Source organism: Lepidochelys olivacea (genome assembly GCF_965140295.1).
Source record: "Lepidochelys olivacea isolate rLepOli2 genome assembly, chromosome: 24".
Classification (NCBI taxonomy): domain Eukaryota; kingdom Metazoa; phylum Chordata; order Testudines; family Cheloniidae; genus Lepidochelys; species Lepidochelys olivacea.
Window position 1 is genome coordinate 3031345 of NC_140434.1, and position 71529 is coordinate 3102873.

A 71529-nucleotide genomic window follows, 5' to 3' on the forward strand; every position below is an offset into this window, starting at 1 on the left:
AGACATTGGACAAACATCCGGTCTTGATTTAAAACTTCTCAGTGATGGAGAATCCACAACCACGGCTGGCAAATGGTTCCAATGCCTAATCACACTCCCTGTTAATATTTTACGCCTTATTTCCAGCCTGAATTTTTCGAGCTTCAGCTTCCAGCCATGGTCCAGTGACCTCCTCAACCAGCTCTTGTAAAACTCTTGCATTTGAGTTATCTGGACCTCCTTCTTTAAAAATGTCTAACTTTAATAGCTTCTCTTCAACATCCTCTATTTTAAGACCTTTGTGCTGGACAGGTGTCTATCCTTATACATATGGGATGTCAGTGCGCCCAGTGGTGAGAGCAAAATCTTGTTTATCTCCCTTATGTTAAAAATGTTTACATATCTAAGGTGCCCTCAGTCTGAGTTTGCAATTATAATTACCCCAATATGGACGGGAAAAGTCACCCATGTTATCCTCTTTATACAGCGTGATGAGCATTCTGAACAAGAATGACAGGAGTTTTAATTGATTTAAATCATGGAATGAGAACTTACCATACATGTGTCAGGAAGCTCATGTTCCCTTTTAACTGATCATAGGGTGGTTTTCTTTCTTGCTTGCTTGCTTGCTTTCTTTCAAAAGAGAGACTGTTGCAGAGATTTCCATAATTGTAAGCTACTTGAGACCAGAACCATAGTTTCCTTATGTGTTTGTACAGCCCCTAGCACAATGGGGTCCTGGACCACTAATGATGCTCCTTGGCCTTACCTCTATTCCAGGATTATGCCCCAGATTCTATCACCTTCAGGAGAAGGGACTGTTTCCTGTTGCATGTCTGCTCAGCCCTTGACGCACTGTGGCCCCGGTCTCAGGGGGGGCCTCGAAGAGCTAATGAAATTTGAAGTAATAATAACAGCTCACCTGTACTTCACCAGCACTGACAAACCCTTAGATGAAAGGCTGGCAAAGAGCTGGGAGGGCTTGGCTGATGCGAGTTGAATTATTTGTGGCACCCAGAGAACACTGCAGTGTAAGAAATGCTCCAATGGTTGTCAAGGTTCCTTCCCCACTCTGAATTCTAGGGTACAGATGTGGGGACCTGAATGAAAACCTCCTAAGCTTACTTTTAGCAGCTTAGGTTAAAACTTCCCCAAGGTACAAACTATTTTACCCTTTGCCCTTGGACTTCCACTGCCACCACCAAACGTTTATCTGGCTTTATTTATTAGGAAAGTGTTGTTTGGAAATGTCTTTCCCCGCAAAATCCTCCCAACCCTTGAACCCCACTTCCTGGGGAAGCTTTGGTAAAAATCCTCACCAATTTGCATAGGTGAACACAAACCCAAACCCTTGGGTCTTAAGAACAATGAAAAGCATTCAGTTTCTGAAAAGAAGGATTTTAAGAGAAGTAAAAAAGAATCAGCTCTGTAAAATCAGGATGGTAAGTACCTTACAGGGTAATTAGGTTCAAAACATAGAGAATCCCTCTAGGCAAAACCTTAAGTTACAAAAAGACACACAGACAGGAATCTTCATTCTATTCAGCACAGCTTAATTTCTCAGCCATTCAAAGAAATCATAATCTAACGCATCTCTAGCTAGATTACTTACTACATTCTAAGACTCCATTCCTGTTCTGTCCCCGGCAAAAGCATCACACAGACAGACACAGACCCTTTGTTTTTCTCCCTCCTCCCAGCTTTTGAAAGTACCTTCTCTCCTCATTGGTCATTTTGGTCAGGTGCGAGCGAGGTTATCCTAGCCTCTTAACCCTTTACAGGTGAAAGGGTTTTTCCTCTGGCCAGGAGGGATTTTAAAGGGGGTTACCCTTCCCTTTATATTTATGACAATGGTCTTTTCTCCTTTCTTTCTTTTTAGGTTTCTGCGTTTCTACGAAGTCACCCAGGCTTATCGCGGAAATTTTCTTTCCCCTCTTTTCATGCGATGTGGGTCTTTTAAAGCAAAACACAAGAGAGCTTGAAATGGGTGAGACAGGAGCCAAGCAGTGATTAAAGAGACAAAGAGAGGGCAAAGCAAACACCAGGAGGCAGATGATTCCAGGAAGAGCAAGTTACATTTCAACGCAACAATAATTCGAGGTTGGATGGAAGCTGGGGAATGAAATTATTCCAGTGCTGAAGACGTGACGGTGGATTTGTACAGAGTGAGTGTCTCGGATGTGAGCAATATCTGAGGGTTGACTACGCAGTCAGTTACATCCTACATGAGAAGGTCCTGATCCCATAAGAGAATTAACAGTCTGTGAAAGGATAAACCCCTGGAACCGTCAGTGAAATAAGGAACAAAGCTCAGGAGAACATGAGCTAAGCAAGAGGAGGAAAAATAACTTGCAAAGGGATGTGAGATGTGTGAATTTTTGACAGGGAGGTTGCTTAACCATTGGAAAAACATTGCAAGGGAAGGGGGAGGATCCTCCATCACTAAAAGTCTTCAGATCAAGACCTTTCTGGCAGAGACGCCTTAGAGAATCACAAGATATGGGGTATAAGTATACAGGGGTGACTGGGTGAAATTCTCTGTGCATTATCGTACAGGATGTCAGTCTAGATGGCAATGGTCTCTTCTCACCTTATGCAATTTAAAGGTGAAAATGTAGATAGGGGAATACAGCAATCGAGTTTCCAAGAAATGTGAAACAGAGGTGTACATTTTGAAAGGCAATGCCTGATTGCACGTGGTGCTTGCAAAAGTCTCCCCCATAATGTATAATCCATGGCTGTGCTTATGGATAGCATCAGTAACCCCCTATTGAAGGAGGCATGAATTCTGTGGAAGATTAAGATCTAGTCTCTTAAAAGAGGCCTTGTTTCCTTGACTTCCAATGGTTTTCTAGGACGGCCAAGTCCCCGTGGGGTCTACTCAGTATCTACCACAATAAAAAATAAATTGGAGGTAGGTTCAGCTGACCTAATAAGACCTCATTTCAGAGCTTTGGCCCACAGTATGGAGACTTCTGCAGCAGGTCCTTCTGCAAAGGAGAATGAAACACCAGGAGGCAGACGATGCCAGGAATCACAAATTTTATTGGAGCACGTCTCCATTAAAAGACATGATGGGATAAGAGAAAAAAGGAGGAAAATCTCCCACAGGAAAAAGAGTTGAAAGCACAAGTGTTACAGGATCTCTCCCAGGAACAGCTGACATCCCAGGGGCACAAAGACGGTCAGTTACTCGTTACAAGGGGAGGCATTGACCTTTGGAGAGGAAAAGCAGAAACGGTGCGCAGTGTGCGGATAGAGAGTGGAAACGTTCCTAGAAACACGTCCCACTGCGAGGGGAATGCCAGACCAGCGGAGCGAGGAGAGAGTTTCGGCGCGAGGGGCTGTAATTCATTCTCATTCTGTAGATGTCCGAGGTTCCATGGGTCCTAACAGAGCTTCTTTTCTTTGCAGCAGTGCTGCACGGGGGGGCATTTTTCAGGGCATGGAGGGCACGGAATGCACTTTTCAGGGCACGGAATGCACTTTTCAGGGCACGGGCATGGACATGGATGCACGCATGTAGTACACTTCTTCACGCAGACTTTACAGCAAGGATCCACGCATTTTGTCACACACTTGGTCACACAGACTTTGCAGCAGGGATCCAGGCATTTGGTAGTGCACTTGGTCACACAGCAAGGAGGAGGCAGGCAGGTCTGTTTGCATTGCTGCTGGTAAACCATCTTCCTGGACGTGGGCAAAACTGAAAGACAAAGTAGGCTTCAAGGTTTGCAAAATCAAAACAAACAGCATCATTTTCTCATTAGCCTCATGCACCAGAACATTCAGCAGAATCAGAGCCTGGTGCACTGGGAACACTTCTCCAGAGAGAGCATTACCATTGCCAACCGCTTCAGAAAGAACAAACATAGGGGAGGATGGACTGAAATCCCATTCTAAAGGTCTGCAATGGGATTCGTGAAATAACCTCAAGATACCTAAGCAAAACACTCTTCTGACCAGTAAAATATCTCTGCAGAAGAAAGCAAAACATTCGGTGCAAAATGTACTCTAAGATTGAAAGAGTTATCCTGAGATTAATGGCAGGGCGAGAGATACAGAATGGGTTGAGCAGTATTGGTAACCATTGATCATTACTGCATTCAAATATTTTTCTGCTAGAAGAGTTAAATAAACCACTCAGTGCTTCTGAACGTGCAGGTGGCAAATGGAAGAGCATTTGTGCAAATGTTCTCTTCCCAGGTCCTGAGGCTGCACGAATGTATCTGGAGTTGCATTTCCAGTACAGAGCAGCTTGATTTTTATGGGTGGTGATTCCTTGAATCTACTTACTGCCTTCCTTTCATTGGGAGGATGTGTGCGCAGGCAAGGCCTTTAGAGTCTCTTCTGTTCCCCTCCAGCTCTGCAGCTGGTGTAAATCAGTGGAGCTCCATTGACATCCACAGAATTGAGCAGGTTTTCGCTCGTGAGGAATCGGGCAGTGAGACTGCAGGGGCTATATCCCCTCCATATCGTGTCAGTCTGAGTTACTTGCAGACGCATCTTACTCCTTTGCCCTCAAATCTCCGACCGCTCCCTCCGCCTAGAGGTTTTCCTTTCCCACTTCTCTCTTCTGAAACTCTGAGCCCCGCCCTGTAATTCCCTGTCACACCCACTAATTGAATCTCCTGATTTAGAAAGGGCTGCGTAAATCATGGACGGAGAACATTCAGCACAAACAGAGCTTGGTGCCGTGGGAAACATTTCTGTCAAGAGAGCATTGCCATTGCAAACCACTTGAGAAAGAACAACCCTGACAGAGAATGGACTGAAATCCCTTCCTGCACCCTGCAATGGGATTAGAGAAATCACAGCAAGATACTTACGCAAAGTGCTCTTGTGAACAGCGAGGAAAGGAAAGCCTGAAATGAAGCCCAGCCATGAAGTTAGCTCTCAATAATAAGAACAAGACTTACCAAGTCACCAACTGGAGCAAATGAAGAAGCCGAGTGAATTGAGGAGCACTGGGTCATGAGCCTTTTTATATGGTTTCCATGGCCTGCTCCACGGAAATGAGGCACCCCACAGGTATGTCTCGCTCGAATCACACAGCCTTCAATTGCTCATTTGCATCACTAATGTTGCTAATTATTTTAAATAATTATTTTAAGCGGATGCACGTTCCATATTAGAGGAAATGCTGTTTGGAAGTTCTCTGCCTGATCCACAGAGTCGACATTAGAAAAAGGCAATTCAATTAACACCAGGATTCTTTGCTTTTCCATAAATTCCTTCTTCAGACTGTCTTCCATCTTCCTTTGAGGCATCTGGTACTGGTTGCTGTAGGAGACAGGACACTGGGTGGGATGGATCTTTGCTCTGAGCCATTATGGGTATTTCTTCGTTCCTGCTAATGTACAACTTCCCTTCATGATATACCACCCAGGCAGCTATAGACACAGAGGTGACCTTGGATTCATGGATTCTCAAGTCTTTTTAGCAGAAGGATACTTCAGATCCAGCCCACCCTGTTAATTCTGCTAGAATAAATATTTGTCAGGAGATTCCTACTGATATGGTGTTTGGCTCATTATTATCTGACATTGTGTCATCACTTAGGGGTGGCTTCTTGCCATTTTGCTCTCAAATTTTATTTCAGTTCTTGTATTTTCTAATACAGATGGCAAGCTGCTGTGGCAGGGTCCATCTTGATATATATGGGATGCCAGCGACCCCAGAGGGGAAAGCAATCACCTGTCCATGTCTCAAAAGAGTGGTAGACGATTTTTTTTATTTCATGATTTAAATGACTGAACCTCCTAGAAAAAAGAACAGGAGAACGTGTGGCACCTTAGAGATTAACAAATTTATTTGAGAATAAGCTTTTGTGGGAAGTGGGCTGTAGCTCATGCAACCTTATGCTCAATTTGTTAGGCTCAAAGGTGCCACAACTACTCCTGTTCTTTTTGCAGATACAGACTAATACGGGTGATACTGTGAAACCTGTACCTCCTAGAGGCCCCAACAACGAGAGCAAACTTATTGCTAGGTGCTGTACAAACATATGGCACTTGCCCCAAAGATTTCCATCTAGACGGATAAAAGGTTGGAAGGGAAAGAGGCGTAGGGAGGTGAAGTGACTTGACCAAGATCACACAGGTGGGCAGAGGCAGGGATATAGTCCCGTTCTCCTGTCTCCCCGTGCAATGCCATATCCAGGAGATCCCTCTGCCTCCTGTAAGGTATTGAATTATTGTGACTCACTAGGGGACAGATTCCTTTACTAGAAGAATCCAGAGATATTTTCCAGCCCTTACCTCTTCCAGGGAGGACCTCATTCTTGGAACCCTGTGGCCCAGCTGGTGAGAACAACACACGGGAATTCAAAGAGGAAGATACACCCGTCTCGTCAGCGTCAGAGCCTGAGTCACAGGGTATTGAATCAGCTGCTGCCATCTGAACCCACAGGAGAATCACACCCCCTCAGGGCCCTGCAGCATGAGACTCCACAGTGCCCGTTAATTGACTAAGCAGGAATAGCAAGTGACACCAAAGAAAGGGTCTGCAAGATGCCCTAGGATGGGCTCTTAATGACCCACAAGTGTTGGCTTTAAGGAGGAAAAGGGAACATGATCTTCCTGATACCTGCATAGAAAGCTCCTCATTTTCTGACTAAAAAAATTAAAACTTTCAACCCTTGTTTTTTTCTTCACAACAGTCACTGCCCTGTGTACACAGGATAAGCTGGGTATCTTTCCCTGCCCATATTAGCATAATGACAATTCCACACTCACGTTGATGGCCTCTTAGATCTGTAAATGTTTTGATGGAATGGAGATGGACAGGAGATAGTTCTCACCCGTGGGGGAACTGGCATCTCATACGTATAAAGACGCACCTCCATCACAAGAGTTTACAATCTATATTAGAAAATATTAGAATTAGGATGAAGTTTCAGTGCAAAATAGCAAGAAGGCAACACGAGGTAAAGACACAATGTCACATAACAAAGACCCAAGCTTCTTCTCAGGAAACACCTGACCAATATTCCCTCTAGCAGGAGTAACAGCGGCGAGTAGGCTGCATTTGGAGTCTCCTACTGCTCAAACTACCAAGGAATCCATGAGCCCAGCATCAGCTCTGTGCCCAGAGAGACATGCGTGGTGTATCATGGACGGGAGATGTACATTAGTAGGAGCAGAGGAATACCCCTAGTGGATCAGCTCAGAGATCCATCCAGGCCACTATCTTCTCTCTGCAAGTGAGCAGTACCAGATGCCTCAGAGGAAGATGCAAAAGCCTGCAGAAGGAAGGAATGGAAATCCATAAAGACCATTTTTAAGCAAACAATGCAGTTGTTCATTGAATTGTATTTCTAATATGAATTTTGTAGGTCAGGCGTTTCCTCAAAGATGACACGTGTGTCCACTTAAACTAATTATTAAAAATAATGATGCAAACAAATAGTTGAAGGATGTTTAATTGGAGCAAGTTACTTTATTCAAATCATATTTGCATACCTCTAGGATCTCTCGTTTCCGGATGCCAGGCCATGGAAACCACATAAAAAGGCTCGCATCACAATGCTTCTCAATCGACTCGAAATCTTTACTAGCTCCTGTAGGTGAATTGGGTAAGTCTCCTTCTGATGATTGGGAGCTAACTTTAAGGTTGGGCTTTATTTTTGGCTTTCCTGTCCTTGCTGCTCAGAAGAATGTTTTGCTAAACTATCTTGTGGCTATTTCACGAATCCCATTGCAGGCCATGGGAATGGGATATCAGTCCATCCTCCCCCATGTTTGTTCTTTCTGAAGTGGTTTGCAATGGGAATGCTCTCTGTGGAGAAGTTTTCCTTGTGCACCAGCCTCTGATTCTGCTGAATGTTCCGGTGCACGATGCTCAGGAGAAGATGATGCTGTTTGCCTTGATTTTGCAAACCCTGAAATCTCCTTTGTCTTTCAGGTTTGCCCACGTCCAGGAAGATGGTTTACCAGCAGCAATGCAAACAGACCTGCCTGCCTCCTCCTTGCTGTGTGACCAAGTGTACTACCAAGTGCCTGGATCCCTGCTGCAAAGTCTGTGTGACCAAGTGTGTGAAAAAATGCATGGATCCTTGCTGTAAAGTCTGCGTGAAGAAGTGCACTACATGCGTGCATCCATGCCCATGCCCGTGCCCTCAAAAGTGTGCTCCATGTCCTCCGTGCTTTCCAAAATGCCCACCTGTGGAGCACTGCTGCAAAGAAAAGAAGTTCTGGTAGGGCCCACGGAACCACCGACGACTATGGAATGAAAATGAATTACAGCCCCTCGCACAGTAGCTCTCTCCTCGCTCCGCTGGTCTGCCATTCCCCTTGCAGTGGGACGTGTTTCTGGGAACGTTTCCAGTCTCTGTCCACATACTGCGCACTGTTCTGTCTCTCCTATCGAGAGGTCAATGCCTTCCCTTGTAACGAGTAACTGACCGTCATTGTGCCCTGGGATATCAGCTGTGCTGGGAGAGATCCTGTAAGATTTGTGCTGTAGACTCTTTCCTGTGGGAGATTTTCACCCTTGTTCTCTTTTCCCATCCCGTCTTTTAATGTAGAGCAATAAAAGCTACATTTTACGACATCGTCAGCCTCCTGGTGTTTCATCTCTTCAGCACTCATATGCGCTCAGAGCCAGATTCTCCCTCTTTGGGTTTCCTTTTAAAAAGACCCTTCCCTAGGAAGTGGTGGCTGGTGCCCAGAAGAAGTCATGGGGACAGAGGGAGCAAGGAGGAGCGGAGGCAGCTGGGTACAGGGGAGACAGGCCGGGTCTCTGCCTCTGTGGGACTGAAACAGTCAGACAGCAGCAGCCTGTGTCCCCTGCTCAGCGCCTCCCCCGTCTGCTGTCTGTTGTGTGTGTGCGACAGGGCCTGAATTCCCAGGGGGTATCCAGGTGCGCTGCACCAGTGGGGGCCGGACCAGCTCAGCTCTCAGAGGGGTTCTGCCCGTTGCAGCAGCTGGGCCGCAAAACAATTTCGTTTTTTTTAATTCTCATGATTTTGGGGTCCCACTGATACCTGTTTAGCACTTCGGCCTGACCATCCTGCCGACGCCCACAAGCTGGTATCCTAATATTCGGCAATATTCAACAACTGCCACCAGCGACCAGCCTTGCGCTGCAACTTCTCTTTAGTGAAGGGTGCGTCAGGCTTAGCGTGACCAAATGTCCTGATTTTATCGGGACTGTCCTGATTCTTTGGGGATTTGACTTATATACGACCCTAACAACTAATCAGTATGTCAAGAGAAAGGACTGTGTGGTACCCCCGAGCTCTGATTCAGCTGAGAAAGGACCTGCTGCAAAAGCCACCATGCCGGGAGGGTGGGGTGGGCAAAGCTTTGAAATGAGGCCTTGTTAAGTTAGCCAACCCCACCTCCAATTCAGTTTCTATTTTTATGGGTACTAAAGAGAGCTCACAGGAGCTTGGCCGTGCTAGAACATCAATGTCTGGTTGAGCAAAAGAAGAAACCGTGACGAGAAAAGATCTTGATTTTCCACAGTATTCGCACCCCCTTCAGTCAGGGATGACTGATGCTATCCGTAAACACTGGCATGGATCAGATATTATGTGGGAGATTTTTTATATGCTTACCAGGGCTGGGTGCCCAGAAATGAGACAGGCTAGTGATATACAGATGTGATTTTTAACAATGCAAACTTCCTCCACCTACAGATCCTTCAATTACTTGCTTGCATCAAGATTTTTAAAAAGTATTTTAACAATTAGTTATAATTATTTTAAGGAAACACACGTGACAGTGTCTGAGCAAATGCTGTTTGTAAGTTCTTGCGCCTGACCCACGTAATTCCAATGGGAAAAAAACAATTCAACAAAGAACTGGCTTATTTGCTTTCTAAAATGGACTCTTACGTATTTCCATAAATTCCCCTTCACAGGCGTTCTTGCACCTTCTTCTGAGATATCTTGGGGTGCTCACTGTCAGAGACACGATCCTGGCCTAGACTGATCTGTGGTCTGACCTGCTATGGGTATTTCTCCATTCCTGCTAATCTGCAGCTCCCCTCCACGCTTCTATAAACATGGAGTTGATGTTGGAATAATGAACACCCCAGTAATTTTAGCAGTAGGACAGTCTCCACTCTGTTAGTCCTGCTAGAAGACATATCTGGGGTCCTTATCATCTGACATTGTGTCTTCGCTTAGTAGTGGCTTCCTGCTATTTTGTGATGCAACTTCTTTCTCCTTCAAAACCAATCGAATACACTCGACATTCATCGATTCCAAGGCCAGAAGGGACCACTCTGATCACCTCATCTGATCTCTTGTCCAACACTGGCCACAGAACTAACCCGGAATAACTTCTAAAGCATAGACATTGGACAAACATCCGGTCTTGATTTAAAACTTCTCAGTGATGGAGAATCCACAACCACGGCTGGCAAATGGTTCCAATGCCTAATCACACTCCCTGTTAATATTTTACGCCTTATTTCCAGCCTGAATTTTTCGAGCTTCAGCTTCCAGCCATGGTCCAGTGACCTCCTCAACCAGCTCTTGTAAAACTCTTGCATTTGAGTTATCTGGACCTCCTTCTTTAAAAATGTCTAACTTTAATAGCTTCTCTTCAACATCCTCTATTTTAAGACCTTTGTGCTGGACAGGTGTCTATCCTTATACATATGGGATGTCAGTGCGCCCAGTGGTGAGAGCAAAATCTTGTTTATCTCCCTTATGTTAAAAATGTTTACATATCTAAGGTGCCCTCAGTCTGAGTTTGCAATTATAATTACCCCAATATGGACGGGAAAAGTCACCCATGTTATCCTCTTTATACAGCGTGATGAGCATTCTGAACAAGAATGACAGGAGTTTTAATTGATTTAAATCATGGAATGAGAACTTACCATACATGTGTCAGGAAGCTCATGTTCCCTTTTAACTGATCATAGGGTGGTTTTCTTTCTTGCTTGCTTGCTTGCTTTCTTTCAAAAGAGAGACTGTTGCAGAGATTTCCATAATTGTAAGCTACTTGAGACCAGAACCATAGTTTCCTTATGTGTTTGTACAGCCCCTAGCACAATGGGGTCCTGGACCACTAATGATGCTCCTTGGCCTTACCTCTATTCCAGGATTATGCCCCAGATTCTATCACCTTCAGGAGAAGGGACTGTTTCCTGTTGCATGTCTGCTCAGCCCTTGACGCACTGTGGCCCCGGTCTCAGGGGGGGCCTCGAAGAGCTAATGAAATTTGAAGTAATAATAACAGCTCACCTGTACTTCACCAGCACTGACAAACCCTTAGATGAAAGGCTGGCAAAGAGCTGGGAGGGCTTGGCTGATGCGAGTTGAATTATTTGTGGCACCCAGAGAACACTGCAGTGTAAGAAATGCTCCAATGGTTGTCAAGGTTCCTTCCCCACTCTGAATTCTAGGGTACAGATGTGGGGACCTGAATGAAAACCTCCTAAGCTTACTTTTAGCAGCTTAGGTTAAAACTTCCCCAAGGTACAAACTATTTTACCCTTTGCCCTTGGACTTCCACTGCCACCACCAAACGTTTATCTGGCTTTATTTATTAGGAAAGTGTTGTTTGGAAATGTCTTTCCCCGCAAAATCCTCCCAACCCTTGAACCCCACTTCCTGGGGAAGCTTTGGTAAAAATCCTCACCAATTTGCATAGGTGAACACAAACCCAAACCCTTGGGTCTTAAGAACAATGAAAAGCATTCAGTTTCTGAAAAGAAGGATTTTAAGAGAAGTAAAAAAGAATCAGCTCTGTAAAATCAGGATGGTAAGTACCTTACAGGGTAATTAGGTTCAAAACATAGAGAATCCCTCTAGGCAAAACCTTAAGTTACAAAAAGACACACAGACAGGAATCTTCATTCTATTCAGCACAGCTTAATTTCTCAGCCATTCAAAGAAATCATAATCTAACGCATCTCTAGCTAGATTACTTACTACATTCTAAGACTCCATTCCTGTTCTGTCCCCGGCAAAAGCATCACACAGACAGACACAGACCCTTTGTTTTTCTCCCTCCTCCCAGCTTTTGAAAGTACCTTCTCTCCTCATTGGTCATTTTGGTCAGGTGCGAGCGAGGTTATCCTAGCCTCTTAACCCTTTACAGGTGAAAGGGTTTTTCCTCTGGCCAGGAGGGATTTTAAAGGGGGTTACCCTTCCCTTTATATTTATGACAATGGTCTTTTCTCCTTTCTTTCTTTTTAGGTTTCTGCGTTTCTACGAAGTCACCCAGGCTTATCGCGGAAATTTTCTTTCCCCTCTTTTCATGCGATGTGGGTCTTTTAAAGCAAAACACAAGAGAGCTTGAAATGGGTGAGACAGGAGCCAAGCAGTGATTAAAGAGACAAAGAGAGGGCAAAGCAAACACCAGGAGGCAGATGATTCCAGGAAGAGCAAGTTACATTTCAACGCAACAATAATTCGAGGTTGGATGGAAGCTGGGGAATGAAATTATTCCAGTGCTGAAGACGTGACGGTGGATTTGTACAGAGTGAGTGTCTCGGATGTGAGCAATATCTGAGGGTTGACTACGCAGTCAGTTACATCCTACATGAGAAGGTCCTGATCCCATAAGAGAATTAACAGTCTGTGAAAGGATAAACCCCTGGAACCGTCAGTGAAATAAGGAACAAAGCTCAGGAGAACATGAGCTAAGCAAGAGGAGGAAAAATAACTTGCAAAGGGATGTGAGATGTGTGAATTTTTGACAGGGAGGTTGCTTAACCATTGGAAAAACATTGCAAGGGAAGGGGGAGGATCCTCCATCACTAAAAGTCTTCAGATCAAGACCTTTCTGGCAGAGACGCCTTAGAGAATCACAAGATATGGGGTATAAGTATACAGGGGTGACTGGGTGAAATTCTCTGTGCATTATCGTACAGGATGTCAGTCTAGATGGCAATGGTCTCTTCTCACCTTATGCAATTTAAAGGTGAAAATGTAGATAGGGGAATACAGCAATCGAGTTTCCAAGAAATGTGAAACAGAGGTGTACATTTTGAAAGGCAATGCCTGATTGCACGTGGTGCTTGCAAAAGTCTCCCCCATAATGTATAATCCATGGCTGTGCTTATGGATAGCATCAGTAACCCCCTATTGAAGGAGGCATGAATACTGTGGAAGATTAAGATCTAGTCTCTTAAAAGAGGCCTTGTTTCCTTGACTTCCAATGGTTTTCTAGGACGGCCAAGTCCCCGTGGGGTCTACTCAGTATCTACCACAATAAAAAATAAATTGGAGGTAGGTTCAGCTGACCTAATAAGACCTCATTTCAGAGCTTTGGCCCACAGTATGGAGACTTCTGCAGCAGGTCCTTCTGCAAAGGAGAATGAAACACCAGGAGGCAGACGATGCCAGGAATCACAAATTTTATTGGAGCACGTCTCCATTAAAAGACATGATGGGATAAGAGAAAAAAGGAGGAAAATCTCCCACAGGAAAAAGAGTTGAAAGCACAAGTGTTACAGGATCTCTCCCAGGAACAGCTGACATCCCAGGGGCACAAAGACGGTCAGTTACTCGTTACAAGGGGAGGCATTGACCTTTGGAGAGGAAAAGCAGAAACGGTGCGCAGTGTGCGGATAGAGAGTGGAAACGTTCCTAGAAACACGTCCCACTGCGAGGGGAATGCCAGACCAGCGGAGCGAGGAGAGAGTTTCGGCGCGAGGGGCTGTAATTCATTCTCATTCTGTAGATGTCCGAGGTTCCATGGGTCCTAACAGAGCTTCTTTTCTTTGCAGCAGTGCTGCACGGGGGGGCATTTTTCAGGGCATGGAGGGCACGGAATGCACTTTTCAGGGCACGGAATGCACTTTTCAGGGCACGGGCATGGACATGGATGCACGCATGTAGTACACTTCTTCACGCAGACTTTACAGCAAGGATCCACGCATTTTGTCACACACTTGGTCACACAGACTTTGCAGCAGGGATCCAGGCATTTGGTAGTGCACTTGGTCACACAGCAAGGAGGAGGCAGGCAGGTCTGTTTGCATTGCTGCTGGTAAACCATCTTCCTGGACGTGGGCAAAACTGAAAGACAAAGTAGGCTTCAAGGTTTGCAAAATCAAAACAAACAGCATCATTTTCTCATTAGCCTCATGCACCAGAACATTCAGCAGAATCAGAGCCTGGTGCACTGGGAACACTTCTCCAGAGAGAGCATTACCATTGCCAACCGCTTCAGAAAGAACAAACATAGGGGAGGATGGACTGAAATCCCATTCTAAAGGTCTGCAATGGGATTCGTGAAATAACCTCAAGATACCTAAGCAAAACACTCTTCTGACCAGTAAAATATCTCTGCAGAAGAAAGCAAAACATTCGGTGCAAAATGTACTCTAAGATTGAAAGAGTTATCCTGAGATTAATGGCAGGGCGAGAGATACAGAATGGGTTGAGCAGTATTGGTAACCATTGATCATTACTGCATTCAAATATTTTTCTGCTAGAAGAGTTAAATAAACCACTCAGTGCTTCTGAACGTGCAGGTGGCAAATGGAAGAGCATTTGTGCAAATGTTCTCTTCCCAGGTCCTGAGGCTGCACGAATGTATCTGGAGTTGCATTTCCAGTACAGAGCAGCTTGATTTTTATGGGTGGTGATTCCTTGAATCTACTTACTGCCTTCCTTTCATTGGGAGGATGTGTGCGCAGGCAAGGCCTTTAGAGTCTCTTCTGTTCCCCTCCAGCTCTGCAGCTGGTGTAAATCAGTGGAGCTCCATTGACATCCACAGAATTGAGCAGGTTTTCGCTCGTGAGGAATCGGGCAGTGAGACTGCAGGGGCTATATCCCCTCCATATCGTGTCAGTCTGAGTTACTTGCAGACGCATCTTACTCCTTTGCCCTCAAATCTCCGACCGCTCCCTCCGCCTAGAGGTTTTCCTTTCCCACTTCTCTCTTCTGAAACTCTGAGCCCCGCCCTGTAATTCCCTGTCACACCCACTAATTGAATCTCCTGATTTAGAAAGGGCTGCGTAAATCATGGACGGAGAACATTCAGCACAAACAGAGCTTGGTGCCGTGGGAAACATTTCTGTCAAGAGAGCATTGCCATTGCAAACCACTTGAGAAAGAACAACCCTGACAGAGAATGGACTGAAATCCCTTCCTGCACCCTGCAATGGGATTAGAGAAATCACAGCAAGATACTTACGCAAAGTGCTCTTGTGAACAGCGAGGAAAGGAAAGCCTGAAATGAAGCCCAGCCATGAAGTTAGCTCTCAATAATAAGAACAAGACTTACCAAGTCACCAACTGGAGCAAATGAAGAAGCCGAGTGAATTGAGGAGCACTGGGTCATGAGCCTTTTTATATGGTTTCCATGGCCTGCTCCACGGAAATGAGGCACCCCACAGGTATGTCTCGCTCGAATCACACAGCCTTCAATTGCTCATTTGCATCACTAATGTTGCTAATTATTTTAAATAATTATTTTAAGCGGATGCACGTTCCATATTAGAGGAAATGCTGTTTGGAAGTTCTCTGCCTGATCCACAGAGTCGACATTAGAAAAAGGCAATTCAATTAACACCAGGATTCTTTGCTTTTCCATAAATTCCTTCTTCAGACTGTCTTCCATCTTCCTTTGAGGCATCTGGTACTGGTTGCTGTAGGAGACAGGACACTGGGCGGGATGGATCTTTGCTCTGAGCCATTATGGGTATTTCTTCGTTCCTGCTAATGTACAACTTCCCTTCATGATATACCACCCAGGCAGCTATAGACACAGAGGTGACCTTGGATTCATGGATTCTCAAGTCTTTTTAGCAGAAGGATACTTCAGATCCAGCCCACCCTGTTAATTCTGCTAGAATAAATATTTGTCAGGAGATTCCTACTGATATGGTGTTTGGCTCATTATTATCTGACATTGTGTCATCACTTAGGGGTGGCTTCTTGCCATTTTGCTCTCAAATTTTATTTCAGTTCTTGTATTTTCTAATACAGATGGCAAGCTGCTGTGGCAGGGTCCATCTTGATATATATGGGATGCCAGCGACCCCAGAGGGGAAAGCAATCACCTGTCCATGTCTCAAAAGAGTGGTAGACGATTTTTTTTATTTCATGATTTAAATGACTGAACCTCCTAGAAAAAAGAACAGGAGAACGTGTGGCACCTTAGAGATTAACAAATTTATTTGAGAATAAGCTTTTGTGGGAAGTGGGCTGTAGCTCATGCAACCTTATGCTCAATTTGTTAGGCTCAAAGGTGCCACAACTACTCCTGTTCTTTTTGCAGATACAGACTAATACGGGTGATACTGTGAAACCTGTACCTCCTAGAGGCCCCAACAACGAGAGCAAACTTATTGCTAGGTGCTGTACAAACATATGGCACTTGCCCCAAAGATTTCCATCTAGACGGATAAAAGGTTGGAAGGGAAAGAGGCGTAGGGAGGTGAAGTGACTTGACCAAGATCACACAGGTGGGCAGAGGCAGGGATATAGTCCCGTTCTCCTGTCTCCCCGTGCAATGCCATATCCAGGAGATCCCTCTGCCTCCTGTAAGGTATTGAATTATTGTGACTCACTAGGGGACAGATTCCTTTACTAGAAGAATCCAGAGATATTTTCCAGCCCTTACCTCTTCCAGGGAGGACCTCATTCTTGGAACCCTGTGGCCCAGCTGGTGAGAACAACACACGGGAATTCCAAAGAGGAAAATACACCCGTCTCGTCAGCGTCAGAGCCTGAGTCACAGGGTATTGAATCAGCTGCTGCCATCTGAACCCACAGGAGAATCACACCCCCTCAGGGCCCTGCAGCATGAGACTCCACAGTGCCCGTTAATTGACTAAGCAGGAATAGCAAGTGACACCAAAGAAAGGGTCTGCAAGATGCCCTAGGATGGGCTCTTAATGACCCACAAGTGTTGGCTTTAAGGAGGAAAAGGGAACATGATCTTCCTGATACCTGCATAGAAAGCTCCTCATTTTCTGACTAAAAAAATTAAAACTTTCAACCCTTGTTTTTTTCTTCACAACAGTCACTGCCCTGTGTACACAGGATAAGCTGGGTATCTTTCCCTGCCCATATTAGCATAATGACAATTCCACACTCACGTTGATGGCCTCTTAGATCTGTAAATGTTTTGATGGAATGGAGATGGACAGGAGATAGTTCTCACCCGTGGGGGAACTGGCATCTCATACGTATAAAGACGCACCTCCATCACAAGAGTTTACAATCTATATTAGAAAATATTAGAATTAGGATGAAGTTTCAGTGCAAAATAGCAAGAAGGCAACACGAGGTAAAGACACAATGTCACATAACAAAGACCCAAGCTTCTTCTCAGGAAACACCTGACCAATATTCCCTCTAGCAGGAGTAACAGCGGCGAGTAGGCTGCATTTGGAGTCTCCTACTGCTCAAACTACCAAGGAATCCATGAGCCCAGCATCAGCTCTGTGCCCAGAGAGACATGCGTGGTGTATCATGGACGGGAGATGTACATTAGTAGGAGCAGAGGAATACCCCTAGTGGATCAGCTCAGAGATCCATCCAGGCCACTATCTTCTCTCTGCAAGTGAGCAGTACCAGATGCCTCAGAGGAAGATGCAAAAGCCTGCAGAAGGAAGGAATGGAAATCCATAAAGACCATTTTTAAGCAAACAATGCAGTTGTTCATTGAATTGTATTTCTAATATGAATTTTGTAGGTCAGGCGTTTCCTCAAAGATGACACGTGTGTCCACTTAAACTAATTATTAAAAATAATGATGCAAACAAATAGTTGAAGGATGTTTAATTGGAGCAAGTTACTTTATTCAAATCATATTTGCATACCTCTAGGATCTCTCGTTTCCGGATGCCAGGCCATGGAAACCACATAAAAAGGCTCGCATCACAATGCTTCTCAATCGACTCGAAATCTTTACTAGCTCCTGTAGGTGAATTGGGTAAGTCTCCTTCTGATGATTGGGAGCTAACTTTAAGGTTGGGCTTTATTTTTGGCTTTCCTGTCCTTGCTGCTCAGAAGAATGTTTTGCTAAACTATCTTGTGGCTATTTCACGAATCCCATTGCAGGCCATGGGAATGGGATATCAGTCCATCCTCCCCCATGTTTGTTCTTTCTGAAGTGGTTTGCAATGGGAATGCTCTCTGTGGAGAAGTTTTCCTTGTGCACCAGCCTCTGATTCTGCTGAATGTTCCGGTGCACGATGCTCAGGAGAAGATGATGCTGTTTGCCTTGATTTTGCAAACCCTGAAATCTCCTTTGTCTTTCAGGTTTGCCCACGTCCAGGAAGATGGTTTACCAGCAGCAATGCAAACAGACCTGCCTGCCTCCTCCTTGCTGTGTGACCAAGTGTACTACCAAGTGCCTGGATCCCTGCTGCAAAGTCTGTGTGACCAAGTGTGTGAAAAAATGCATGGATCCTTGCTGTAAAGTCTGCGTGAAGAAGTGCACTACATGCGTGCATCCATGCCCATGCCCGTGCCCTCAAAAGTGTGCTCCATGTCCTCCGTGCTTTCCAAAATGCCCACCTGTGGAGCACTGCTGCAAAGAAAAGAAGTTCTGGTAGGGCCCACGGAACCACCGACGACTATGGAATGAAAATGAATTACAGCCCCTCGCACAGTAGCTCTCTCCTCGCTCCGCTGGTCTGCCATTCCCCTTGCAGTGGGACGTGTTTCTGGGAACGTTTCCAGTCTCTGTCCACATACTGCGCACTGTTCTGTCTCTCCTATCGAGAGGTCAATGCCTTCCCTTGTAACGAGTAACTGACCGTCATTGTGCCCTGGGATATCAGCTGTGCTGGGAGAGATCCTGTAAGATTTGTGCTGTAGACTCTTTCCTGTGGGAGATTTTCACCCTTGTTCTCTTTTCCCATCCCATCTTTTAATGTAGAGCAATAAAAGCTACATTTTACGACATCGTCAGCCTCCTGGTGTTTCATCTCTTCAGCACTCATATGCGCTCAGAGCCAGATTCTCCCTCTTTGGGTTTCCTTTTAAAAAGACCCTTCCCTAGGAAGTGGTGGCTGGTGCCCAGAAGAAGTCATGGGGACAGAGGGAGCAAGGAGGAGCGGAGGCAGCTGGGTACAGGGGAGACAGGCCGGGTCTCTGCCTCTGTGGGACTGAAACAGTCAGACAGCAGCAGCCTGTGTCCCCTGCTCAGCGCCTCCCCCGTCTGCTGTCTGTTGTGTGTGTGCGACAGGGCCTGAATTCCCAGGGGGTATCCAGGTGCGCTGCACCAGTGGGGGCCGGACCAGCTCAGCTCTCAGAGGGGTTCTGCCCGTTGCAGCAGCTGGGCCGCAAAACAATTTCATTTTTTTTAATTCTCATGATTTTGGGGTCCCACTGATACCTGTTTAGCACTTCGGCCTGACCATCCTGCCGACGCCCACAAGCTGGTATCCTAATATTCGGCAATATTCAACTACTGCCACCAGCGACCAGCCTTGCGCTGCAACTTCTCTTTAGTGAAGGGTGCGTCAGGCTTAGCGTGACCAAATGTCCTGATTTTATCGGGACTGTCCTGATTCTTTGGGGATTTGACTTATATACGACCCTAACAACTAATCAGTATGTCAAGAGAAAGGACTGTGTGGTACCCCCGAGCTCTGATTCAGCTGAGAAAGGACCTGCTGCAAAAGCCACCATGCCGGGAGGGTGGGGTGGGCAAAGCTTTGAAATGAGGCCTTGTTAAGTTAGCCAACCCCACCTCCAATTCAGTTTCTATTTTTATGGGTACTAAAGAGAGCTCACAGGAGCTTGGCCGTGCTAGAACATCAATGTCCGGTTGAGCAAAAGAAGAAACCGTGACGAGAAAAGATCTTGATTTTCCACAGTATTCGCACCCCCTTCAGTCAGGGATGACTGATGCTATCCGTAAACACTGGCATGGATCAGATATTATGTGGGAGATTTTTTATATGCTTACCAGGGCTGGGTGCCCAGAAATGAGACAGGCTAGTGATATACAGATGTGATTTTTAACAATGCAAACTTCCTCCACCTACAGATCCTTCAATTACTTGCTTGCATCAAGATTTTTAAAAAGTATTTTAACAATTAGTTATAATTATTTTAAGGAAACACACGTGACAGTGTCTGAGCAAATGCTGTTTGTAAGTTCTTGCGCCTGACCCACGTAATTCCAATGGGAAAAAAACAATTCAACAAAGAACTGGCTTATTTGCTTTCTAAAATGGACTCTTACGTATTTCCATAAATTCCCCTTCACAGGCGTTCTTGCACCTTCTTCTGAGATATCTTGGGGTGCTCACTGTCAGAGACACGATCCTGGCCTAGACTGATCTGTGGTCTGACCTGCTATGGGTATTTCTCCATTCCTGCTAATCTGCAGCTCCCCTCCACGCTTCTATAAACATGGAGTTGATGTTGGAATAATGAACACCCCAGTAATTTTAGCAGTAGGACAGTCTCCACTCTGTTAGTCCTGCTAGAAGACATATCTGGGGTCCTTATCATCTGACATTGTGTCTTCGCTTAGTAGTGGCTTCCTGCTATTTTGTGATGCAACTTCTTTCTCCTTCAAAACCAATCGAATACACTCGACATTCATCGATTCCAAGGCCAGAAGGGACCACTCTGATCACCTCATCTGATCTCTTGTCCAACACTGGCCACAGAACTAACCCGGAATAACTTCTAAAGCATAGACATTGGACAAACATCCGGTCTTGATTTAAAACTTCTCAGTGATGGAGAATCCACAACCACGGCTGGCAAATGGTTCCAATGCCTAATCACACTCCCTGTTAATATTTTACGCCTTATTTCCAGCCTGAATTTTTCGAGCTTCAGCTTCCAGCCATGGTCCAGTGACCTCCTCAGCCAGCTCTTGTAAAACTCTTGCATTTGAGTTATCTGGACCTCCTTCTTTAAAAATGTCTAACTTTAATAGCTTCTCTTCAACATCCTCTATTTTAAGACCTTTGTGCTGGACAGGTGTCTATCCTTATACATATGGGATGTCAGTGCGCCCAGTGGTGAGAGCAAAATCTTGTTTATCTCCCTTATGTTAAAAATGTTTACATATCTAAGGTGCCCTCAGTCTGAGTTTGCAATTATAATTACCCCAATATGGACGGGAAAAGTCACCCATGTTATCCTCTTTATACAGCGTGATGAGCATTCTGAACAAGAATGACAGGAGTTTTAATTGATTTAAATCATGGAATGAGAACTTACCATACATGTGTCAGGAAGCTCATGTTCCCTTTTAACTGATCATAGGGTGGTTTTCTTTCTTGCTTGCTTGCTTGCTTTCTTTCAAAAGAGAGACTGTTGCAGAGATTTCCATAATTGTAAGCTACTTGAGACCAGAACCATAGTTTCCTTATGTGTTTGTACAGCCCCTAGCACAATGGGGTCCTGGACCACTAATGATGCTCCTTGGCCTTACCTCTATTCCAGGATTATGCCCCAGATTCTATCACCTTCAGGAGAAGGGACTGTTTCCTGTTGCATGTCTGCTCAGCCCTTGACGCACTGTGGCCCCGGTCTCAGGGGGGGCCTCGAAGAGCTAATGAAATTTGAAGTAATAATAACAGCTCACCTGTACTTCACCAGCACTGACAAACCCTTAGATGAAAGGCTGGCAAAGAGCTGGGAGGGCTTGGCTGATGCGAGTTGAATTATTTGTGGCACCCAGAGAACACTGCAGTGTAAGAAATGCTCCAATGGTTGTCAAGGTTCCTTCCCCACTCTGAATTCTAGGGTACAGATGTGGGGACCTGAATGAAAACCTCCTAAGCTTACTTTTAGCAGCTTAGGTTAAAACTTCCCCAAGGTACAAACTATTTTACCCTTTGCCCTTGGACTTCCACTGCCACCACCAAACGTTTATCTGGCTTTATTTATTAGGAAAGTGTTGTTTGGAAATGTCTTTCCCCGCAAAATCCTCCCAACCCTTGAACCCCACTTCCTGGGGAAGCTTTGGTAAAAATCCTCACCAATTTGCATAGGTGAACACAAACCCAAACCCTTGGGTCTTAAGAACAATGAAAAGCATTCAGTTTCTGAAAAGAAGGATTTTAAGAGAAGTAAAAAAGAATCAGCTCTGTAAAATCAGGATGGTAAGTACCTTACAGGGTAATTAGGTTCAAAACATAGAGAATCCCTCTAGGCAAAACCTTAAGTTACAAAAAGACACACAGACAGGAATCTTCATTCTATTCAGCACAGCTTAATTTCTCAGCCATTCAAAGAAATCATAATCTAACGCATCTCTAGCTAGATTACTTACTACATTCTAAGACTCCATTCCTGTTCTGTCCCCGGCAAAAGCATCACACAGACAGACACAGACCCTTTGTTTTTCTCCCTCCTCCCAGCTTTTGAAAGTACCTTCTCTCCTCATTGGTCATTTTGGTCAGGTGCGAGCGAGGTTATCCTAGCCTCTTAACCCTTTACAGGTGAAAGGGTTTTTCCTCTGGCCAGGAGGGATTTTAAAGGGGGTTACCCTTCCCTTTATATTTATGACAATGGTCTTTTCTCCTTTCTTTCTTTTTAGGTTTCTGCGTTTCTACGAAGTCACCCAGGCTTATCGCGGAAATTTTCTTTCCCCTCTTTTCATGCGATGTGGGTCTTTTAAAGCAAAACACAAGAGAGCTTGAAATGGGTGAGACAGGAGCCAAGCAGTGATTAAAGAGACAAAGAGAGGGCAAAGCAAACACCAGGAGGCAGATGATTCCAGGAAGAGCAAGTTACATTTCAACGCAACAATAATTCGAGGTTGGATGGAAGCTGGGGAATGAAATTATTCCAGTGCTGAAGACGTGACGGTGGATTTGTACAGAGTGAGTGTCTCGGATGTGAGCAATATCTGAGGGTTGACTACGCAGTCAGTTACATCCTACATGAGAAGGTCCTGATCCCATAAGAGAATTAACAGTCTGTGAAAGGATAAACCCCTGGAACCGTCAGTGAAATAAGGAACAAAGCTCAGGAGAACATGAGCTAAGCAAGAGGAGGAAAAATAACTTGCAAAGGGATGTGAGATGTGTGAATTTTTGACAGGGAGGTTGCTTAACCATTGGAAAAACATTGCAAGGGAAGGGGGAGGATCCTCCATCACTAAAAGTCTTCAGATCAAGACCTTTCTGGCAGAGACGCCTTAGAGAATCACAAGATATGGGGTATAAGTATACAGGGGTGACTGGGTGAAATTCTCTGTGCATTATCGTACAGGATGTCAGTCTAGATGGCAATGGTCTCTTCTCACCTTATGCAATTTAAAGGTGAAAATGTAGATAGGGGAATACAGCAATCGAGTTTCCAAGAAATGTGAAACAGATGTGTACATTTTGAAAGGCAATGCCTGATTGCACGTGGTGCTTGCAAAAGTCTCCCCCATAATGTATAATCCATGGCTGTGCTTATGGATAGCATCAGTAACCCCCTATTGAAGGAGGCATGAATTCTGTGGAAGATTAAGATCTAGTCTCTTAAAAGAGGCCTTGTTTCCTTGACTTCCAATGGTTTTCTAGGACGGCCAAGTCCCCGTGGGGTCTACTCGGTATCTACCACAATAAAAAATAAATTGGAGGTAGGTTCAGCTGACCTAATAAGACCTCATTTCAGAGCTTTGGCCCACAGTATGGAGACTTCTGCAGCAGGTCCTTCTGCAAAGGAGAATGAAACACCAGGAGGCAGACGATGCCAGGAATCACAAATTTTATTGGAGCACGTCTCCATTAAAAGACATGATGGGATAAGAGAAAAAAGGAGGAAAATCTCCCACAGGAAAAAGAGTTGAAAGCACAAGTGTTACAGGATCTCTCCCAGGAACAGCTGACATCCCAGGGGCACAAAGACGGTCAGTTACTCGTTACAAGGGGAGGCATTGACCTTTGGAGAGGAAAAGCAGAAACGGTGCGCAGTGTGCGGATAGAGAGTGGAAACGTTCCTAGAAACACGTCCCACTGCGAGGGGAATGCCAGACCAGCGGAGCGAGGAGAGAGTTTCGGCGCGAGGGGCTGTAATTCATTCTCATTCTGTAGATGTCCGAGGTTCCATGGGTCCTAACAGAGCTTCTTTTCTTTGCAGCAGTGCTGCACGGGGGGGCATTTTTCAGGGCATGGAGGGCACGGAATGCACTTTTCAGGGCACGGAATGCACTTTTCAGGGCACGGGCATGGACATGGATGCACGCATGTAGTACACTTCTTCACGCAGACTTTACAGCAAGGATCCACGCATTTTGTCACACACTTGGTCACACAGACTTTGCAGCAGGGATCCAGGCATTTGGTAGTGCACTTGGTCACACAGCAAGGAGGAGGCAGGCAGGTCTGTTTGCATTGCTGCTGGTAAACCATCTTCCTGGACGTGGGCAAAACTGAAAGACAAAGTAGGCTTCAAGGTTTGCAAAATCAAAACAAACAGCATCATTTTCTCATTAGCCTCATGCACCAGAACATTCAGCAGAATCAGAGCCTGGTGCACTGGGAACACTTCTCCAGAGAGAGCATTACCATTGCCAACCGCTTCAGAAAGAACAAACATAGGGGAGGATGGACTGAAATCCCATTCTAAAGGTCTGCAATGGGATTCGTGAAATAACCTCAAGATACCTAAGCAAAACACTCTTCTGACCAGTAAAATATCTCTGCAGAAGAAAGCAAAACATTCGGTGCAAAATGTACTCTAAGATTGAAAGAGTTATCCTGAGATTAATGGCAGGGCGAGAGATACAGAATGGGTTGAGCAGTATTGGTAACCATTGATCATTACTGCATTCAAATATTTTTCTGCTAGAAGAGTTAAATAAACCACTCAGTGCTTCTGAACGTGCAGGTGGCAAATGGAAGAGCATTTGTGCAAATGTTCTCTTCCCAGGTCCTGAGGCTGCACGAATGTATCTGGAGTTGCATTTCCAGTACAGAGCAGCTTGATTTTTATGGGTGGTGATTCCTTGAATCTACTTACTGCCTTCCTTTCATTGGGAGGATGTGTGCGCAGGCAAGGCCTTTAGAGTCTCTTCTGTTCCCCTCCAGCTCTGCAGCTGGTGTAAATCAGTGGAGCTCCATTGACATCCACAGAATTGAGCAGGTTTTCGCTCGTGAGGAATCGGGCAGTGAGACTGCAGGGGCTATATCCCCTCCATATCGTGTCAGTCTGAGTTACTTGCAGACGCATCTTACTCCTTTGCCCTCAAATCTCCGACCGCTCCCTCCGCCTAGAGGTTTTCCTTTCCCACTTCTCTCTTCTGAAACTCTGAGCCCCGCCCTGTAATTCCCTGTCACACCCACTAATTGAATCTCCTGATTTAGAAAGGGCTGCGTAAATCATGGACGGAGAACATTCAGCACAAACAGAGCTTGGTGCCGTGGGAAACATTTCTGTCAAGAGAGCATTGCCATTGCAAACCACTTGAGAAAGAACAACCCTGACAGAGAATGGACTGAAATCCCTTCCTGCACCCTGCAATGGGATTAGAGAAATCACAGCAAGATACTTACGCAAAGTGCTCTTGTGAACAGCGAGGAAAGGAAAGCCTGAAATGAAGCCCAGCCATGAAGTTAGCTCTCAATAATAAGAACAAGACTTACCAAGTCACCAACTGGAGCAAATGAAGAAGCCGAGTGAATTGAGGAGCACTGGGTCATGAGCCTTTTTATATGGTTTCCATGGCCTGCTCCACGGAAATGAGGCACCCCACAGGTATGTCTCGCTCGAATCACACAGCCTTCAATTGCTCATTTGCATCACTAATGTTGCTAATTATTTTAAATAATTATTTTAAGCGGATGCACGTTCCATATTAGAGGAAATGCTGTTTGGAAGTTCTCTGCCTGATCCACAGAGTCGACATTAGAAAAAGGCAATTCAATTAACACCAGGATTCTTTGCTTTTCCATAAATTCCTTCTTCAGACTGTCTTCCATCTTCCTTTGAGGCATCTGGTACTGGTTGCTGTAGGAGACAGGACACTGGGCGGGATGGATCTTTGCTCTGAGCCATTATGGGTATTTCTTCGTTCCTGCTAATGTACAACTTCCCTTCATGATATACCACCCAGGCAGCTATAGACACAGAGGTGACCTTGGATTCATGGATTCTCAAGTCTTTTTAGCAGAAGGATACTTCAGATCCAGCCCACCCTGTTAATTCTGCTAGAATAAATATTTGTCAGGAGATTCCTACTGATATGGTGTTTGGCTCATTATTATCTGACATTGTGTCATCACTTAGGGGTGGCTTCTTGCCATTTTGCTCTCAAATTTTATTTCAGTTCTTGTATTTTCTAATACAGATGGCAAGCTGCTGTGGCAGGGTCCATCTTGATATATATGGGATGCCAGCGACCCCAGAGGGGAAAGCAATCACCTGTCCATGTCTCAAAAGAGTGGTAGACGATTTTTTTTATTTCATGATTTAAATGACTGAACCTCCTAGAAAAAAGAACAGGAGAACGTGTGGCACCTTAGAGATTAACAAATTTATTTGAGAATAAGCTTTTGTGGGAAGTGGGCTGTAGCTCATGCAACCTTATGCTCAATTTGTTAGGCTCAAAGGTGCCACAACTACTCCTGTTCTTTTTGCAGATACAGACTAATACGGGTGATACTGTGAAACCTGTACCTCCTAGAGGCCCCAACAACGAGAGCAAACTTATTGCTAGGTGCTGTACAAACATATGGCACTTGCCCCAAAGATTTCCATCTAGACGGATAAAAGGTTGGAAGGGAAAGAGGCGTAGGGAGGTGAAGTGACTTGACCAAGATCACACAGGTGGGCAGAGGCAGGGATATAGTCCCGTTCTCCTGTCTCCCCGTGCAATGCCATATCCAGGAGATCCCTCTGCCTCCTGTAAGGTATTGAATTATTGTGACTCACTAGGGGACAGATTCCTTTACTAGAAGAATCCAGAGATATTTTCCAGCCCTTACCTCTTCCAGGGAGGACCTCATTCTTGGAACCCTGTGGCCCAGCTGGTGAGAACAACACACGGGAATTCCAAAGAGGAAGATACACCCGTCTCGTCAGCGTCAGAGCCTGAGTCACAGGGTATTGAATCAGCTGCTGCCATCTGAACCCACAGGAGAATCACACCCCCTCAGTGCCCTGCGGCATGAGACTCCACAGTGCCCGTTAATTGACTAAGCAGGAATAGCAAGTGACACCAAAGAAAGGGTCTGCAAGATGCCCTAGGATGGGCTCTTAATGACCCACAAGTGTTGGCTTTAAGGAGGAAAAGGGAACATGATCTTCCTGATACCTGCATAGAAAGCTCCTCATTTTCTGACTAAAAAAATTAAAACTTTCAACCCTTGTTTTTTTCTTCACAACAGTCACTGCCCTGTGTACACAGGATAAGCTGGGTATCTTTCCCTGCCCATATTAGCATAATGACAATTCCACACTCACGTTGATGGCCTCTTAGATCTGTAAATGTTTTGATGGAATGGAGATGGACAGGAGATAGTTCTCACCCGTGGGGGAACTGGCATCTCATACGTATAAAGACGCACCTCCATCACAAGAGTTTACAATCTATATTAGAAAATATTAGAATTAGGATGAAGTTTCAGTGCAAAATAGCAAGAAGGCAACACGAGGTAAAGACACAATGTCACATAACAAAGACCCAAGCTTCTTCTCAGGAAACACCTGACCAATATTCCCTCTAGCAGGAGTAACAACGGCGAGTAGGCTGCATTTGGAGTCTCCTACTGCTCAAACTACCAAGGAATCCATGAGCCCAGCATCAGCTCTGTGCCCAGAGAGACATGCGTGGTGTATCATGGACGGGAGATGTACATTAGTAGGAGCAGAGGAATACCCCTAGTGGATCAGCTCAGAGATCCATCCAGGCCACTATCTTCTCTCTGCAAGTGAGCAGTACCAGATGCCTCAGAGGAAGATGCAAAAGCCTGCAGAAGGAAGGAATGGAAATCCATAAAGACCATTTTTAAGCAAACAATGCAGTTGTTCATTGAATTGTATTTCTAATATGAATTTTGTAGGTCAGGCGTTTCCTCAAAGATGACACGTGTGTCCACTTAAACTAATTATTAAAAATAATGATGCAAACAAATAGTTGAAGGATGTTTAATTGGAGCAAGTTACTTTATTCAAATCATATTTGCATACCTCTAGGATCTCTCGTTTCCGGATGCCAGGCCATGGAAACCACATAAAAAGGCTCGCATCACAATGCTTCTCAATCGACTCGAAATCTTTACTAGCTCCTGTAGGTGAATTGGGTAAGTCTCCTTCTGATGATTGGGAGCTAACTTTAAGGTTGGGCTTTATTTTTGGCTTTCCTGTCCTTGCTGCTCAGAAGAATGTTTTGCTAAACTATCTTGTGGCTATTTCACGAATCCCATTGCAGGCCATGGGAATGGGATATCAGTCCATCCTCCCCCATGTTTGTTCTTTCTGAAGTGGTTTGCAATGGGAATGCTCTCTGTGGAGAAGTTTTCCTTGTGCACCAGCCTCTGATTCTGCTGAATGTTCCGGTGCACGATGCTCAGGAGAAGATGATGCTGTTTGCCTTGATTTTGCAAACCCTGAAATCTCCTTTGTCTTTCAGGTTTGCCCACGTCCAGGAAGATGGTTTACCAGCAGCAATGCAAACAGACCTGCCTGCCTCCTCCTTGCTGTGTGACCAAGTGTACTACCAAGTGCCTGGATCCCTGCTGCAAAGTCTGTGTGACCAAGTGTGTGAAAAAATGCATGGATCCTTGCTGTAAAGTCTGCGTGAAGAAGTGCACTACATGCGTGCATCCATGCCCATGCCCGTGCCCTCAAAAGTGTGCTCCATGTCCTCCGTGCTTTCCAAAATGCCCACCTGTGGAGCACTGCTGCAAAGAAAAGAAGTTCTGGTAGGGCCCACGGAACCACCGACGACTATGGAATGAAAATGAATTACAGCCCCTCGCACAGTAGCTCTCTCCTCGCTCCGCTGGTCTGCCATTCCCCTTGCAGTGGGACGTGTTTCTGGGAACGTTTCCAGTCTCTGTCCACATACTGCGCACTGTTCTGTCTCTCCTATCGAGAGGTCAATGCCTTCCCTTGTAACGAGTAACTGACCGTCATTGTGCCCTGGGATATCAGCTGTGCTGGGAGAGATCCTGTAAGATTTGTGCTGTAGACTCTTTCCTGTGGGAGATTTTCACCCTTGTTCTCTTTTCCCATCCCATCTTTTAATGTAGAGCAATAAAAGCTACAATTTACGACATCGTCAGCCTCCTGGTGTTTCATCTCTTCAGCACTCATATGCGCTCAGAGCCAGATTCTCCTTCTTTGGGTTTCCTTTTAAAAAGACCCTTCCCTAGGAAGTGGTGGCTGGTGCCCAGAAGAAGTCATGGGGACAGAGGGAGCAAGGAGGAGCGGAGACAGCTGGGTACAGGGGAGACAGGCCGGGTCTCTGCCTCTGTGGGACTGAAACAGTCAGACAGCAACAGCCTGTGTCCCCTGCTCAGCGCCTCCCCCGTCTGCTGTCTGTTGTGTGTGTGCGACAGGGCCTGAATTCCCAGGGGGTATCCAGGTGCGCTGCACCAGTGGGGGCCGGACCAGCTCAGCTCTCAGAGGGGTTCTGCCCGTTGCAGCAGCTGGGCCGCAAAACAATTTCGTTTTTTTTAATTCTCATGATTTTGGGGTCCCACTGATACCTGTTTAGCACTTCGGCCTGACCATCCTGCCGACGCCCACAAGCTGGTATCCTAATATTCGGCAATATTCAACTACTGCCACCAGCGACCAGCCTTGCGCTGCAACTTCTCTTTAGTGAAGGGTGCGTCAGGCTTAGCGTGACCAAATGTCCTGATTTTATCGGGACTGTCCTGATTCTTTGGGGATTTGACTTATATACGACCCTAACAACTAATCAGTATGTCAAGAGAAAGGACTGTGTGGTACCCCCGAGCTCTGATTCAGCTGAGAAAGGACCTGCTGCAAAAGCCACCATGCCGGGAGGGTGGGGTGGGCAAAGCTTTGAAATGAGGCCTTGTTAAGTTAGCCAACCCCACCTCCAATTCAGTTTCTATTTTTATGGGTACTAAAGAGAGCTCACAGGAGCTTGGCCGTGCTAGAACATCAATGTCCGGTTGAGCAAAAGAAGAAACCGTGACGAGAAAAGATCTTGATTTTCCACAGTATCCGCACCCCCTTCAGTCAGGGATGACTGATGCTATCCGTAAACACTGGCATGGATCAGATATTATGTGGGAGATTTTTTATATGCTTACCAGGGCTGGGTGCCCAGAAATGAGACAGGCTAGTGATATACAGATGTGATTTTTAACAATGCAAACTTCCTCCACCTACAGATCCTTCAATTACTTGCTTGCATCAAGATTTTTAAAAAGTATTTTAACAATTAGTTATAATTATTTTAAGGAAACACACGTGACAGTGTCTGAGCAAATGCTGTTTGTAAGTTCTTGCGCCTGACCCACGTAATTCCAATGGGAAAAAAACAATTCAACAAAGAACTGGCTTATTTGCTTTCTAAAATGGACTCTTACGTATTTCCATAAATTCCCCTTCACAGGCGTTCTTGCACCTTCTTCTGAGATATCTTGGGGTGCTCACTGTCAGAGACACGATCCTGGCCTAGACTGATCTGTGGTCTGACCTGCTATGGGTATTTCTCCATTCCTGCTAATCTGCAGCTCCCCTCCACGCTTCTATAAACATGGAGTTGATGTTGGAATAATGAACACCCCAGTAATTTTAGCAGTAGGACAGTCTCCACTCTGTTAGTCCTGCTAGAAGACATATCTGGGGTCCTTATCATCTGACATTGTGTCTTCGCTTAGTAGTGGCTTCCTGCTATTTTGTGATGCAACTTCTTTCTCCTTCAAAACCAATCGAATACACTCGACATTCATCGATTCCAAGGCCAGAAGGGACCACTCTGATCACCTCATCTGATCTCTTGTCCAACACTGGCCACAGAACTAACCCGGAATAACTTCTAAAGCATAGACATTGGACAAACATCCGGTCTTGATTTAAAACTTCTCAGTGATGGAGAATCCACAACCACGGCTGGCAAATGGTTCCAATGCCTAATCACACTCCCTGTTAATATTTTACGCCTTATTTCCAGCCTGAATTTTTCGAGCTTCAGCTTCCAGCCATGGTCCAGTGACCTCCTCAGCCAGCTCTTGTAAAACTCTTGCATTTGAGTTATCTGGACCTCCTTCTTTAAAAATGTCTAACTTTAATAGCTTCTCTTCAACATCCTCTATTTTAAGACCTTTGTGCTGGACAGGTGTCTATCCTTATACATATGGGATGTCAGTGCGCCCAGTGGTGAGAGCAAAATCTTGTTTATCTCCCTTATGTTAAAAATGTTTACATATCTAAGGTGCCCTCAGTCTGAGTTTGCAATTATAATTACCCCAATATGGACGGGAAAAGTCACCCATGTTATCCTCTTTATACAGCGTGATGAGCATTCTGAACAAGAATGACAGGAGTTTTAATTGATTTAAATCATGGAATGAGAACTTACCATACATGTGTCAGGAAGCTCATGTTCCCTTTTAACTGATCATAGGGTGGTTTTCTTTCTTGCTTGCTTGCTTGCTTTCTTTCAAAAGAGAGACTGTTGCAGAGATTTCCATAATTGTAAGCTACTTGAGACCAGAACCATAGTTTCCTTATGTGTTTGTACAGCCCCTAGCACAATGGGGTCCTGGACCACTAATGATGCTCCTTGGCCTTACCTCTATTCCAGGATTATGCCCCAGATTCTATCACCTTCAGGAGAAGGGACTGTTTCCTGTTGCATGTCTGCTCAGCCCTTGACGCACTGTGGCCCCGGTCTCAGGGGGGGCCTCGAAGAGCTAATGAAATTTGAAGTAATAATAACAGCTCACCTGTACTTCACCAGCACTGACAAACCCTTAGATGAAAGGCTGGCAAAGAGCTGGGAGGGCTTGGCTGATGCGAGTTGAATTATTTGTGGCACCCAGAGAACACTGCAGTGTAAGAAATGCTCCAATGGTTGTCAAGGTTCCTTCCCCACTCTGAATTCTAGGGTACAGATGTGGGGACCTGAATGAAAACCTCCTAAGCTTACTTTTAGCAGCTTAGGTTAAAACTTCCCCAAGGTACAAACTATTTTACCCTTTGCCCTTGGACTTCCACTGCCACCACCAAACGTTTATCTGGCTTTATTTATTAGGAAAGTGTTGTTTGGAAATGTCTTTCCCCGCAAAATCCTCCCAACCCTTGAACCCCACTTCCTGGGGAAGCTTTGGTAAAAATCCTCACCAATTTGCATAGGTGAACACAAACCCAAACCCTTGGGTCTTAAGAACAATGAAAAGCATTCAGTTTCTGAAAAGAAGGATTTTAAGAGAAGTAAAAAAGAATCAGCTCTGTAAAATCAGGATGGTAAGTACCTTACAGGGTAATTAGGTTCAAAACATAGAGAATCCCTCTAGGCAAAACCTTAAGTTACAAAAAGACACACAGACAGGAATCTTCATTCTATTCAGCACAGCTTAATTTCTCAGCCATTCAAAGAAATCATAATCTAACGCATCTCTAGCTAGATTACTTACTACATTCTAAGACTCCATTCCTGTTCTGTCCCCGGCAAAAGCATCACACAGACAGACACAGACCCTTTGTTTTTCTCCCTCCTCCCAGCTTTTGAAAGTACCTTCTCTCCTCATTGGTCATTTTGGTCAGGTGCGAGCGAGGTTATCCTAGCCTCTTAACCCTTTACAGGTGAAAGGGTTTTTCCTCTGGCCAGGAGGGATTTTAAAGGGGGTTACCCTTCCCTTTATATTTATGACAATGGTCTTTTCTCCTTTCTTTCTTTTTAGGTTTCTGCGTTTCTACGAAGTCACCCAGGCTTATCGCGGAAATTTTCTTTCCCCTCTTTTCATGCGATGTGGGTCTTTTAAAGCAAAACACAAGAGAGCTTGAAATGGGTGAGACAGGAGCCAAGCAGTGATTAAAGAGACAAAGAGAGGGCAAAGCAAACACCAGGAGGCAGATGATTCCAGGAAGAGCAAGTTACATTTCAACGCAACAATAATTCGAGGTTGGATGGAAGCTGGGGAATGAAATTATTCCAGTGCTGAAGACGTGACGGTGGATTTGTACAGAGTGAGTGTCTCGGATGTGAGCAATATCTGAGGGTTGACTACGCAGTCAGTTACATCCTACATGAGAAGGTCCTGATCCCATAAGAGAATTAACAGTCTGTGAAAGGATAAACCCCTGGAACCGTCAGTGAAATAAGGAACAAAGCTCAGGAGAACATGAGCTAAGCAAGAGGAGGAAAAATAACTTGCAAAGGGATGTGAGATGTGTGAATTTTTGACAGGGAGGTTGCTTAACCATTGGAAAAACATTGCAAGGGAAGGGGGAGGATCCTCCATCACTAAAAGTCTTCAGATCAAGACCTTTCTGGCAGAGACGCCTTAGAGAATCACAAGATATGGGGTATAAGTATACAGGGGTGACTGGGTGAAATTCTCTGTGCATTATCGTACAGGATGTCAGTCTAGATGGCAATGGTCTCTTCTCACCTTATGCAATTTAAAGGTGAAAATGTAGATAGGGGAATACAGCAATCGAGTTTCCAAGAAATGTGAAACAGAGGTGTACATTTTGAAAGGCAATGCCTGATTGCACGTGGTGCTTGCAAAAGTCTCCCCCATAATGTATAATCCATGGCTGTGCTTATGGATAGCATCAGTAACCCCCTATTGAAGGAGGCATGAATTCTGTGGAAGATTAAGATCTAGTCTCTTAAAAGAGGCCTTGTTTCCTTGACTTCCAATGGTTTTCTAGGACGGCCAAGTCCCCGTGGGGTCTACTCGGTATCTACCACAATAAAAAATAAATTGGAGGTAGGTTCAGCTGACCTAATAAGACCTCATTTCAGAGCTTTGGCCCACAGTATGGAGACTTCTGCAGCAGGTCCTTCTGCAAAGGAGAATGAAACACCAGGAGGCAGACGATGCCAGGAATCACAAATTTTATTGGAGCACGTCTCCATTAAAAGACATGATGGGATAAGAGAAAAAAGGAGGAAAATCTCCCACAGGAAAAAGAGTTGAAAGCACAAGTGTTACAGGATCTCTCCCAGGAACAGCTGACATCCCAGGGGCACAAAGACGGTCAGTTACTCGTTACAAGGGGAGGCATTGACCTTTGGAGAGGAAAAGCAGAAACGGTGCGCAGTGTGCGGATAGAGAGTGGAAACGTTCCTAGAAACACGTCCCACTGCGAGGGGAATGCCAGACCAGCGGAGCGAGGAGAGAGTTTCGGCGCGAGGGGCTGTAATTCATTCTCATTCTGTAGATGTCCGAGGTTCCATGGGTCCTAACAGAGCTTCTTTTCTTTGCAGCAGTGCTGCACGGGGGGGCATTTTTCAGGGCATGGAGGGCACGGAATGCACTTTTCAGGGCACGGAATGCACTTTTCAGGGCACGGGCATGGACATGGATGCACGCATGTAGTACACTTCTTCACGCAGACTTTACAGCAAGGATCCACGCATTTTGTCACACACTTGGTCACACAGACTTTGCAGCAGGGATCCAGGCATTTGGTAGTGCACTTGGTCACACAGCAAGGAGGAGGCAGGCAGGTCTGTTTGCATTGCTGCTGGTAAACCATCTTCCTGGACGTGGGCAAAACTGAAAGACAAAGTAGGCTTCAAGGTTTGCAAAATCAAAACAAACAGCATCATTTTCTCATTAGCCTCATGCACCAGAACATTCAGCAGAATCAGAGCCTGGTGCACTGGGAACACTTCTCCAGAGAGAGCATTACCATTGCCAACCGCTTCAGAAAGAACAAACATAGGGGAGGATGGACTGAAATCCCATTCTAAAGGTCTGCAATGGGATTCGTGAAATAACCTCAAGATACCTAAGCAAAACACTCTTCTGACCAGTAAAATATCTCTGCAGAAGAAAGCAAAACATTCGGTGCAAAATGTACTCTAAGATTGAAAGAGTTATCCTGAGATTAATGGCAGGGCGAGAGATACAGAATGGGTTGAGCAGTATTGGTAACCATTGATCATTACTGCATTCAAATATTTTTCTGCTAGAAGAGTTAAATAAACCACTCAGTGCTTCTGAACGTGCAGGTGGCAAATGGAAGTGCATTTGTGCAAATGTTCTCTTCCCAGGTCCTGAGGCTGCACGAATGTATCTGGAGTTGCATTTCCAGTACAGAGCAGCTTGATTTTTATGGGTGGTGATTCCTTGAATCTACTTACTGCCTTCCTTTCATTGGGAGGATGTGTGCGCAGGCAAGGCCTTTAGAGTCTCTTCTGTTCCCCTCCAGCTCTGCAGCTGGTGTAAATCAGTGGAGCTCCATTGACATCCACAGAATTGAGCAGGTTTTCGCTCGTGAGGAATCGGGCAGTGAGACTGCAGGGGCTATATCCCCTCCATATCGTGTCAGTCTGAGTTACTTGCAGACGCATCTTACTCCTTTGCCCTCAAATCTCCGACCGCTCCCTCCGCCTAGAGGTTTTCCTTTCCCACTTCTCTCTTCTGAAACTCTGAGCCCCGCCCTGTAATTCCCTGTCACACCCACTAATTGAATCTCCTGATTTAGAAAGGGCTGCGTAAATCATGGACGGAGAACATTCAGCACAAACAGAGCTTGGTGCCGTGGGAAACATTTCTGTCAAGAGAGCATTGCCATTGCAAACCACTTGAGAAAGAACAACCCTGACAGAGAATGGACTGAAATCCCTTCCTGCACCCTGCAATGGGATTAGAGAAATCACAGCAAGATACTTACGCAAAGTGCTCTTGTGAACAGCGAGGAAAGGAAAGCCTGAAATGAAGCCCAGCCATGAAGTTAGCTCTCAATAATAAGAACAAGACTTACCAAGTCACCAACTGGAGCAAATGAAGAAGCCGAGTGAATTGAGGAGCACTGGGTCATGAGCCTTTTTATATGGTTTCCATGGCCTGCTCCACGGAAATGAGGCACCCCACAGGTATGTCTCGCTCGAATCACACAGCCTTCAATTGCTCATTTGCATCACTAATGTTGCTAATTATTTTAAATAATTATTTTAAGCGGATGCACGTTCCATATTAGAGGAAATGCTGTTTGGAAGTTCTCTGCCTGATCCACAGAGTCGACATTAGAAAAAGGCAATTCAATTAACACCAGGATTCTTTGCTTTTCCATAAATTCCTTCTTCAGACTGTCTTCCATCTTCCTTTGAGGCATCTGGTACTGGTTGCTGTAGGAGACAGGACACTGGGCGGGATGGATCTTTGCTCTGAGCCATTATGGGTATTTCTTCGTTCCTGCTAATGTACAACTTCCCTTCATGATATACCACCCAGGCTGCTATAGACACAGAGGTGACCTTGGATTCATGGATTCTCAAGTCTTTTTAGCAGAAGGATACTTCAGATCCAGCCCACCCTGTTAATTCTGCTAGAATAAATATTTGTCAGGAGATTCCTACTAATATGGTGTTTGGCTCATTATTATCTGACATTGTGTCTTCACTTAGGGGTGGCTTCTTGCCATTTTGCTCTCAAATTTTATTTCAGTTCTTGTATTTTCTAATACAGATGGCAAGCTGCTGTGGCAAGGTCCATCTTGATATATATGGGATGCCAGCGACCCCAGAGGGGAAAGCAATCACCTGTCCATGTCCATTATATTACAAAAAAATGGTAGACGATTTTTTTTATTTCATGATTTAAATGACTGAATCTCCTAGAAAAAGAACAAGAGAACGTGTGGCACCTTAGAGATTAACAAATTTATTTGAGAATAAGCTTTTGTGGGAAGTGGGCTGTAGCTCACGAAAGCTTATGCTCAATTTGTTAGGCTCAAAGGTGCCACAACTACTCCTGTTCTTTTTGCAGATACAGACTAATACGGCTGCTACTGTGAAACCTGAACCTCCTAGAGGCCCCAACAATGAGAGCGAACTCATAGCCAGGTGCTGTACAAACACATGGCACCTGCCCCAAAGATTTCCGTCTAGACAGATAAAACGTTGGAGGGGAAAGAGGCGTAGGGAGGTGAAGTTCCTTGTCCAAGATCACACAGGTGGGCAGAGGCAGGGATATAGTCCCGTTCTCCTGTCTCCCCGTGCAATGCCATATCCAGGAGATCCCTCTGCCTCCTGTAAGGTATTGAATTATTGTGACTCACTAGGGGACACATTCCTTTACTAGAAGAATCCAGAGATATTTTCCAGCCCTTACCTCTTCCAGCGGAGATTTGGTTCTTGGAACCCTGTGGCCCAGCTGGTGAGAACAACACACGGGAATTCCAAAGAGGAAAATACATCCGTCTCTTCAGCGTCAGAGCCTGAGTCACAGGGTATTGAATCAGCTGCTGCCATCTGAACCCACAGGAGAATCACACCCCCTCAGGGCCCTGCAGCATGAGACTCCACAGTGCCCGTTAACTGACTAAGCAGGAATAGCAAGTGACACCAAAGAAAGGGTCTGCAAGATGCCCTAGGATGGGCTCTTAATGACCCACAAGTGCTGGCTTTAAGGAGGAAAAGGGAACATGATCTTCCTGATACCTGCATAGAAAGCTCCTCATTTTCTGACAAAAATACATTAAAACTTTCAACTCTTGTATTTTTCTTCACAACAGTCACTGCCCTGTGTACACAGGATAAGTCGGGTGTCTTTCGCTGCCCATAAGAGCATAATTACAGTTCCACACTCACGTTGATGGCCTCTTAGATCTCTAAATGTTTTGATGGAATGGAGATGGACAGGAGATAGTTCTCACCTTTGGGGGCACGGGCATCTCATACGTATAAAGACACACCTCCATCACAAGAGTTTGCAATCTATATTAGAAAATATTAGAATTAGGATGAAGTTTCAGTGCAAAATAGCAAGAAGGCAACACGAGGTGAAGACACTAGGTCACAGAACAAAGATCCAAGCTCCTTATGAGGAGAAACCTGACCAATATTCATTCGAGCAGGAATAACAGGGGCGAGTGGGCTGCATTTGGAGTGTCCTCCTGCTAAAACTACCAAGGAATTCATGAGCCCAGCATCAGCTCTGTGCCCATAGAGACATGCGTGGTGTATCATGGACGGGAGATGTACATTAGCAGGAACAGAGGAATACCCCTAGTGGATCAGCTCAGAGATCCATCCAGGCCACTATCTTCTCTCTGCAAGTGAGCAGTACCAGATGCCTCAGAGAAAGATGCAAAAGCCTGCAGAAGGAAGGAATGGAAATCCATAAAGACCATTTTTAAGCAAACACATTTGTTTATTGAATTATATTTTCTAATAGGAATTTTGGATGTCAGGCATCTCCTTAAAGATGACACGTGTGTCCACTTAAACTAATTATTAAAAATAATGATGCAAACAAATAGTTGAAGGATGTTTAATTAGAGCAAGTTACTTTATGCAAATCATATTTGAATACCTCGAGGATCTCTCATTTCCGGATACCAGGCCATGGAAACCCTATAAAAAGGTTCTCATCACAATGCTCCTCAAACGACTTGACATCTTCATTAGTTCCTGCAGGTGAATTGGGTAAGTCTCCTTCTGATGATTGGGAGCTAACTTCATCGCTTGGCTTAATTTTTCTCTTTCCTTTTTCTTGCTGCTCACAACTTAACTCCCTTGTGGCTATTTCACTAATCCCATTGCAGGCCATGGGAATGGCATTTCAGCCCATCCTCCCTCCTGTTTATTCTTTCTGAGGTGATTTGCCATGGCAATGCTCTCTCTGGAGAAATGTTCCTAGTGCACTAGCCTCTGATTCTGTTGCATGTCCCAGTGCACGATGCTCAGGAGAAGATGATGCTGTTTGTCTTGATTTTGCAAACCCTGAAATCTCCTTTCTCTTTCAGTTTTGCCCACTTACCAGGAAGATGGTTTACCAGCAGCAATGCAAACAGACCTGCCTGCCTCCTCCTTGCTGTGTGACCAAGTGTACTACCAAGTGCCTGGATCCCTGCTGCAAAGTCTGTGTGACCAAGTGCGTGACAAAATGCGTGGATCCTTGCTGTAAAGTCTGCGTGAAGAAGTGCACTACATGCGTGCATCCATGCCCGTGCCCGTGCCCTGACAAGTGCCCTCCAAAATGCCCACCTGTGGAGCACTGCTGCAAAGAAAAGAAGTTCTGGTAGGGCCCACGGAACCACCGACGACTATGGAATGAAAATGAATTACAGCCCCTCGCGCAGTAGCTCTCTCCTCGCTCCGCTGGTCTGGCATTCCCCTTGCAGTGGGATATCAGCTGTTTCTGTGGGAGATCCTGTAAGATTTGTGCTGTAGACGCTTTCCTGTGGGAGATTTTCCCCCTTGTTCTCTTTTCCCATCTGTCTTTTAATGTAGAGCAATAAAAGCTACGATTTATGACATCGTCAGCCTCCTGGTGTTTCATTCTCTTCAGCACTCACGTGCCCTCAGAGCCAGATTCTCCTTCTTTGGGTTTCCTTTTAAAAAGACCCTTCCCCGAGGAAGTGGTGGCTGGTGCCCAGAAGAAGTCATGGGGACAGAGGGAGCAAGGAGGAGCGGAGGCAGCTGGGTACAGGGAAGACAGGCCGGGTCTCTGCCTCTGTGGGACTGAAACAGTCAGACAGCAGCAGCCTGTGTCCCCTGCTCAGCGCCGCCCCCGTCTGCTGTCTGTTGTGTGTGTGCGACAGGGCCTGAATTCCCAGGGGGTATCCAGGTGCGCTGCACCAGTGGGGGCCGGACCAGCTCAGCTCTCAGAGGGGTTCTGCCCGTTGCAGCAGCTGGGCCGCAAAACAATTTTGTTTTTTTTAATTCTCATGATTTTGGGGTCCCACTGATGCCTTTTTAGCACTTCGGCCTGACAATCCTGCCGATGCCCACAAGCTGGTATCCTAATATTCGGCAATATTCAACTACTGCCACCAGCTACCAGCCTTGCGCTGCAACTTCCCAATATGCCCACAGCTGAAGGGTGCATCAGGCTTAGCGTGACCATATAGCCTGATTTTATCAGGACTGTCCAGATTCTTTGGGGATTTGACTTACATACGACCCTATTACCTCCTCATTATACTCGTCCCCCGTCCCCCATCCCGATTATTCACACTTACTCTCTGGTCAATCTAGTCAGATTCCAGATTTCTGAGTATCCGTCTTCTAGCACACTGGATGCAGCTGTGAAAATCAGAACAGGTCCAGGTGTTTTTTGTACAGCATCGAGCACAATAGGGTCTAGGTCCATTCAAAGGACATCTAGCTGCTATGACAATTCCAATAAATAATAATAATGTCATTTCAGAAGGGACTGGGAATTTATCTTTGGCCATCCATTTAGACTGTTCCCATCCACCGCTGGCTCCAACCTGATGGCCAAATTCATCTCTGGAGTAACTCCCTTGATTCCAATGTCAGACTGGGCCAGGAAAACGAGCTGCATTGCCTGGTGACATTGCTCCGCAGGCAATGCCCCGTGTTCGTTTTCATGCCATGCCCATGGAGCACAGTTTTTGAAGGGGTGGACCATGAATCCAACACTGGCAACCTGTATCAGAAAAATGATAATGAGGGGCACAGGCTCATGCAACACCCCCACAGCAGATCTGGAATGTTTTCTCACCGTGGGACATCAGGATTATAACTCAGACCTCAGCCACCTGAACTAAGTGGTAACACCGTTACCTAGAGAAGCCTGTCACCTTGAAATTCCATTTTCTGTTGAGTAGCCACTAGAGAGGGATACAACCCACCCATGACTGTGACAATTGTGAGAGGAGAGCAACAGGGGATCATTGGTCTCCTTGGCCTCTAACAACTAATCAGTCTGTCAAGGGAAAGGACTGTGTGGTACCCCCGAGCTCTGATTCAGCTGGGAAAGGACCTGCTGCAAAAGCCACCATACTGGGGGCGGGGCGGGGCAAAGCTTTGAAATGAGGCCTTGTTAAGTTAGCCAACCCCACCTCCAATTCAGTTTTTATTTTTGTGGGTACTAAACAGAGCTCACAGGAGCTTGGCCGTGCTAGAACATCAATGTCCGGTTGAGCCAAAGAAGAAACCGTGACGAGAAAAGATCTTGATTTTCCACAGTATTCGCACCCCCTTCAGTCAGGGATGACTGATGCTATCCGTAAACACTGGCATGGATCAGATATTATGTGGGAGATTTTTTATATGCTTACCAGGGCTGGGTGCCCAGAAATGAGACAGGCTAAGGATATGCAGATGTGATTTTTTACAATGCAAACTTCCTCCACCTACAGATCCTTCAATTACTTGCTTGCATCAAGATTTTTAATAAGTATTTTAATAATTAGTTATAATTATTTTAAGGAGACACACATGACAGTGTCTGAGCAAATGCTGTTTGTAAGTTCTTGCACCTGACCCACGTAATTCCAATGGGAAAAAAACAATTCAACAAAGAACTGGCTTATTTGCTTTCTAAAATGGACTCTTACGTATTTCCATAAATTCCCCTTCACAGGCGTTCTTGCACCTTCTTCTGAGATATCTTGGGGTGCTCACTGTCAGAGACACGATCCTGGCCTAGACTGATCTGTGGTCTGACCTGCTATGGGTATTTCTCCATTCCTGCTAATGTGCAGCTCCCCTCCACGCTTCTATAAACATGGAGTTGATGTTGGAATAATGAACACCCCAGTAATTTTAGCAGTAGGACAGTCTCCACTCTGTTAGTCCTGCTAGAAGACATATCTGGGGTCCTTATCATCTGACATTGTGTCTTCGCTTAGTAGTGGCTTCCTGCTATTTTGTGATGCAACTTCTTTCTCATTCGAATCCAATCAAATACACTCGACATTCATTGATTCCAAGACCAGAAGGGACCACTCTGATCATTTCATCTGATCTCTTGTCCAACACTGGCCACAGAACTAACCCGGAATAACTTCTAAAGCATAGACATTGGACAAACATCCGGTCTTGATTTAAAACTTCTCAGTGATGGAGAATCCACAACCACGGCTGGCAAATGGTTCCAATGCCTAATCACACTCCCTGTTAATATTTTATGCCTTATTTCCAGTCTGAATTTTTCGAGCTTCAGCTTCCAGCCATGGTCCAGTGACCTCCTCAACCAGCTCTTGTAAAACTCTTGCATTTGAGTTATCTGGACCTCCTTCTTTAAAAATGTCTAACTTTAATAGCTTCTCTTCAACATCCTCTTTTGTAAGACCTTTGTGCTGGGCAGGTGTCTATCCTTATACATATCGGATGTCAGTGTGCCCAGTGCTGAGAGCAGCATCATGTTTATCTCCATTATGATAAAAATGTTTACATATCTAAGGTGCCCTCAGGCTGAGTTTGCAATTATAATTACCCCAATATGGACTGGAAAAGTCACCCATGTTATCCTCTTTATACAGGGTGGTGAGCATTCTGAACAAGAATGACAAGAGTTTTAATTGATTTAAATCATGGAATGAGAACTTACCATACATGTGTCAGGAAGCTCATGTTTCCTTTTAACTTATCATAGGGTGGTTGTCTTTCTTTCTTTCTTTCTTTCTTTCTTTCTTTCAAAAGAGAGACTGTTGCAGAGATTTCCTTAATTGTAAGCTACTTGGGACCAGAACCATAGTTTCCTTATGTGTTTGTACAGCCCCTAGCACAATGGGGTCCTGGACCACTAATGATGCTCCTTGGCCTTACCTCTATTCCAGGATTATGCCCCTGATTCTATCACCTTCAGGAGAAGGGACTGTGTCCTGTTGCATGTCTGCTCAGCCCTTGACGCAATGTGGCCCCGGTCTCGGGGGGGCCTGGAGGAGCTCATGAAATATGAAGTAATAATAACAGCTCTCCTGTACTTCACAGCACTGACACACCCTTAGATGAAAGGCTGGCAAAGAGCTGGGAGGGCTTGGCTGATGCGGGTTGAATTATTATTGGCACCCAGAGAACTAGCTATAAAATCCCTCTTAGGAGCTGTTCTCTACTTGCTTTACCTGTAAAGGGTTAAAAGTCTCACTGTGATTCGTAGGGAAAAGGAAGTGAGTGGGCACCTGGCCAAAAGAGCCAATGGGAAGGCTAGAACTTTTTAAAATTGAAACAAGACTCCCCTTTTGTCTGTCTGTTGTTGTTCTCGGGGAGAAGCAGACACAGTGCAACTATGCTGTCAGAAACTTGAGGCCAGGTACAAAAAATCATCAGTATCATACCTAGAGTCTACTCCTTTGAAATCCCAGATATGTAAGTAGATCAGGAAATGTCTAGGAAGACGCGATGAGGTTTATCTCTTTTATTTCTTTATGGCCTGTGAACTCCTCTGTGCTAACCCCAAAAGCTTTTCTTTTGCTTGTAACCTTTAAGCTGGACCTCAAGAACGTTATCCTTGATGCTTAATCCTTGTAAGTGTTTTTTTAAAAATCTAGTAACAGCCTGAGTTTCCAGATGTATTTTCTTTCTTTTTGTTTTTAATAAAATTTATCTTTTTTAAGAACAGGATTGGATTTTTGTGTCCTAAGAGGTTTCTGCACATGCTGTTTAATTAGCTAATGGCAATAGCTGATTTCCTTCGTTTTCTTTTTCTTTCTCAGCTCTTCCCCGGAGCAGGGAGCTGAAAGGTCTGAGGGAACCCCACAGGAAGGAATTCCCAAGTGCACCTTCCTGGGTCCTCAAAGGGGTTTTGCACTTGGTGGTGGCAGCATCTACCCATCCAAGGTCAGAGAAAAGCTCTAACCTTGGGAGTTTAATACAAGCCTGGAGTGGCCAGTATTAATTTTTAGAATCCTGCACTCAAAGTGCCAGAGTGGAGAATCAGCCTTGACAGAGAGCATTGCCATTGCAACCCACTTCAGAAAGAACAAGCCTGCGGGAGCATGGACTGAAATCCCATTTTAAAGGCATTTAGTAGGATTAGTAAAATAACCACTAAATAGTTAAGCAAAGCACTCATGTGAACAGCTAGAAGAGGAAAGCCTAAAATTAAGCCCAGCCACAAAGTTAGCTTCCAATAATCAGAAGGAGACCTACCCAATTCACCAACAGCAACCTCCAGGAACGAACAAAGAAGTTGACTTGATTGAGGAGCATTGTGATGCAAGCCTTTTTATATGGTTTCCATGGCCTGGTTTCTGGAAACGAGATATCCTAGAGGTATGCAAATATTACTTTAATAAACAAACTCGATCCAATTATCCATCCTTCAACTACTTGTTTGCATCATTATTTTTAATGATCATTTTAAGTGGACACACGTGACATGTTTGAGGAAACGCTGGTTTTAAGTTCTAACACCTGACCTACATAATTCATATTAGAAAATACAATTCAATAAACAACCGCATTGTTTGCTTAAAAATGGTCTCTATGGTCTTCTTTCCTTCTGCAGGATCTTGCATCTTCCTCTGAGGCATCTGGTACGGCTCACTGACAGAGAGATATTGGCCTGGATGGATCTCTGAACTGATCCACTAGGGGTATTTCTCTGTTCCTGCTAATGTACATCTCCCGTCCATGATACACCATGCATGCCGCTATGGGCACAGAGCTGCCGCTGGGCTTATGGATTCCTTGCTATTTTTAGCAGTAGGACACTCCAAATGCAGCCTACTCGCTGCTGTTACTCCTGCTAGAAAGAATATTGGTCAGGTGTCTCCTCATAAGGAGCTTGGATCTTTGTTATATGACATGGTGTCTTCACCTCGTGGTGCCTTCTTGACATTTTCCACTGAAACTTCATCCTAATTCTAACATTTTTTAATATAGATTGTAAACTCTTGTGATGGAGGTGCTCCTGTGGCTTCCATTCCATCCTTCTGATCACCTTTGTCGCTCGCCTCTGGATCCTTTCCCGTTTCTCTACATCCTTCCTATACTGTCCTCAGCACTGAGTATCTGCTCCCTGCCTTCCAGACAGTCTTCTGCAACTTGCTCCTGAACCCCCTTTCCCTACATTCCTGTCAATATTCCTCACACGTCAATAGCCTCCCCAACTCCCACCAATCCACTTCTGTCTCTCTGCTCCCTCTACATACAACATGCTGCTTAGGACCTCAGCATGTTTGGATATGGCAGCAAGGGGCACAGTATTAGGACCCGGATATGATAGATTAGATCCTATTTCCTCACAGACACCTATTCCCTCTCAGGCTCTTAACGCTCTGAAAGACCCGTGTTACTGAAGATCTCTTCCTGGGATATCTGAGGAAGCAGAGTGTGCCACAGGGTAAGGTGTGAAATTCAGGGGTAAATGTGGAAGCCTCCACTGGGGTCTGGTGCATATGTTGATCCACAGGACCAAAGATTTTAGAGTTCTTTGGAATGTGGGCTTCAGATCATCCAAACCTGCCCTCTCTTTAGACCACTGTTGTTTGTTATTGCTGTGGGCACGAAGTGGCTACCCAAGAAAAATGTCACGTCACATCATAGAGACCATACATAGCAAAGGCTTGGAGCTGTGGTAGGGGATGGTGTGGCCTAGTGGATAAACCCTTGACAGGCAGACAGAGGAGCTGGGTTCACTGCTAGTTCCATCAGACACCTGCTGTGTGACCTCGGGTGAGTCCGTCCCCTCCTCATTTTCAGTCTGTTTAGATGGCCAGCTTTTCAGGGGAAGGGACTGTGACCTGCTGCATCTTTGCTCAGCACCTGACGCACGTGGCCCCGGTCTCGGGGGGGCCTGGAGGAGTGAATGAAATATGAAGTAATAATAACAGCTCTCCTGTACTTCACCAGCGCTGACAAACCCTTAGATGAAAGGCTGGCAAAGAGCTGGGAGGGCTTGGCTGATGCGGGTTGAATTTTTTCTGGCACCCAGAGAACACTGCAGCGTAAGAAATGCTCCGATGGTTGTCAAGGTTCCTTCCCCACTCTGAATTCTAGGGTACAGATGTGGGGACCTGCATGAAAACCTCCTAAGCTTACTTTTAGCAGCTTAGGGTAAAACTTCCCCAAGGTACAAACTATTTTACCCTTTGCCCTTGGACTTCCACTGCCACCACCAAACGTTTATCTCGGTTTATTTATTAGGAAAGCATTATTTGGAAATGTCTTTCCCCACAAAATCCTCCCAACCCTTGCACCCCACTTCCTGGGGAAGCTTTGGTAAAAATCCTCACCAATTTGCACAGGTAAACACAAACCCAAAACCTTGGGTCTTAAGAACAATGAAAAAGCATTCAGTTTCTGAAAAGAAGGATTTTAAGAGAAGTAAAAAAGAATCACCTCTGTAAAATCAGGATGGTAAATACCTTACAGGGTAATTAGATTCAAAACATAGAGAATCCCTCTAGGCAAAACCTTAAGTTACAAAAAGAGACACAGACAGGAATATTCATTCTATTCAGCACAGCTTAATTTCTAAGCCATTTAAAGGAATCATAAACTAACGCATCTCTAGCTAGATTACTTACTAAATTCTAAGACTCCATTCCTGTTCTGTCCCCGGCAAAAGCATCACACAGACAAACACAGACCCTTTGTTTTTCTCCCTCCTCCCAGCTTTTGAAAGTATCTTGTCTCCTCATTGGTCATTTTGGTCAGGTGCCAGCAAGGTTATCCTAGCCTCTTAACCCTTTACAGGTGAAAGGGTTTTTCCTCTGGCCAGGAGGGATTTTAAAGGGGATTACCCTTTCCTTTATATTTATGACAATGGTCTTTTCTCTTTATTTTCTTTTTAGGTTTGTGGGTTTCTACGAAGTCACGCAGGCTTATCTCGGAGTTTTTCTTTCCCCTCTTTTCATGCTATGTGGGTCTTTTAAAGCAAAACACAAGAGAGCTTGAAATGGGTGAGACAGAAGCCAAGCAGTGATTAAAGAGACAAAGAGAGGGCAAACACCAGGAGGCAGATGATTCCAGGAAGAGCAAGTTACATTTCAACGCAACAATAATTCGAGGTTGGATGGAAGCTGGGGAATGAAATTATTCCAGTGCTGAAGACGTGACGGTGGAATTGTACAGAGTGAGTGTCTCGGATGTGAGCAATATCTGAGGGGTACCTACGCAGTCAGCTACCTCCTACATGGGAAGGTCCTGATGCCATAAGAGAATTAACAGTCTGTGAAAGGATAAACCTCTGGAACCGTCAGTGAAATAAGGAACAAAGCTCAGGAGAATATGAGCTAAGCAACAGGAGGAGAAATAACTTGCAAAGGGACGTGAGATGTGTGAATTTTTGACAGGGAGGTTGCTTAACCATTGGAAAAACATTGCAAGGGAAGGGGGAGGATCCTCCATCACTAAAAGTCTTCAGATCAAGACCTTTCTGGCAGAGACGCCTTAGAAAATCACAAGATATGGGATATAAGTATACAGGGGTGACTGGGTGAAATTCTCTGTGCATTATCGTACAGGGTGTCAGTCTAGACGGTAATGGTCTCTTCTCACCTTATGCAATTTAAAGGTGAAAATGTAGATAGGGGAATACAGCAATCGAGTTTCCAGGAAATGTGAAACAGAGGTGTACATTTTGAAAGGCAATGCCTGATTGCACGTGGTGCTTGCAAAAGTCTCCCCCATAATGTATAATCCATGGCTGTGCTTATGGATAGCATCAGTAACCCCCTATTGAAGGAGGCATGAATTCTGTGGAAGATTAAGATCTAGTCTCTTAAAAGAGGCCTTGTTTCCTTGACTTCCAATGGTTTTCTAGGACGGCCAAGTCCCCGTGGGGTCTACTCGCTATCTACCACAATACAAATAAATTGAAGGTAGGTTCTGCTGACCTAATAAGACCTCATTTCAGAGCTTTGGCCCACAGTATGGAGACTTCTGCAGCAGGTCCTTCTGCGAAGGAGAATGAAACACCAGGAAGCAGACGATGCCAGAATCCACAAATTTTATTGTAGCACGTCTCCATTAAAAGACATGATGGGAGAAGAGAACAAAGGGGGAAAATCTCCCACAGAAAAAACAGTCAAAAGCACAAGTGTTACAGGATCTCTCCCAGGAACAGCTGACATTCCAGGGGCACAAAGACGGTCAGTTTCTCGTTACAAGGGGAGGCACTGACCTCTGGAGAGGAAAAGCAGAAGTGGTGCACAGTGTGCGGATAGAGAGTGGAAACATTCCTAGAAACATGTCCCACTGCGAGGGGAATGCCAGACCAGCGGAGCGAGGAGAGAGCTTCTGCGCGAGGGGCTGTAATTCATTCTCATTCCGTAGATGTCTGAGGTTCCCTGGGCCCTAACAGAGCTTCTTTTCTTTGCAGCAGTGCTGCACGGGGGGGCATTTTTCAGGGCACGGAATGCACTTTTCAAGGCACGGAACGCACTTTTCAGGGCACGGGCATGGACATGGATGCACGCATGTAGTACACTTCTTCACGCAGACTTTACAGCAAGGATCCACGCATTTTGTCACACACTTGGTCACACAGACTTTGCAGCAGGGATCCAGGCACTTGGTAGTGCACTTGGTCACACAGCAAGGAGGAGGCAGGCAGGTCTGTTTGCATTGCTGCTGGTAAACCATCTTCCAGGACGTGGGCAAAACTGAAAGACAAAGTAGGCTTCAAGGTTTGCAAAATCAAGACAAACAGCATCATTTTCTCATTAGCCTCATGCACCAGAACATTCAGCAGAATCAGAGCCTGGTGCACTGGGAACACTTCTCCAGAGAGAGCATTACCATTGCCAACCGCTTCAGAAAGAACAAACATAGGGGAGGATGGACTGAAATCCCATTCTAAAGGTCTGCAATGGGATTCATGAAATAACCTCAAGATACCTAAGCAAAACACTCTTCTGACCAGTAAAATATCTCTGCAGAAGAAAGCAAAACATTCAGTGAAATATGTACTCTACGGTTGAAAGAGTTATCCTGAGATTAATGGCAGGGCGAGAGATACGGAATGGGTTTAGCAGTATTGGTAACCATTGATCATTTCTGCATTCACATGTTTTTCTGTGAGAAGAGTTAAATAAACCACTCAGTGCTTCTGAACGTGCAGGTGGCATATGGCACTGGTAAAGATACTCTCTACTATCTCGTCATTATCACAGTCTGTAGGGCTGACTGAGCCCAACACAACTGATCCAAGGGTCAACTTTTCAGCTGAACTTTTCCAAAGCCCCAAATGAACGGTCAGTTCCTTTGGCCTCTTGTGTTCTGAACTAAATAGTCTAGAATGGAAGTGCATTTGTGCAAATGTTTTCTTCCCAGGTCCTGAGGCTGCACGAATGCATCTGGAGTTGGATTTCCAGTACAGAGCAGCTTGACTTTTATGGGTGGTGATTCCTTGAATCTACTTACTGCCTTCCTTTCATTGGGAGGATGTGTGCGCAGGCAAGGCCTTTAGATTCTCTTCTGTTCCCCTCCAGCTCCGCAGCTGGTGTAAATCAGTGGAGCTCCATTGACATCCACAGAATTGAGCAGGTTTTCGCTCGTGAGGAATCGGGCAGTGAGACTGCAGGGGCTATATCCCCTCCATATCGTGTCAGTCTGAGTTACTTCCAGACACATCTTACTCCTTTGCCCTCAAATCTCGGACCGCTCCCTCCGCCTAGAGGTTTCCCTTTCCCACTTTTCTCTTCTGAAACTCTGAGCCCCGCCCTGTAATTCCCTGTCACACCCACTAATTGAATCTCCTGATTTAGAAAGGGCTGTGTAAATCATGGACGGAGAACATTCAGCACAAACAGAGCTTGGTGCCGTGGGAAACATTTCTGTCAAGAGAGCATTGCCATTGCAAACCACTTGAGAAAGAACAACCCTGACAGAGAATGGACTGAAATCCCTTCCTGCAGCCCTGCAATGGGATTAGAGAAATCACAGCAAGATACTTACGCAAAGTGCTCTTGTGAACAGCGAGGAAAGGAAAGCCTGAAATGAAGCCCAGCCATGAAGTTAGCTCTCAATAATAAGAACAAGACTTACCAAGTCACCAACAGGAGCAAACGAAGAAGCCGAGTGAATTGAGGAGCACTGGGTCATGAGCCTTTTTATATTGTTTCCATGGCCTGCTCCACGGAAATGAAGCACCCCACAGGTATGTCTCGCTCGAATCACACAGCCTTCAATTGCTCATTTGCATCACTAATGTTGCTAATTATTTTAAATAATTATTTTAAGCGGATGCATGTTACATATTAGAGGAAATGCTGTTTGGAAGTTCTCTGCCTGATCCACAAAGTCGACATTAGAAAAAGGCAATTCAAGTAACACCAGGATTCTTTGCTTTTCCATAAATTCCTTCTTCAGACTGTCTTGCATCTTCCTCTGAGGCATCTGGTTCTGGTTGCTCTTGGAGAGAGAACACTGGATGGGATGGATCTTTGCTCGGAGCCATTATGGGTATTTCTTCGTTCCTGCTAATGTACAACTTCCCTCCATGATATACCACCCAGGCTGCTATAGACACAGAAGTGACCTTGGATTAATGGATTCCCCGGTATTTTTAGCAGGAAGACACTTCAGATCCAGCCCACTCTGTGAATTCTGCTAGAATAAATATTTGTCAGGTGATTCCTAATGATATGGTGTTTGGCTCATTATTAGCTGACATTGCGTTTTCGCTTAGGGTTGGCTTCTTGCCATTTTGCTCTCAAATTTTATTTCAGTTCTTGTATTTTCTAATACAGATGGCAAGCTGCTGTGGCAGGGTCCATCTTGATATCTATGGGATGCCAGCGACCCCAGAGGGGAAAGCAATCTCCTGTCCATGTCCATTATATTACAAAAGAATGGTACACGATTTTTTTTTTATTTCATGATTTAAATGACTGAACCTCCTAGAAAAAGAACAGGAGAACGTGTGGCACCTTAGAGATTAACAAATTTATTTGAGCATAAGCTTTTGTGGGAAGTTGGCTGTAGCTCACGAAAGCTTATGCTCAATTTGTTAGGCTCAAAGGTGCCACAACTACTCCTGTTCTTTTTGCAGATACAGACTAATACGGCTGCTACTGTGAAACCTGTACCTCCTAGAGGCCCCAACTACGAGAGCGAACTCATTGCTAGGTGCTGTACAAACACATGGCACCTGCCCCAAAGATTTCCATCTAGACAGATAAAAGGTTGGAGGGGAAAGAGGCGTAGGGAGGTGAAGTGACTTGTCCAAGATCACACAGGTGGGCAGAGGCAGGGATATAGTCCAGTTCTCCTGACTCCCCGTGCAATGCCGTATCCAGGAGATCCCTCTGCCTCCTGTAAGGTATTGAATTATTGTGACTCACTAGGGGACAGATTCCTTTACTAGAAGAATCCAGAGATATTTTCCAGCCCTTACCTCTTCCAGGGGAGACCTGGTTCTTGGAACCCTGTGGCCCAGCTGGTGAGAACAACACACGGGAATTCCAAAGAGGAAAATACACCCGTCTCGTCAGCGTCAGAGCCTGAGTCACAGGATATTGAATCAGCTGCTGCCATCTGAACCCACAGGAGAATCACACCCCCTCAGGGCCCTGCAGCATGAGACTCCACAGTGCCCGTTAATTGACTAAGCAGGAATAGCAAGTGACACCAAAGAAAGGGTCTGCAAGATGCCCTAGGATGGGCTCTTAATGACCCACAATTGCTGGCTTTAAGGAGGAAAAGGGAACATGATCTTCCTGATACCTGCATAGAAAGCTCCACATCTTCTGACAAAAATACATTAAAACTTTCAACTCTTGTATTTTTCTTCACAACAGTCACTGCCCTGTGTACACAGGATAAGTCGGGTGTCTTTCGCTGCCCATAAGAGCATAATTACAGTTCCACACTCACGTTGATGGCCTCTTAGATCTCTAAATGTTTTGATGGAATGGAGATGGACAGGAGATTTGTGCTGTAGACACTTTCCTGTGGGAGATTTTCCCCCTTGTTCTCTTTTCCCATCTGTCTTTTAATGTAGAGCAATAAAAGCTACGATTTATGACATCGTCAGCCTCCTGGTGTTTCATTCTCTTCAGCACTCACGTGCCCTCAGAGCCAGATTCTCCTTCTTTGGGTTTCCTTTTAAAAAGACTCTTCCCCGAGGAAGTGGTGGCTGGTGCCCAGAAGAAGTCATGGGGACAGAGGGAGCAAGGAGGAGCGGAGGCAGCTGGGTACAGGGGAGACAGGCCGGGTCTCTGCCTCTGTGGGACTGAAACAGTCAGACAGCAGCAGCCTGTGTCCCCTGCTCAGCGCCGCCCCCGTCTGCTGTCTGTTGTGTGTGTGCGACAGGGCCTGAATTCCCAGGGGGTATCCAGGTGCGCTGCACCAGTGGGGGCCGGACCAGCTCAGCTCTCAGAGGGGTTCTGCCCGTTGCAGCAGCTGGGCCACAAAACAATTTTGTTTTTTTTAATTCTCATGATTTTGGGGTCCCACTCATGCCTTTTTAGCACTTCGGCCTGACAATCCTGCCGATGCCCACAAGCTGGTATCCTAATATTCTGCAATATTCAACTAATGCCATCAGCTACCAGTCTTGCGCTGCAACTTCCCAATATGCCAACATCTGAAGGGTGCGTCAGGCTTAGCGTGACCAGATAGCCTGAGTTTATTGGGACTGTCCTGATTCTTTGGGGATTTGACTCACATACGACCCTATTACCTCCTCATTATACTTGTCCCCTGTCCCCCACCCCAATTTTTCACACTTACTCTCTGGTCAATCTAGTCAGACTCCAGATTTCTGTGTATCCGTCTTCTAGCACATTGGATGCAGCTGTGAAAATCAGGAGAGGTCCAGGTGTCTTTTGTACAGCATCGAGCACAATAGGGTCTAGGTCCATTCAAAGGACATCTAGCTGCTATGACAATTCCAATAAATAATAATAATGTCATTTCAGAAGGGACTGGGAGTTTATCTTTGGCCATCCATTTAGACTATTCCCATCCACCGCTGGCTCCAACCTGATGGCCAAATTCATCTCTGGAGTAACTCCCTTGATTCCAATGTCAGACTGGGCCAGGAAAACGAGCTGTATTGCCTGGTGACATTGCTCCGCAGGCAATGCCCAATGTTCGTTTTCATGCCATGCCCATGGAGTACAGTTTTTGAAGGGGTGGACCATGAGTCCAACACTGGCAACCTGTATCAGAAAAATGATAATGAGGGGCACAGGCTCATGCAACACCCCCACAACAGATCTGGAACGTTTTCTCATCGTGAGACATCAGGATTATAACTCAGACCTCAGCCACCTGAACTAAGTTGTAACACCGTTACCTAGAGTAGCCTGTCATCTTGAAATTCTATTTTCTCTTGAGTAGCCACTAGAGAGGGATACAACCCACCCATGACTGTGACAATTGTGAGAGGAGAGCAACAGGGGATCATTGGTCTCCTTGGCCTCTAACAACTAAGCAGTATGTCAAGGGAAAGGACTGTGTGGTACCCCCGAGCTCTGATTCAGCTGGGAAAGGACCTGCTGCAAAAGCCACCATACTGGGGGCGGGGCGGGGCAAAGCTTTGAAATGAGGCCTTGTTAAGTTAGCCAACCCCACCTCCAATTCAGTTTTTATTTTTGTGGGTACTAAACAGAGCTCACAGGAGCTTGGCCGTGCTAGAACATCAATGTCCGGTTGAGCCAAAGAAGAAACCGTGACGAGAAAAGATCTTGATTTTCCACAGTATTCGCACCCCCTTCAGTCAGGGATGACTGATGCTATCCGTAAACACTGGCATGGATCAGACATTATGTGGGAGATTTTTTATATGCTTACCAGGGCTGGGTGCCCAGAAATGAGACAGGCTAAGGATATGCAGATGTGATTTTTTACAATGCAAACTTCCTCCACCTTGCTTGCATCAAGATTTTTAATAAGTATTTTAATAATTAGCTATAATTATTTTAAGGAGACACACATGACAGTGTCTGAGCAAATGCTGTTTGTAAGTTCTTGCACCTGACCCACATAATTCCAATGGGAAAAAAACAATTCAACAAAGAACTGGCTTATTTGCTTTCTAAAATGGACTCTTATGTATTTCCATAAATTCCCCTTCACAGGCGTTCTTGCACCTTCTTCTGAGATATCTTGTAGTGCTCACTGTCAGAGACACGATCCTGACCTAGACTGATCTGTGATCTGACCTGCTATGGGTATTTCTCCATTCCTGCTAATGTGCAGCTCCCCTCCACGCTTCTATAAACATGGAGTTGATGTTGGAATAATGAACACCCCAGTAATTTTAGCAGTAGGACAGTCTCCACTCTGTTAGTCCTGCTAGAAGACATATCTGGGGTCCTTATCATCTGACATTGTGTCTTCGCTTAGTAGTGGCTTCCTGCTATTTTGTGATGCAACTTCTTTCTCATTCGAATCCAATCAAATACACTCGACATTCATTGATTCCAAGACCAGAAGGGACCACTCTGATCATTTCATCTGATCTCTTGTCCAACACTGGCCACAGAACTAACCCGGAATAACTTCTAAAGCATAGACATTGGACAAACATCCGGTCTTGATTTAAAACTTCTCAGTGATGGAGAATCCACAACCACGGCTGGCAAATGGTTCCAATGCCTAATCACACTCCCTGTTAATATTTTACGCCTTATTTCCATCTGAATTTTTCGAACTTCAGCTTCCAGCCATGGTCCAGTGACCTCCTCAACCAGCTCTTGTAAAACTCTTGCATTTGAGTTATCTGGACCTCCTTCTTTAAAAATGTCTAACTTTAATAGCTTCTCTTCAACATCCTCTTTTGTAAGACCTTTGTGCTGGGCAGGTGTCTATCCTTATACATATAGGATGTCAGTGTGCCCAGTGGTGAGAGCAGTATCTTGTTTATCTCCATTATGATAAAAATGTTTACATATCTAAGGTGCCCTCAGGCTGAGTTTGCAATTATAATTACCCCAATATGGACTGGAAAAGTCACCCATGTTATCCTCTTTATACAGGGTGGTGAGCATTCTGAACAAGAATGACAAGAGTTTTAATTGATTTAAATCATGGAATGAGAACTTACCATACATGTGTCAGGAAGCTCATGTTCCCTTTTAACTTATCATAGCGTGGTTTTCTTTCTTTCTTTCTTTCTTTCTTTCTTTCTTTCTTTCTTTCAAAAGAGAGACTGTTGCAGAGATTTCCATAATTGTCAGCTACTTGAGACCAGAACCATAGTTTCCTTATGTGTTTGTACAGCCCCTAGCACAAGGGGGTCCTGGACCACTAATGATGCTCCTTGGCCTTACCTCTATTCCAGGATTATGCCCCAGATTCTATCACCTTCAGGAGAACGGACTGTGTCCTGTTGCATGTCTGCTCAGCCCTTGACGCAATGTGGCCCCTGTCTCGGGGGGGCCTCGAGGAGCTCATGAAATATGAAGTAATAATAACAGCTCTCCTGTACTTCACCAGCACTGACACACCCTTAGATGAAAGGCTGGCAAAGAGCTGGGAGGGCTTGGCTGATGCGGGTTGAATTATTTTTGGCACCCAGAGAACACTGCAGCATAAGAAAAGCTCCGATGGTCTTGTCTCCTTTCTTTCCTTTTAGGTTCATGTGTTTCTATGAAGTCGCCAAGACTTATATTGGAATTTTTCTTTCCCCACTTTTCATCCTTTGTGGGTCTTTTAAAGTGAAACACAAGAGAGCTTGAAATAGGTGTGACAGGAGCCAAGCAGTGATTAAAGAGACAAAGAGAGGGCAAAGGAAACACCAGGAAGCAGATGATTCTAGAAATTGCAAGCTAGGTTTCAACACGACAATAATTAAAGGTTGGATGGAGGCTGGGGAATAAAATTATTCCAGTGCTGAACACGTGAAGGTGGAATTGTACAGAGTGAGTGTCTAGGATGTGAGCACTATCTGAGGGGTACGTACACAGTCAGTTACAACCCACATGGGAAGGTCGTGATCCCATAAGAGAATTAATAGTCTGTGGAAGGATAAACCTCTGGAACCTTCAGTGAAATAACTAACAAAGGCAAGGCTGGGAGAACATGAGCTAAGCAAAAGGAGGAGAAAACTTGCCAAAGGAGGTCAGATGCATGAATTTTTGGCAGGGAGGTTGATTAACCAGTGAAAAAACATTGCAAGGGAAGGGGGAGGATTCTCCATCACTAAAAGTCTTCAGATCAAGACCTTTCTGGTAGAGACGCTTTAGTGAATCCCAAGATATTGAGTTCTTATGATTTCCTGTACTGGGAAGTTACAGCGCAGGGCGAGTAGCTGGTGGCAGGAGTTGACTGTGGCAGAATATTAGGATACCAGTTTGTGGGCATCAGCAGAACTGTCAGGCCAAAGTGTTAGAAAGGCAGCAGTGGGGCCCCCAAAGTCATGAGATTCATAAAAGTGATACATTCTGATGCAGTTCAAATTACAAAAAACTAAATTCTTTTTGCGGCCAAGCTCCTGCAGCAGGCAGAACCCCTCTGACAGCTGGGGTCAGCTGGTCTGGCCTCCACACATGGAAGCCTGGGCTTTGACTTTTGTTTTTGCCAGTGGGTGCTTTTGAACAGGTGCATGTGTTTGGAGGGACGGCGGGGGGAGAGGGGTGTTCTCCCAGATTAGAGCAGAGGCTATTTTCAGCATATTTATACACTTCTTTCATATTCTAGTTATTGAATATGTGTCTATTCTTGGTATCTTGATGATTTTAATAATGATTCCATTGTTGTGAACTACATCATTGCATTATCATGAATTACAGCATATTAAAATCATTGCAATCGCCTACAAGCTACCTTCACTAACGTCCCAGTCTTGATGCATGTAAAGGACAGATACATTATTCACTTGTGTCTGTCCCATCGATGGCTGGAGATAATTTTTAAAATCTTCTGAAGGTAGAGAATGAGGGTTCTGCAGTTCAGGATGATACCAGCAGAGTGAGAAGGATTCTTATAAATTTGCAGTTCTCTGGAAACAGTGCTTCCAGAGTACTTCACATGACTCCAAGATCTCTTTCTTGACGGGTAACAGCTAAAATAGACCCCATCATTTTGTATGTACAGCTGGGATTATACTTTTCCATGTGCATTACTCGCCTTTAACGCTGAATTTCATCTGCCATTTTGTTGCCAAGTCACCCAGTTTTGTGAGATCCTTTTGTAACCCTTTGCAGTCTGTTTTGGATTTAACTATCTTCACTAGTTTTGTATCATCTGTATATTTTGCCACCTACTATTTACCCCTTTTTCCAGATCATTTATGAATATATTGAATAGGCCTGGGCCCAGTACAGACCCCTGGGGGACACCACTATTTACCTCTCCCCATTCTGCAAATGGAATCCTTTGTTTCCTATCTTTTCACGAGAGTGCCTGGCAAAGCTTTCAGGATGATGTAACAATCCTTAACTCAATTTAATGACAAGCCGTTTGTTATCTTAATCACTCTGCCTCTGTTTATAAACAAACTCCCTGCCCCGGGGCGGAAGCTGTTAGCAGCACAGAACTTATCACATTCCACACGCAAGCTCCCTGTGGGGCTAGGCCAGGGCAGGCCCTGTGAGCAGACCTCGGGCACAAAACTCGAAGGGAGGGAGCAGGAACCACTATTGCTTCTGGGTGCTGAGCACCCCCCATATTTTTGGTACCTGCCTGAACCTTGGAGCACCCACGGAGGTGGCGTCTATGCCTGGATGCCCCCTGGGAATTCTGGCCCTGTAGCACACACCCAGCCGGCAGGAGATGGGGGAGCCACTGAGCAGGGAACACAAGCTGCTGTTTGACTAGTTCAGTCCCACAGAGGCAGAGAACCGGCCTGTCCCACATGTACCCAGCTGCCTCTGCTCCTCCTTGCTGCCTGTGGCCCCATCATTTCTTTTGGGCACTTGCAACCGCTTCCTCGGGAAGGGCCTTTTTAAAACGAATCCCAAGCAAAGAGAATCTGGCTCTGAGGGCATGTGACTGCTGAAGAGAATGAAACACCAGGAGGCAGATGATGCTGTGAATCGTAGCTTTTATTGCTGTGCATCTACAGGAAAAGACATGATGGGATAAGAGAACAGAGCGGGAAAATCTCCCACAGGACAGAGTCGACAGCACAAGTGTTCCAGGATCTCTCCCAGGAACAGCTGACATCCCAGGGGCACAAAGACGGTCAGTTACTCGTTACAAGGGGAGGCATTGACCTCTGGAGAGGAAAAGCAGAAACAGTGCACAGTGTGCGGACAGAGACTGGAAACGTTCCTGGAAACACGTCCCACTGCAAGGGGAATGGCAGACCAGCGGAGCGAGGAGAGAGCTACTGTGCGAGGGGCTGTAATTCATTTTCATTCCATAGTCGTCGGTGGTTCCATGGGCCCTACCAGAACTTCTTTTCTTTGCAGCCGTGCTCCACAGGTGGGCATTTTGGAGGGCACTTGTCAGGGCACGGGCACGGGCATGGATGCACGCATGTAGTGCACTTCTTCACGCAGACTTTACAGCAAGGATCCACGCATTTTGTCACACACTTGGTCACACAGACTTTGCAGCAGGGATCCAGGCATTTGGTAGTGCACTTGGTCACACAGCAAGGAGGAGGCAGGCAGGTCTGTTTGCATTGCTGCTGGTAAACCATCTTCCTGGACGTGGGCAAAACTGAAAGACAAAGTAGGCTTCAAGGTTTGCAAAATCAAAACAAACAGCATCATTTTCTCATTAGCCTCATGCACCAGAACATTCAGCAGAATCAGAGCCTGGTGCACTGGGAACACTTCTCCAGGGAAAAGAAGTGTTAGTCTCCAAGGTGCCACAAGTCCTCCTTTTCTTTTTGCGGATTCAGACTAACATGGCTGCTACTCTGAAACTTCTCCAGAGAGAGTGTGATAAATGAAAGGAGGGTGGGTGGCTCCCTTTTATGGACCCAGCCAGCCGGTTAGCTATCAAATCCCTCTTAGTAGCTGTTCTCTACTTGCTTTACCTGTAAAGGGTTAAAAGTCTCACTGTGATTCGCAGGGAAAAGGAAGTGAGTGGGCACCTGGCCAAAAGAGCCAATGGGAAGGCTAGAACTTTTTAAAATTGAAACAAGACTCCCCTTTTGTCTGTCTGTTTTTGTTCTCGGGGAGAAGCAGACACAGTGCAACTATGCTGTCAGAAACTTGGGGCCAGGTACAAAAAATCATCAGTATCATACCTAGAAACTACTCCTTTGAAATCCCAGATATGTAAGTAGATCAGGAAATGTCTAGGAAGACGCGATGAGGTTTACCTTTTTTATTTCTTTATGGCCTGTGAACTCCTCTGTGCTAACCCCAAATGCTTTTCTTTTGCTTGTAACCTTTAAGCTGGACCTCAAGAACGTTATCCTTGATGCTTAATCCTTGTAAGTGTTTTTTTAAATTTAGATTTTTTAGATTGTTTAGATTTTTTAAAAATCTAGTAACAGCCTGAGTTTCCAGATGTATTTTCTTTCTTTTTGTTTTTAATAAAATTTATCTTTTTTAAGAACAGGATTGGATTTTTGTGTCCTAAGAGGTTTCTGCACATGTTGTTTAATTAGCTAATGGCAATAGCTGATTTCCTTCTTTTTCTTTCTCAGCTCTTCCCCGGAGCAGGGGGCTGAAAGGGCTGAGGGAACCCCACAGGAAGGAATTCCCAAGTGCACCTTCCTGGGTCCTCAAAGGGGTTTTGCACTTGGTGGTGGCAGCATCTACCCATCCAAGGTCAGAGAAAAGCTCTAACCTTGGGAGTTTAATACAAGCCTGGAGTGGCCAGTATTAATTTTTAGAATCCTGCACTCAAAGTGCCAGAGTGGAGAATCAGCCTTGACAGAGAGCATTGCCATTGCAACCCACTTCAGAAAGAACAAGCCTGCGGGAGCATGGACTGAAATCCCATTTTAAAGGCATGCAGTAGAATTAGTAAAATAATCACTAGATAGTTAAACAAAGCACTCATGTGAACAGCTAGAAGAGGAAAGCCTAAAATTAAGCCCAGCCACAAAGTTAGCTTCCAATAATCAGAAGGAGACTTACCCAATTCACCTCCAGGAACGAACAAAGAAGTCGACTTGATTGAGGAGCATTGTGATGCAAGCCTTTTTATATGGTTTCCATCGCCTGGTATCCGGAAACGAGATATCCTAGAAGTATGCAAATATTATTTTAATAAACAAACTCGATCCAATTATCCATCCTTCAACTACTTGTTTGCATCATTATTTTTAATGATCATTTTAAGTGGACACACGCGACATGTTTGAGGAAACTCTGGTTTTAAGTTCTAACGCCTGACCTACATAATTCATATTAGAAAATACAATTCAATACACAACTGCATTGTTTGCTTAAAAATGGTCTTTATGGATTTCCATTCCTTCCTTCTGCAGGATCTTGCATCTTCCTCTGAGGCATCTGGTACTGCTCACCGACAGAGAGAAGATATTGGCCTGGATGGATCTCTGAGCTGATCCACTAGGGGTATTTCTCTGTTCCTGCTAATGTACAACTCCCATCCATGACACACCATGCATGCCGTTATGGGCACAGAGCTGCCGCTGGGCTCATGGATTCCTTGGTGTTTTTGGCAGTAGGACACTCCAAATGCAGCCCACTCGCCACTGTTACTCCAGCTAGAATGAATATTTGTCAGGTATTTCCTGAGAAGAAGCTTGGGTCTTTGTTATATGACATGGTGTCTTCACCTCGTGGTGCCTTCTTGACATTTTGCACTGAAACTTTGTCCTAATTCTAACATTTTCTAATAGAGATTGTAAACTCTTGTGATGGAGGTGCGTCTTTATACGTATGAGAACCATCTCCTGTCCATCTCCATTCCATCAAAACATTCACATATCTAAGAGGCCATCAACGTGAGTGTGGAATTGTAATTATGTTAATATGGGCAGGGAAAGACACCTGGCTTATCCTGTGTACACAGGGCAGTGAGTGTTCTGAAGAAAAATTCAAGGGTTGAAAGTTTTACTGTATTTTAAGGAGAAAATGAGGAGCTTTCTATGCAGGTATCAGGAAGATCATTTTCCCTTTTCACCCCTTGCGGTTCTTTCTTTCTTTTTATTTATTTCAAAAGAAGAAACAATTTCAAAAAATTGCAGAGTATTTTTTAGGATGTAAGGTCTTTGGGAGAGGAATCAAACCTAACAAAATAGGATCCAGGTCCTCTATGAGAATATGAGGAGTTGTGGCCAGATCCTGCCACCTTTTCTCACGTTGAGTTAGACTTGGCTTTGAGTCCATACCAGACATTTCCCTGCGTGCACTTGTGGAGTGAGATGGTATTTCAACCTGAGAAACCTGAAGCTCTCCTCCTTGGATTTCTATGACCCTACTTCATGGACTTCCACTTTGAAAGCAGGTGTCCACTCGCTGCTACTGGTCTCAGCCCTTTAGGGTCTAGCAGTGAGTGCCTGAATAGAATCTGAGGAAAAGTTAAAGAGAAAGCAACTGTAATACAAGCTGATTGATTCCAGGAAAAATTAATTCAAGGGGAAGTGCTACCAGATCGCAGAGCTTTTTCTCCCTGTGCTTTTCATTTTACAGCTCATCTCTCTCCATTCGATTGTTAGGGGACTAACAATTTTTGGGAACAACAGAGCCTTTAGGAGAGTCACTCTGAGTATATTCAGATTCCAGGCCATTAGAAATATTTAAGAGTGGTAGACTTTTTTTATTATTTAATTATTTGAATTACTGTACCTCTTAGAGGTCCCAATGGAGATGGGGAACTCATTGTGCTAGGAACTGTTCCAATGCAGAGTAAGAGACAGTCCCTGCCCCAAAGATCTTAGTCCAAACAGACAAAGGGTTGAAGGGGAAAGATGCATCGGGAGGTGAAATGTCTTGTCCAGGATCACACAGGTGGTCAGTGGCAGAGGCAGGGATATAGTCCAGTTCTCCTGACTCCCCGTGCAATGCCGTATCCAGGAGATCCCTCTGCCTCCTGTAAGGTATTGAATTATTGTGACTCACTAGGGGACAGATTCCTTTATTAGAAGAATCCAGAGATATTTTCCAACCCATCTCATCCAGGGAGGGCCTGGCTCTTGGAATCCTGAGGCCCAGCTTATGAGAACACACTGGAATTCCACAGAGAAAGATTCACCCATGTCGGCAACTTCAGAGGCTAAGTCACAAGGTCCTGAATCCAGCTGCTGCCATGCGAACCCACAGGAGGATCACACACCCTCGGGGCCTTGCAGCATGTGAGTCCAGAGTGCCTGTTAACTGACTAAGTGGGAATAAGAAGTGACGCAGCAGGAAGGGGCTGAAAGACTCCCTTGCACGGGCTCTCACTGGCCCATAGTGTTTGGGATTTTGGTTGCCGGTGTCATCACAGAGATGGCACCTCCGGCAGCACAGCAGCGCCCAGCATTGGTTTGGTATCAAGTCAGAGAAGCGTCACGCATCCCTGCTCTCCTGGTTGGGGGTGGGATTTTATCTTACCCAAACCTGCCTTCTGTTGAGACCACCGAGGTTTGCTATTGCTGTGAGCAGTATGTGGCCCTCAATGAGGCTGTGGCTTACCCTCGAAACGATGGCAAGCCATGGGATACAGAACATGGAGCTCTCACAGGGGTTTGGTGAGGCTTAGTGGATCAGATACTTGATGGGAAGACAGAGGTGCTGGCTTCTGTTCCCAGCTCTGTCAGAGCCCGGCTGGGTGACTTTGAGCAAGTTAGTTCCCCACTATTTAGATTGCAAGCACTGGTTTCCAGCCACGTGTCTGCTCAACCCCTGACGCAATGCGGCCCCCATCTCAGTGGGGCCTTGAGGAGCGAATGAAATATGAAGTAATAATAACAGCTCTCCTGTAACTTACCCAACACTGACACACCCTTAGATGAAAGACTGGCGAAGAGCTGGGAGGGCTTGGCTGATCTGGATGGAATTATTTCTGGCACCCAGAGAACACTGCAGCATAAGAAGAGCTCAGATGGCTTTTTTCTCCTTTGTCTCTTTTTAGGTACAAATATTTGTAAGAAATCGCCAAGGCTCAGATGGGAGCTATGACTTTTTTCCATTTTTATACTATGTAGGAACTGCTTGTGGCAGGAGCCAAGCAATTGATTGAAAGATGGTAACAGAAATACCAGGAGGCAGATGATGCTAGGAACTGCCAGCTTGATTTTAGCACATCCATAATTAAAAGTTGAATGGGAACTGGGAAATTAAAATTATTCCAGCAATGAATATGCAAGAGCCCAGTTGTACAAAGTGACTCATTAGGGTATGAACAATATCTCAAAAGCAGGCAGTTCCGTATTACATGAGAAGACACTGAACCCACTGCACTTGATGAAAGAATTAACGTACAGTGGGATGATAAAACTCTGGAACCGTCAAAGTAATAACTCACAAAGGCAAGGCCAGGAGAACATAAGCAAAACAGGAGGAAGAGAATTAATTGCACGGGGATATGGGATTTGTTTTTCACTCCGTGGCCGCTGTTGGACACATGGCTGCTACCAATGCTTTCGTTCCTTGCACTGCTGCACAGGTCAGTATTAAGGAAGATATGTTTCCCCACACACGATGGCAGGGGGTCACGCAGCGGTGTGAGCATATATCAGTGAAGACAAGAGGGCAGGGGGTCACACGCTGGGAGATATGCATGCAAACTGGAGAGGATGTATCTACGCACACAGCTGAACCTGATGGCATAGTACTGAGGTGGTGGGCATGGGTCCAGACATATAAGAAGACAAGACTGCACACACACCGAGGTGGGTATGTGTCTACACATTTAGAAGAGCACTTTCGAATGCAGACAAGAGTCAGTGGGCAGCTGTTTGCTTTGCTGATGATTCTGGTAGGATATCTTCCTTGGATGTAGGCAAAACTGAAAGAAAAAGATCTTATGAACATAAGACCAACCAGTCTTTATCTGGGGGACTGTAGGATCTTCATATTAGATGCAACTGTTGCGACCCTTCTCTGACTAGGTGAGATGGTCCATTTTGTTGAGGGTTCAAATCAGCCACCAGGGACACACATACCCAGAGGGCTAAAGTCATGCCTTGAGTAACTCCATAATCCTGTGAAATTGGGCAAAGGAAACAAAAGCCCATGACTACTCCTCATTCTGAAAGGCTTTCTTAAAAATCCCACTGTTTTGGCGGTGTTTAACAGGTAAAGTGACGTCACCTGGACAGAGTTAAGATAAGAATATCATTATGGACATGGAATGCCTATTCAATGAACATCATTAAATACGGAAATATGCCACCCACAGCAATAGTAGGACACTACAATGCTATTCTTATCTATACAGGTTCTTGTACCATCTTCACCATCGGAGTGCATTAAGCAACATGCCTAACCTCTGTCAAGTGAGGTTTGTTTTCTCGCTCTTCCTCTTCTGAGGGGAATTGTGTAAGCAGAGCAGTGTTTTGTTTTGCTAGGGGGTTTTGTTCACTGGGATTTTTCTTTTTTAAACATACACCCTGCTCTGTGTCTGTGTTAGAGAAGGAAGGTCAAACATGCCAGGCACTTGCAGCAAAAGGTGATGACATCTGTGATGGTCTTTAGTTCTTGTACAAATTCATGCCACGGTTTCAGACTTTGTCCCTGAGAAAACTCTGCCCCCTGCATAATATTTGAAGCCTTTTTCTCCCAAAGATGACAAACACATTCTTGCAATGTAATTAATTACCCTAATGTGGGCTTGAAAAGACTGAGTAATTAACTCTTTGCCTCAAGGGCTCTAAGAATGGAAAACATGGTGTGATTCTCTTGAGTGCTGTCCTTTTTACCTAGGAAGGCAAGAATCCTGAGCAGGAATAACTGGTGGTGAAACTTTTCACTTGTTAACATTATGCGTTTTTGAATATATATAGCTAAACTAGACCACTTCCTACAGATTGCACTGGGAACAGGGCTACATCCAAAAGCGCAGAATCAAAGGTCCATGGAATGCAGAGAGGGAAACACTTTGTAATCAGTTTCTCTTTAATCTTTTCTGTTACAGAACAATCCACATGCTAGAAAAATAGAGCTCCAGTCCAGATGGAAGAAGTGGTCCCTGTGTATAGTTTGCTTCACTTTAAGACCCCAGTGCTGCAATAAATTCTGTGTATGTTGACTTTTGCACCTGCTTGGAACTTCACTGAAGTCAATGGGCTTGACTCTCATATTTGTATAGTGCTTACCAGAATAGGGGGCTGGTCCATGACTGGGGGTCTGAGGTGCTACAACAATGCTAATGATATTTATTTGCTAAAACCTCTTTATTTTGCCAAAGAGGCACAAAGGGGCCTTGAGTGTGGAGGAGAATCAGGCCCGATGGGTCTCTGTGTGCCATTGGAATATTCATGTGAGATTCAGGCCCTTTCGGGGTCCTTAAGGATGAAAGGTATTGTTGAATCATAAGGTGGAGGTTTTATTTATTAGTTTTACCCAGAAACGAGGGCCTAAATGTACGATCCTGAGCATTGCCACATCGTAGGTTTACTTTGTTCACTGGGAGAAAATACTAAGCTTAAGCAAATCAATGGACACATGTAGTGCACGTCTTCACGCAGACTTTACAGCGGGGACCCACGCATTTTGTCACACACTTGGTCACACAGACTTTGCAGCAGGGATCAGGGCATTGGGTAGTGCACTTGGTCACACAGCATGGAGGAGGCAGGCAGGGATGCTTGCATTGCTGCTGGTAAGCCATCTTCCTGGGACGTGGGCAAAACTGAAAGAGAAAGGAGATTTCAGGGTTTGCAAAATGAAGGCAAGCAGCTTTATCTTCTCAGGAGCATCATGCACCAGAGGCTGGTGCACTGGGAACACTTCTCCAGGGAGAGCATTGCCATGGCAAACCGTGTCAGAAAGAACAAGCACGAGGGAAGATGAACTGAAATCCCATTCTAATGGTCTGCTGTGGGATTCGTGAAATAATCACCAGATACTTAAGCAAAACACTCTTGTCAACAGCAAGAAGAGGAAAGCCAAAAATTAAGCCCAGCCATAACATTAGCTCCCAATGACCAGAAGGAGACTTACCCGATTCACCAACGGGAGTAAGTGAAGAAGCCAAGTGGATTGAGGAACACTGAGGTGTGAGTCGTTGTATATGATTTCCATGGCCCAGTCTCTGGAAATGAACTACCCCAGAGGTATGCAGATATGATTTTCATCATCCTAGCTTTCTCCAGTTATACATCCTTGAATTGCTTGTTTGCATCATTATTTGTAATAATTATTTCAAGTAGGCAAGTGACACATTTGACAAAATGTCGGTTGGAAGTTCTAATATCTGATCTATATAATTCATATTAGAAAATGCAATTAAAATAACTGGATTCTTCACTTAATAAAATGGACTTTTAGGGATGTCCATTCATTCCTTCTGCTGGCTCTTGTATCTTCCTCTGAGGCGTCTGGCACTGCTCACTGATGGAGACAGGATACAGGACTGGATGGATCTTTGGTCTGTCCCGCTATGGGTATTTCTCTATTCCTGCAAAGGTACAACTCCTTCCACAATATACCACCCATGCTTCTATAGACCCAGAGTCAACACTGGAATCATGGATTCTTTAAAAATAATTTTAAAAATTTAATAATTTTAAAAATTTAAATTTTGCGAATACAGACTAACACGGCTGCTACTCTGAAACCATGGATTCCTTAGTATTTTTAGAAGTAGGACACTTCAAATCCAGCCCATTCTCTACTCTACTCTACATTCTTTACTCTACTTTAGTCCTGCTAAAAGGAATGTGTGTCAAGTGACTCCTGGTAAGGAGTTTGGGTCTTTATTATCTGCAAAAAAAAATTATTAAATTTATTATTATTTATTATTTGTGCCTTCACCTTGTGGAGGCTTCTTGCCATTTTGCTCTGCAACGTCATTCTAATTTATATTAACATAGTATAGATTTTGAGATTTTGTGGTGGGGTCCTTCTTTATACATATGGGATGTCCTCTTGCCAAATCTCAAATTGAGGTTAAATGAATTCACAACAGGGAAGAATTTGACCATTGGCACCCATACGTGTCTAGTGGTGGCCACATATAATCATGGAAGGTTCACCCATTCTTCTTGAACTACACATCTCAGTCCTGGTTTCCACAGCTCCATCCAATACCCTGAAAGTCTGAAATGTGGAGTATTAGAATCCCGCATTTGTTTCAGGTGCCATGATGTTGCAACATGACACAGTGATGTGGCACTAGTATGTGAAGACATGTCAGATCATAGAACCATAAATTCACGCCACCAGGCGTCACCGGGCATGAATTCTGTATGTGACAAGACTACTAGAGGAGGGGACTGTATTCACAGTACCTGATTGCTAAATAGGTACTGGGCAACCAGTAATCCCAAGGCCAACCTTATGTCTAGAGGAGGAGGAGTTGCATATTCTGTGGAGTTGTTGTACATTAGTGGGAACACTGGAACATGAAAATTCACATTGTGAATCAAGCCAGTTGTCCATCTGCTGTAACTAGCTGCTTCAGGGAAAGGTCCGTGAGACTCTGGGGAAGGACTTTATGGATATGAAAATGTTTAAGGAAATGCATAATTGTCTAATTTTTAAAGGAAAGAATCCGGTTGTTTATTACCTTATTTTTGCCAATGTGAATTACAAGGAGTGAACATTAGACTTTACAAACAGAACTTGCTCAGGAATAGTTCCATACGCTTCACACTAAATTGGGAGGTTTCTATAAAAAATAACGATGCAAACAAGCAATTCAGGGATGTTTGGGTGGGAGCAGGTTTGGGTTGTTAAAAATCATGTCTCGAGGCCTTTGCTGAAGAATTGTTCAACTATCTTCCTTGTGACACAGGAACCATGAAAATCCATGAGACACCATTGGAAAGGAGCAGAATCGAAAAAGAAAATGGACAAGCAATTCCAGAGAGTGGCTCAAAAAGTGCTGGGAATCCCCGTGCCCATCCTCTAATGAGAGACATCATAAAAAATAAGAATTTCCATAAATATAGATGTAAAGGAAATAGCGAAGGGAAGACAACATCTACTTAGACTGTGGAACTCAATGCCACAGGATGTCCGAGAAGGCCAGAGTGGATGTGTGTGTTGCTAATCCACCTGCTGGATGTGTAACCATGTGAGCTATGCTGTGACAGGCTGTTGTACCTATTAATTCCATAGCCAAACTGAAAGCAAAAGTATTTAATTCCAGAAACATGCATCAACCTGCAGGAACAGGAACGTGCAAGCCTGATTGGTATTAACCCTCCAGGTCTGGAATTCGTTAACCAGCAACACCAGCAAAGACTCCATCCCTGAGGCCTGCGTGGTTTTCCTTCGTGCCAAATGACTCATTGTGGAAGGCAGTCATCCAAAGCAAATAGCGTTGCCAACCTTCCAGGCTTGTCCTGGAGTTTCCAGGAATTAAAGATTAATCTTTAATTAAAGATTACATCATGTGATGAAATTTCCAGCAGTATATCCAACCACAATGAGCAACCCTAAAAGCAAATCAATCTCTCCACATCTGCATTCCCTCCTAATGTCAGTTCTGAAGACTTCGTTCTACCATTCTGAGTCATTTGTCCACTGTGTAGGTTCCACCAGAACATCATTCCCCTCTTGCCTTCCACGAGTTCTACATGAGAAGAAAAAGTCCACCAAGAAGTTAAATGACTATCCACTATCCCTTAATAGAGGCAGCTGGGACAGAGAGATCCCTACCCCATCTCAGCTGACCAAGTTGCTACCCCTCTCCTCATTCACAGCCTGCAAGAAGTGTAGATTTTTTTAAAAAAAGAATCACTTAAGTCACCTAAATATATGCCCCTCTGGATTTTTCAGTGTGCCCCATTTCTCTCTTGCTTACAGGACCCAATCCAACAACTGGAGCAGGACAGGCCCACATGTGGAACCCCACTGACCTCAGGAGCAGATGACAGGGTGTCAGCAATTTGGGGCAGTGACTGCCTCTGTTTTGTTCACTGTACTATGTCAATAGCACTGTCAACATGAGAAACATTAAAAACATAAGACCGGCCTTCCTGGGTCAGACCAATGGTCATCTAGCCCAATATCCTGTTTTCTGACAGTGGCCAATGCCAGGTGCCCCAGAGGCAATAAACGGAACAGGGTAATTATCGAGTGATCCATCCCCTGTCATCCACTCCCAGTTTCTGGCAGTTGGATGCTTAGAGGCAGAGAACATGGGGTTGTGTCATGACAATCTTGGCTAACAGCCATGGGTGGACCTCTCCTCCATGAATTCATGCAATTCTCTTTTGAGGCCAGTTTTACTTTTGGCTTTTCCAACATCCCCTGGCAATGAGTTCCACAGGTTGACTGTGCGTGGTTTGAAGAAGTCAACATTAAAACATATTGATAATGAAGACACTGTGGAATCACCTCCCCCAGGGACTAAAGACCACTAGAAGCCTCACCACCTTCCGCTCCAAGTGCAAGGTGCATTTCTTTGACTTTGCAGTCTCTAACATACATTATATAGCCAAATTAGTATTCAAAAGAAACCATCAAAATAACCCTACCACCAAAACTAGATGCTACTCCACACACATCTCCCCTTGGGAAGAGGATGAGAGAAACAATAAGTGACAGATGCTAGTCACATCACTTAATGCACGACTGGAAGATGCTCAGTTGTTACAGTGATGAGGGCGGTACAAGGCATAGAACAGAACACAAGGGTTTTTTGTTTGTTTATTTATTTGGGGCTTTCTGAAAAAAAAGATCCACCCCTACTCTTAGGCCTTGTGTTTGCAACACAAGGAGAGCACTGATGGTCCTAAGTACTTTGCAATCCTGCACTTTTACTTACTTTCCCAAGCTTCCAGTCTTGCAAGCTACCTCCCAAGGCTTTGTGCAGTTAGTTTCCACCCCTGCAAAATTCACACCATTCCAAATGCCACCCTGTTGCTGCTGACAATATTCTCCAAAACAGCCTTGTTCAATCTTGTTCCACAGCAGCCTTTCCCTCCTGGCCCTGGTGCGAGCCCTGCCAACGTGCCGGATTCCTGTCCTGCAGCATAGCGGTTTCTTGGTGTGGGCAATGAAGTATGAAGATGACATCAGTAAAGTCACTGATTTCATTTCTGACCCAGGCCACGTTTGGATACCTGTGTTTACAAGGCGCCGGGCTAATGCTCTCACACTCTATGTTGCATCGCCTTTGATCACAGAAACAGTGGAGCCGTGCTTCTGCAGAGCAGTTTAACATTATGATCATTCTAATATTTAACATTAAGGTCCTATGACCAAGCACCTAGAGAAACCCAGTGCCTGGTCAATGCACTAGTAATAGCAATAGGTCAGTTCAAGAACCAGAAGCTCTCCACTGACTCCCCCTTCTCCGCCGCATTAAGTTAAAACTTCCTGTCCTTGCCTTTAAGGTTCAGTGTCACAGTTTCCCCATGTCACACCCACCGATTGCTCCAAAGCTCAGTAAAATCCTCAGAAATACTCCCATTAACTTCAGCCTCTTGTCATGTCATCTCGGCCTCTGTAGCCAGACAGCCGCCCCCCCCCCCGCCTCAGACCAGCATTGCTGGAAACACAGGAGGAAGCAGGAACAGGGCACTTAACATATATTCCAGCACAGCCTTTGAAGCTGTGAAAGCACAGGTGTGCTGCTACAATGTGCCTCTGGGAACAGATACGACGATTAAGCTCACAGCAGGCAGAGGCCCTGTGACAGACATGGCTCTTAGCCCCTACTAAATATCGTGATGCACACACACCAACATCCTAGGTGGGAAAATATTTACCCTGATAAAAGAAATGTCCAGTAGTCGAAACTTATTGTTTCTGTCCTTTGAAAGTGTAAACTACTCTTGCAAAAGCTGGCGTCACCCCGACAGACCAGCCTCAATTTGGCATAAGAAAGGAGAAAGAGAATAAAGGAGTACAGAGGTATAAGTAGGGGACCTACAGAACCATGATTTTTGAGTGCTTTCACTATCTATCTGCTGGTCAGATAAGTGACAGCCTCCCAAGGCTTCTGCAGCTAAGAGGGTCCCTACGCCTTGTCCCTTATTCATCTTTCCGCGGAATTGAGTGACCGATCCTGGCTTGGCACCACTGGAATCGAGAGATGCAAGGAGGGTAAGAAGCACCCACACCTGATCTCCTATCTTTAGTGTACACATATTTTGAAATAGAGCTCTATACTTTGTTTTCTTTCTTTGGGATTGTGGCTTCAGTTTTGTAACTTGTTTGTGTGTGTAACATCTCTACATTTAAATAAGTAGGCACTAGCAATTTTGTAACCACATGATTAGAATCTAGCTTAATAAATTTTGGTAACCATTTATGCATAAGCCTGACTTGTTTTCTCTGGTTTACTGTAAAGCAGCCAACACAATTAAAGAACCTCAGCCGTTTTGGCTCTAAAGCCTGGCCATTAGGTGAGAGTACTAAGAGCCTAGCGTTGAGTTGTGCCGCCTCCACGGGGCAAACTCTTGGGGCACCTGTCAGTCAATCCTGGCTGCCCGCTGCGAAGGAGCTCTGAGCTCTAGCAGTTAAAGTCACGGGTGTGGAGAGGCTCTTAGTGCTGCCATTGGGGCACCTGTCAGTCAGTATTGACTGCCCGCTGCGAAGGAGCTCTGAGCTCTAGCAGTTAAAGTCACGGGTGGTTAGGACCTTGGGGCATCCGTCAGCCTAGCCCGGGCTGCCCGCCGCGAAGGGACAGTGCGTCCTAGCGGTTAAAGTCACGGATGGTATAAACGGGCATAGCTGGCACCTCACCAAACATCCTTGGCCGTCGGCTAACAGCCTCCCTTGGATCCTTCTTCTCTAACCATGCCCTGTTTATCTCTCAGCAACCTCCAAGCCTTTTCCCAATTTCCTCTCACTTCCAATCCTCAAAGCTCCTTCCATCTCCAATTTCCATCTTCCAAAGCCTTACTTGTGGCTCACTTCCACCATGACCACCAGGCGTGAGTCAATAATCACCATTCGGAGAACCTCAGCCGTTTTAA

The 71529-nt window shown here is 45.1% G+C and overlaps 9 long non-coding RNA genes across 9 annotated transcripts; 4 read left to right on the forward strand and 5 right to left on the reverse strand.

Moving 5' to 3' along the window:
* Positions 1–3004: 3004 nt before the first annotated feature.
* On the reverse strand, positions 3005–4929 carry LOC311512710. The gene is made up of 2 exons (XR_014709542.1): positions 4899–4929; positions 3005–3685 (listed from the first exon to the last, which is right to left on the reverse strand). It is a non-coding gene; the product is annotated as an uncharacterized lncRNA (long non-coding RNA).
* Positions 4930–7522: 2593 nt separating this feature from the next.
* LOC311512704 lies at positions 7523–8532 on the forward strand. The gene is made up of 2 exons (XR_014709537.1): positions 7523–7555; positions 7885–8532. It is a non-coding gene; the product is annotated as an uncharacterized lncRNA (long non-coding RNA).
* Positions 8533–13285: 4753 nt separating this feature from the next.
* LOC311512707 lies at positions 13286–15210 on the reverse strand. Its single transcript, XR_014709539.1, has 2 exons — positions 15180–15210; positions 13286–13966 (listed from the first exon to the last, which is right to left on the reverse strand). It is a non-coding gene; the product is annotated as an uncharacterized lncRNA (long non-coding RNA).
* A 2594-nt stretch (positions 15211–17804) lies between these two features.
* On the forward strand, positions 17805–18814 carry LOC311512703. The gene is made up of 2 exons (XR_014709536.1): positions 17805–17837; positions 18167–18814. It is a non-coding gene; the product is annotated as an uncharacterized lncRNA (long non-coding RNA).
* Positions 18815–23567: 4753 nt separating this feature from the next.
* Positions 23568–25492, reverse strand: LOC311512708. The gene is made up of 2 exons (XR_014709540.1): positions 25462–25492; positions 23568–24248 (listed from the first exon to the last, which is right to left on the reverse strand). It is a non-coding gene; the product is annotated as an uncharacterized lncRNA (long non-coding RNA).
* A 2594-nt stretch (positions 25493–28086) lies between these two features.
* LOC311512702 lies at positions 28087–29096 on the forward strand. The gene is made up of 2 exons (XR_014709535.1): positions 28087–28119; positions 28449–29096. It is a non-coding gene; the product is annotated as an uncharacterized lncRNA (long non-coding RNA).
* A 4753-nt stretch (positions 29097–33849) lies between these two features.
* Positions 33850–35841, reverse strand: LOC311512653. Its single transcript, XR_014709517.1, has 2 exons — positions 35744–35841; positions 33850–34530 (listed from the first exon to the last, which is right to left on the reverse strand). It is a non-coding gene; the product is annotated as an uncharacterized lncRNA (long non-coding RNA).
* Positions 35842–38351: 2510 nt separating this feature from the next.
* On the forward strand, positions 38352–39242 carry LOC311512730. The gene is made up of 2 exons (XR_014709548.1): positions 38352–38408; positions 38729–39242. It is a non-coding gene; the product is annotated as an uncharacterized lncRNA (long non-coding RNA).
* Positions 39243–47614: 8372 nt separating this feature from the next.
* Positions 47615–49768, reverse strand: LOC311512069. The gene is made up of 2 exons (XR_014709384.1): positions 49671–49768; positions 47615–48286 (listed from the first exon to the last, which is right to left on the reverse strand). It is a non-coding gene; the product is annotated as an uncharacterized lncRNA (long non-coding RNA).
* Positions 49769–71529: the final 21761 nt, after the last annotated feature.